Genomic DNA, 72,089 nt, shown 5'->3' with positions numbered 1-72,089 from the left:
GTAACCCATACCTCTAACAGAGACAGCCTGTCTCTCAGCAGTCTGGAGGTGGTGTAGCTGGGGGACTGCTCCTTCAGCTCAGTAACCCATACCTCTAACAGAGCCAGCCTGTCTCTCAGCAGTCTGGAGGTGGTGTAGCTGGGGGACTGCTCCTTCAGCTCAGTAACCCATACCTCTAACAGAGCCAGCTTGTCTCTCAGCAGTCTGGAGGTGGTGTAGCTGAGGGGCTGCTCCTTCAGCTCAGTAACCCATACCTTTAACAGAGCCAGCCTGTCTCTCAGCAGTCTGGAGGTGGTGTAGCTGGGGGACTGCTCCTTCAGCTCTGTAACCCATACCTCTAACAGAGCCAGCCTGTCTCTCAGCAGTCTGGAGGTGGTGTAGCTGGGGGGACTGCTCCTTCAGCTCAGTAACCCATACCTCTAACAGAGCCTGGGGGACTGCTCCTTCAGCTCAGTAACCCATACCTCTAACAGAGCCAGCATGCCTCTCAGCAGTCTGGAGGTGGTGTAGCTGGGGGACTGCTCCTTCAGCTCAGTAACCCATACCTCTAACAGAGCCAGCATGCCTCTCAGCAGTCTGGAGGTGGTATAGCTGGGGGACTGCTCCTTCAGCTCAGTAACCCATACCTCTAACAGAACCAGCCTGTCTGGAGGTGGTGTAGCTGGGGGACTGCTCCTTCAGCTCAGTAACCCATACCTCTAACAGAGCCAGCCTGTCTCTCAGCAGTCTGGAGGTGGTGTAGCTGGGGGACTGCTCCTTCAGCTCAGTAACCCATACCTCTAACAGAGCCAGCCTGTCTCTCAGCAGTCTGGAGGTGGTGTAGCTGGGGGACTGCTCCTTCAGCTCTGTAACCCATACCTCTAACAGAGCCAGCCTGTCTCTCAGCAGTCTGGAGGTGGTGTAGCTGGGGGACTGCTCCTTCAGCTCAGTAACCCATACCTCTAACAGAGACAGCCTGTCTCTCAGCAGTCTGGAGGTGGTGTAGCTGGGGGACTGCTCCTTCAGCTCAGTAACCCATACCTCTAACAGAGCCAGCCTGTCTCTCAGCAGTCTGGAGGTGGTGTAGCTGGGGGACTGCTCCTTCAGCTCAGTAACCCATACCTCTAACAGAGCCAGCTTGTCTCTCAGCAGTCTGGAGGTGGTGTAGCTGAGGGGCCGCTCCTTCAGCTCTGTAACCCATACCTCTAACAGAGCCAGCCTGTCTCTCAGCAGTCTGGAGGTGGTGTAGCTGGGGGGACTGCTCCTTCAGCTCAGTAACCCATACCTCTAACAGAGCCTGGGGGACTGCTCCTTCAGCTCAGTAACCCATACCTCTAACAGAGCCAGCATGCCTCTCAGCAGTCTGGAGGTGGTGTAGCTGGGGGACTGCTCCTTCAGCTCAGTAACCCATACCTCTAACAGAGCCAGCATGCCTCTCAGCAGTCTGGAGGTGGTGTAGCTGGGGGACTGCTCCTTCAGCTCAGTAACCCATACCTCTAACAGAGCCAGCCTGTCTCTCAGCAGTCTGGAGGTGGTGTAGCTGGGGGACTGCTCCTTCAGCTCAGTAACCCATACCTCTAACAGAGCCAGCCTGTCTCCCAGCAGTCTGGAGGTGGTGTAGCTGGGGGGCTGCTCCTTCAGCTCAGTAACCCATACCTCTAACAGAGCCAGCCTGTCTCTCAGCAGTCTGGAGGTGGTGTAGCTGGGGGACTGCTCCTTCAGCTCAGTAACCCATACCTCTAACAGAGCCAGCCTGTCTCTCAGCAGGCTGGAGGTGGTGTAGCTGGGGGACTGCTCCTTCAGCTCAGTAACCCATACCTCTAACAGAGCCAGCCTGTCTGGAGGTGGTGTAGCTGGGGGACTGCTCCTTCAGCTCAGTAACCCATACCTCTAACAGACCCAGCCTGTCTCTCAGCAGTCTGGAGGTGGTGTAGCTGGGGGACTGCTCCTTCAGCTCAGTAACCCATACCTCTAACAGAGCCAGCCTGTCTCTCAGCAGGCTTTAGGTGGTGTAGCTGAGGGGCTGCTCCTTCAGCTCAGTAACCCATACCTCTAACAGAGCCAGCCTGTCTCTCAGCAGGCCGGAGGTGGTGTAGCTGGGGGGACTCCTCCTTCAGCTCAGTAACCCATACCTCTAACAGAGCCAGCCTGTCTGGAGGTGGTGTAGCTGGGGGGCTGCTCCTTCAGCTCAGTAACCCATACCTCTAACAGAGCCAGCCTGTCTCTCAGCAGTCTGGAGGTGGTGTAGCTGGGGGGACTGCTCCTTCAGCTCAGTAACCCATACCTCTAACAGAGCCTGGGGGACTGCTCCTTCAGCTCAGTAACCCATACCTCTAACAGAGCCAGCATGCCTCTCAGCAGTCTGGAGGTGGTGTAGCTGGGGGACTGCTCCTTCAGCTCAGTAACCCATACCTCTAACAGAGCCAGACTGTCTCTCAGCAGTCTGGAGGTGGTGTAGCTGGGGGACTGCTCCTTCAGCTCAGTAACCCATACCTCTAACAGAGCCAGCCTGTCTCTCAACAGTCTGGAGGTGGTGTAGCTGGGGGACTGCTCCTTCAGCTCAGTAACCCATACCTCTAACAGAGCCAGCCTGTCTGGAGGTGGTGTAGCTGGGGGACTGCTCCTTCAGCTCAGTAACCCATACCTCTAACAGAACCAGCCTGTCTGGAGGTGGTGTAGCTGGGGGACTGCTCCTTCAGCTCAGTAACCCATACCTCTAACAGAGCCAGCCTGTCTCTCAGCAGTCTGGAGGTGGTGTTGCTGGGGGGCTGCTCCTTCAGCTCAGTAACCCATACCTCTAACAGAGCCAGCCTGTCTCTCAGCAGTCTGGAGGTGGTGTAGCTGGGGGACTGCTCCTTCAGCTCAGTAACCCATACCTCTAACAGAGCCAGCCTGTCTCTCAGCAGTCTGGAGGTGGTATAGCTGGGGGACTGCTCCTTCAGCTCAGTAACCCATACCTCTAACAGAGCCAGCCTGTCTCTCAGCAGTCTGGAGGTGGTGTAGCTGGGGGCCTGCTCCTTCAGCTCAGTAACCCATACCTCTAACAGAACCAGCCTGTCTCTCAGCAGTCTGGAGGTGGTGTAGCTGGGGGACTGCTCCTTCAGCTCAGTAACCCATACCTCTAACAGAGCCAGCCTGTCTCTCAGCAGTCTGGAGGTGGTGTAGCTGGGGGACTGCTCCTTCAGCTCAGTAACCCATACCTCTAACAGAGCCAGCCTGCCTCTCAGCAGTCTGGAGGTGTTGTAGCTGGGGGACTGCGCCTTCAGCTCAGTAACCCATACCTCAAACAGAGCCAGCCTGTCTCTCAGCAGTCTGGAGGTGGTGTAGCTGGGGGACTGCTCCTTCAGCTCAGTAACCCATACCTCTAACAGAGCCAGCCTGTCTCTCAGCAGTCTGGAGGTGTTGTAGCTGGGAGATTAGGCATGAGGAGAATATTTCTGCTGGTTGGGTGCCTGAGGTGAGGGGTCAGGGTGCTGTCCTTGTACCTTTTGGTTTCCCCCATCTATCCCAGAGCTGAGTGCAGCCCCACTGCCCTGGACCATGACAGTACAGGTCTTTATGTCCTGGACCATGACAGTACTGGTCTTTATGTCCTGGACCATGACAGTACTGGTCTTTATGCCCTGGACCATGACAGTACAGGTCTTTATGTCCTGGACCATGACAGTACAGGTCTTTATGTCCTGGACCATGACAGTACTGGTCTTTATGTCCTGGACCATGACAGTACTGGTCTTTATGCCCTGGACCATGACAGTACAGGTCTTTATGTCCTGGACCATGACAGTACTGGTCTTTATGTCCTGGACCATGACAGTACTGGTCTTTATACCCTGGACCATGACAGTACTGGTCTTTATGTCCTGGACCATGACAGTACTGGTCTTTATACCCTGGACCATGACAGTACTGGTCTTTATACCCTGGACCATGACAGTACTGGTCTTTATACCCTGGACCATGACAGTACTGGTCTTTATGTCCTGGACCATGACAGTACTGGTCTTTATGCCCTGGACCATGACAGTACTGGTCTTTATGTCCTGGACCATGACAGTACTGGTCTTTATGTCCTGGACCATGACAGTACTGGTCTTTATGTCCTGGACCATGACAGTACTGGTCTTTATACCCTGGACCATGACAGTACTGGTCTTTTTGTCCTGGACCATGACAGTACTGGTCTTTATACCCTGGACCATGACAGTACTGGTCTTTATACCCTGGACCATGACAGTACTGGTCTTTATGCCCTGGACCATGACAGTACTGGTCTTTATGTCCTGGACCATGACAGTACTGGTCTTTATGCCCTGGACCATGACAGTACTGGTCTTTATACCCTGGACCATGACAGTACTGGTCTTTATACCCTGGACCATGACAGTACTGGTCTTTATACCCTGGACCATGACAGTACTGGTCTTTATACCCTGGACCATGACAGTACTGGTCTTTATACCCTGGACCATGACAGACCTGGTCTTTATGCCCTGGACCATGACAGTACTGGTCTTTATGTCCTGGACCATGACAGTACTGGTCTTTATGTCCTGGACCATGACAGTACTGGTCTTTATGCCCTGGACCATGACAGTACTGGTCTTTATGTCCTGGACCATGACAGTACTGGTCTTTATGTCCTGGACCATGACAGTATTGGTCTTTATGCCCTGGACCATGACAGTACTGGTCTTTAAACCCTGGACCATGACAGTACTGGTCTTTATACCCTGGACCATGACAGTACTGGTCTTTATGTCCTGGACCATGACAGTACTGGTCTTTATGTCCTGGACCATGACAGTACTGGTCTTTATGTCCTGGACCATGACAGTACTGGTCTTTATGTCCTGGACCATGACAGTACTGGTCTTTATACCCTGGACCATGACAGTACTGGTCTTTATGTCCTGGACCATGACAGTACTGGTCTTTATGTCCTGGACCATGACAGTATTGGTCTTTATGCCCTGGACCATGACAGTACTGGTCTTTATGTCCTGGACCATGACAGTACTGGTCTTTATACCCTGGACCATGACAGTACTGGTCTTTATGTCCTGGACCATGACAGTACTGGTCTTTATGTCCTGGACCATGACAGTACTGGTCTTTATGTCCTGGACCATGACAGTACTGGTCTTTATACCCTGGACCATGACAGTACTGGTCTTTTTGTCCTGGACCATGACAGTACTGGTCTTTATACCCTGGACCATGACAGTACTGGTCTTTATACCCTGGACCATGACAGTACTGGTCTTTATGCCCTGGACCATGACAGTACTGGTCTTTATGTCCTGGACCATGACAGTACTGGTCTTTATGCCCTGGACCATGACAGTACTGGTCTTTATACCCTGGACCATGACAGTACTGGTCTTTATACCCTGGACCATGACAGTACTGGTCTTTATACCCTGGACCATGACAGTACTGGTCTTTATACCCTGGACCATGACAGTACTGGTCTTTATACCCTGGACCATGACAGACCTGGTCTTTATGCCCTGGACCATGACAGTACTGGTCTTTATGTCCTGGACCATGACAGTACTGGTCTTTATGTCCTGGACCATGACAGTACTGGTCTTTATGCCCTGGACCATGACAGTACTGGTCTTTATGTCCTGGACCATGACAGTACTGGTCTTTAACCCCTGGACCATGACAGTACAGGTCTTTATGTCCTGGACCATGACAGTACTGGTCTTTATGTCCTGGACCATGACAGTACTGGTCTTTATGTCCTGGACCATGACAGTACTGGTCTTTATGTCCTGGACCATGACAGTATTGGTCTTTATGCCCTGGACCATGACAGTACTGGTCTTTAAACCCTGGACCATGACAGTACTGGTCTTTATACCCTGGACCATGACAGTACTGGTCTTTATGTCCTGGACCATGACAGTACTGGTCTTTATGTCCTGGACCATGACAGTACTGGTCTTTATGTCCTGGACCATGACAGTACTGGTCTTTATGTCCTGGACCATGACAGTACTGGTCTTTATACCCTGGACCATGACAGTACTGGTCTTTATGTCCTGGACCATGACAGTACTGGTCTTTATGTCCTGGACCATGACAGTATTGGTCTTTATGCCCTGGACCATGACAGTACTGGTCTTTATGTCCTGGACCATGACAGTACTGGTCTTTATGCCCTGGACCATGACAGTACTGGTCTTTATACCCTGGACCATGACAGTACTGGTCTTTATACCCTGGACCATGACAGTACTGGTCTTTATACCCTGGACCATGACAGTACTGGTCTTTAAACCCTGGACCATGACAGTACTGGTCTTTATGCCCTGGACCATGACAGTACTGGTCTTTATACCCTGGACCATGACAGTACTGGTCTTTATACCCTGGACCATGACAGACCTGGTCTTTATGCCCTGGACCATGACAGTACTGGTCTTTAAACCCTGGACCATGACAGTACTGGTCTTTATACCCTGGACCATGACAGTACTGGTCTTTATACCCTGGACCATGACAGACCTGGTCTTTATGCCCTGGACCATGACAGTACTGGTCTTTATGTCCTGGACCATGACAGTACTGGTCTTTATGTCCTGGACCATGACAGTACTGGTCTTTATGCCCTGGACCATGACAGTACTGGTCTTTATGTCCTGGACCATGACAGTACTGGTCTTTAACCCCTGGACCATGACAGTACAGGTCTTTATGTCCTGGACCATGACAGTACTGGTCTTTATGTCCTGGACCATGACAGTACTGGTCTTTATGTCCTGGACCATGACAGTACTGGTCTTTATGTCCTGGACCATGACAGTATTGGTCTTTATGCCCTGGACCATGACAGTACTGGTCTTTAAATCCTGGACCATGACAGTACTGGTCTTTATACCCTGGACCATGACAGTACTGGTCTTTATGTCCTGGACCATGACAGTACTGGTCTTTATGTCCTGGACCATGACAGTACTGGTCTTTATGTCCTGGACCATGACAGTACTGGTCTTTATGTCCTGGACCATGACAGTACTGGTCTTTATACCCTGGACCATGACAGTACTGGTCTTTATGTCCTGGACCATGACAGTACTGGTCTTTATGCCCTGGACCATGACAGTACTGGTCTTTATGCCCTGGACCATGACAGTACTGGTCTTTATGCCCTGGACCATGACAGTACTGGTCTTTATGTCCTGGACCATGACAGTACTGGTCTTTATACCCTGGACCATGACAGTACTGGTCTTTAAACCCTGGACCATGACAGTACTGGTCTTTATGTCCTGGACCATGACAGTACAGGTCTTTATGTCCTGGACAATGACAGTACTGGTCTTTATGTCCTGGACCATGACAGTACTGGTCTTTATGTCCTGGACCATGACAGGACTGGTCTTTATGTCCTGGACCATGACAGTACTGGTCTTTATGTCCTGGACCATGACAGTACTGGTCTTTATGTCCTGGACCATGACAGTACTGGTCTTTATGTCCTGGACCATGACAGTACTGGTCTTTATACCCTGGACCATGACAGTACTGGTCTTTATGCCCTTGACCATGACAGTACTGGTCTTTATGCCCTGGACCATGATTGTACTGGTCTTTATGCCCTGGACCATGACAGTACTGGTCTTTATGTCCTGGACCATGACAGTACTGGTCTTTATACCCTGGACCATGACAGTACTGGTCTTTATACCCTGGACCATGACAGTACTGGTCTTTATACCCTGGACAATGACAGTACTGGTCTTTATGTCCTGGACCATGACAGTACTGGTCTTTATACCCTGGACCATGACAGTACTGGTCTTTATACCCTGTTTATACCAAATCATGAGGCATCAAAGCCAAAGGAACTGATTAATATTAAGAAATGCTATAGAGGGAAGGAAAGTAGTATTGAAACCTACCAAAAATTAGGCAACAACAGATTCACTCCCTTTTAGACAACTTCCTGGACAAAACATTTCCCTGTAATTGTGAAGGTGTAAACTTGGCAGTGGAAAACCTAAACAGTATATTCAACCTCTCAGTTTCCCTGTCAAGTCTAAACATTTCAAGCGGAATATGTAAGCAAACAAACAACAATGACAAATGGTTTGGTGAAGAATGCCAAATTAAGAAATTGAGAAACCTATCCAGCCAAAAACATAGAGACCCCAAAAACCTGAGCGTTTGGTGAATCACAAAAACATTAGAGAAATATACTACAGAAAAAGAAGGAACAGCAAAAATCTGAAATGAGTTCAATGTGAAGAATCCATAAACTCGAACCATTTCTGAGAAAATTGGAACGCGGTAAACAAACAACAACAACAAGAGTTATTTATCCAGTGGATAAACTAATGTTATGTATTTAACTGAATGTGTTCATGGTAATTACAGCTGGACTCTGACCCCTCTTCAGTCAGCCATCTCTTAGCAACCAAGGAGCTTAGTCACCATTACTTCACTAAGGCATTAATAGCAGCAATGCACTGTGGGATTGACATCAAGTACTGCAGTTTCGTCTGTGTTGGTCATCATTATTTAGTGATGTAAATCCAGTTTCATCTGTGTTGGTCATCATTATTTAGTGATGTAAATCCAGTTTAATCTGTGTTGGTCTTCATTATTTAGTGATGTAAATCCAGTTTAATCTGTGTTGGTCATCATTATTTAGTGATGTAAATCCAGTTTAATCTGTGTTGGTCATTATTATTTAGTGATGTAAATCTAGTTTAATCTGTGTTGGTCATTATTATTTAGTGATGTAAATCCAGTTTAATCTGTGTTGGTCATCATTATTTAGTGATGTAGATCCAGTTTAATCTGTGTTGGTCATTATTATTTAGTGATGTAAATCTAGTTTAATCTGTGTTGGTCATCATTATTTAGTGATGTAAATCCAGTTTAATCTGTGTTGGTCATCGTTATTTAGTGATGTAAAACAAAGGTTACGTATGTAACCAAGGTTATGTGAGCTATATGGATCACTCCAATATATTGGTATCACTCCGTGGCGGAGGGATACGTCCGAGGTGAGGATTTACAGTTTTACTCCCGTGTACACCTGTGTCACGGCTAGGGTCCGCCCCTATATGTAGACCCCATGGCCGCGACACACGTTCTCTACATCATTTTTGAGGCTCCTCTAGCACCGTAGAGGATTGTAGTGATCCAAATAGCTCACATAACCGTGGTTACATACGTAACCTTCATTATGTTTCACTATATTGGATCACTCCAATATATTGGTATACCCGTACCAGATTTAGTCGGTGCTAGAGGGACCTGGCCAGCCAGCGGTGAAGTCCCAGCGCGGGACCTAGACGCAGGGGCCGTCAACGTGGAAGGGGGTCCCGGCACAGTCCCCGGAAGGGGAGGCGATGCCCAGGACCGCTGATCCAACAGCAGAGGAAGTTGCCACATTTACATTTACATTTACATTTAAGTCATTTAGCAGACGCTCTTATCCAGAGCGACTTACAAATTTACCTGATAGTACCTAACAAAGGTGCAAGAGGAAGCCCAGCTGGCCGCAGCAACGATATCAGCGAGGGGCAGTCCTCTCAGTAGAGCCCAGGACGCAGCCACACCTCGTGTTGAATGTTCCACCACAGATCCCAACACTGGCCTGCCAGCCAGGCGGTATGCTGTCGTAATCTTGTCCACGATCCAGTGAGACCAGCCGATGCTTTAATAGCCCCCAGGTTACTCTCACCATAGCAAACAAAGAGCTGGTCCATGTACACTCCACATAGATGTATCCAAGATGGCGGCGCAGTAGGGCGTGTATATCTGTCTTTGTCTTATCCCGTGTCTTATCCCGTGTCTTATCCCGTGTCTTATCCCGTGTCTTATCCTGTGTCTTATCCCGTGTCTTATCCCGTGTAAATAGCCAGTCTTTTTTCGGATATATCTTCATCTCTGTTTCTATCTACGAACTAAATATACTTTCATGCAACCCGCCTCACCCAATGTGATACGGATCTGCTATTTTTATTCCTTATAACTGGAGCTTCCATCAGGAGCTAGCCAGCTAACTAGCTACTAGTCTCTGTTAGCCACGGCTAGCGATCCACGCCTTTCCCCCCCGGAATCAGCCAGCCTTAGCTCGGACAATCACCTGCCAGTCTACACAGCGCGATATCAACCCAGAGCATATCGGACTGCTTCTCTCTACCACCGGATCACCGGATTCCTGCCACTTCGGATTACTACTCCAGATCATCTCAGCTAGCTCGCTGCAAACGAGTGGCTACTGTTAGCTAACGCCTCTGTACCGAAGCATGCACCAGCTAGCTTTGAGCTAGACTCGAGCTAGGCTCATATACCAACTAATTCAATGAATTATTGTTGACACAGAGCCCTGACGATCCATCACGACTGGACTGCCGACGTGATTGCCCGGTGTGGTCTCAGCAGGTTATTCTGTCACGACTAGCCCCGGCCTGCTAGCTTTTCTGAACGCCGTGTCCCCTGCTCGCCTAGCATAGTAGTGACTACCGAACAGCACCCTGACTCACCTATTGCTACTCTTTTGACACTATGATCACTCGGCTACACAGCTGATGTCCCTGGACTGTTTCAGACTGTTTCAGTAACACGGTACCTCATTTTGTTTACCTGTCGGCCCCAGCCTCGAACTCAGGTCCTGTATGTATCTAACTAACGCGCTCTGCCTATTCATCGCCATGTACCCGTTGTTGTCTTAGCTTTCCTGATCAACACCTGTGATTGCTTTATTCCTCTCTCTAATGTCAATATGCTTTGTCTACTGCTGTCTTGGCTAGCTTTATTGCTTTATTTCACTGTATAGCACTCAGTCCCGCTCAAAATGCCTTCGATAGCTCTTTCGTCCCACCCCACACACATGCGGAGACCACACCTGGCTTAACTGGTGCCTCCAGAGATGCAACCTCTCTCATCGTCACTCAATGCAGAGGTTTTACCTCCACTGTACTCACATCCTACCCTTGTCTGTATAATATGCATTGAATCTATTCTACCATGCCCATAAATCTGCTCCTTTTACTCTCTGTTCCGAATGCACTAGACGACCAGTTCAGTTCTTATAGCCTTTAGCCGTACCCTTATCCTACTCCTCCTCTGTTCCTCTGGTGATTTAGAGGTTTTAACCCAGGCCCTGTAGCCCCAGTTCCACTCCTATTTCCCAGGCCATATCATTTGATGACTTCTTTAACCATAAAAGCTTATTCGGGATTGGTGTCACTTCCACGGGACGGTTGAGCTAACAAAGGCTAATTAGCATGAGGATGAGGTTGTAATTAACAATAACATTTCCCAGGACATAGACATATCTGATATTGGCAGAAAAAGCTTAAATTATTGTTAGTAGTTGATTCTAAGATTTGTATTTGATCATCTATATGTTTTTGCTGTTTGTTCTATGTTATAGGGCCAAAAAGATTGGAGAAGTGGTTTATCCATTGGATAGATAACTCTTCATGTTGTTGTTTGTTGTCACGCCCTGACTGTAGAGAGCTTTTTATGTCTCTATTTTGGTTTGGTCAGGGTGTGATTTGGGTGGGCATTCTGTGTTCCTTTTTCTATGTTTTGTATTTCTGTGTGTTTGGCCGGGTGTAGTTCTCAATCAGAGGCAGCTGTCTATCGTTGTCTCTGATTGAGAACCATACTTGGGTTGCCTTTTCCCACCTGTCTGTGTGGGTAGTTGTCTATGTGTAGTTGCACTCAGTTATTATAGCTTCACGTTCGTTTTGTTAGTTTGTTTAAGTGTTCTTTGTTAATTAAAGAAGAATGTATTCACATCACGCTGCGTCTCCTCGTTATGACGAACCTGACATTTGTTTAGTGTTTTCAAATTTCCCAGAAATGATTAGAGTCTTTGGATTCTTCAATTACTTTTTCTGTAGTGTATTTCTGTATTGTTTTAATGATTCACCATAGTGAAGGCGTAGACTCAGGTTTTCTGTATTGTTTTAGTGATTCACCATAGTGAAGACGTAGACTCAGGTTTCCTATGTTTTTGGCTGGATAGGTTTCTTCATTTCTTTCTTAGGTTTTTGCTTTCTTCATCAAATCATTTGTCAATTTTCTTACGTTTTCTGCTTGAAATGTGTTGATTTGGGAAACTGAGAGGTGAAATACACTGTTTAGGTTTTCCACTGCCAAGTTTTCACCTTCACTATTACAGTGAAACGTTTTGTCCAGGAAGTTGTCTAAAAGGGATTGCATTTGCATTTGTTGTTGCCTAATTGTTTTTTGGTAGGTTTCCACACTACTTTCCTTCCATCTATAGTATTTCTTAATAATATTCAGTTCCTTCCTTTCAGTTCCTCATGATGCCTCATGATTGAGTATTGCTCTGTTCAAGTAGACTGTGATTTTGCTGTGATCTGATAGAGGTGTCAGTGGGCTGACTGAACGCTCTGAGAGACTCTGGGTTGAGGTCAACGATAAAGTAGTCTACAGTACTACTGTCGTGAGATGAGCTATAGGTGTACCTACCGTTGGAGTCTCGAACCATTGACTATGTACACAACCAACGTGCAACAGAGCTGCAGGAGTTAAGACCCATTTTTTTTGGTATGTTGTCGTAATTATGTTATCGTGTGCCTTTCCACCTTAAAATAAGGTTAAATATATATTTTTAAATACGTTGTGTCATATGGGGCATATGGGGGAGGGAATGCTGTCACCTTCAGGTAGGTGTTTGTCCCCCTGTGTGCTGAGGGTGTCAGATTCTTGTCCAGTTCTGGCATTTAGGTCATCGCAGACTATGCCTGGAAATCCACCCCTCCAGGACGGAGAAGCTGTCTTCATTAAAGTATAGGGATTCTAGTGGGGGGGGGGATGTACAGTAGGATGGAGAAGCTGCCTTCATTAAAGTATGGGGATTCTAGTGGGGGGGGGATATACAGTAGGATGGAGAAGCTGTCTTCATTATATTATAGGGGATTCTAGTGGGGGGGGATATACAGTAGGATGGAGAAGCTGTCTTCATTATATTATGGGGATTCTAGTGGGGGGGATATACAGTAGGATGGAGAAGCTGTCTTCATTAAAGTATAGGGATTCTAGTGGGGGGGGGATATACAGTAGGATGGAGAAGCTGTCTTCATTAAAGGGGATTCTAGTGGGGGGGGGGGAATATACAGTAGGATGGAGAAGCTGTCTTCATTATATTATGGGGATTCTAGTGGGGGGGGGGGGGATATACAGTAGGATGGAGAAGCTGTCTTCATTATATTATGGGGATTCTAGTGGGGGGGGGGGGGGGTATACAGTAGGATGGAGAAGCTGTCTTCATTATATTATGGGGATTCTAGTGGGGGGGGGATATACAGTAGGATGGAGAAGCTGTCTTCATTAAAGTATAGGGATTCTAGTGGGGGGGGGGGGATATACAGTAGGATGGAGAAGCTGTCTTCATTATATTATGGGGATTCTAGTGGGGGGGGGGGATATACAGTAGGATGGAGAAGCTGTCTTCATTATATTATGGGGATTCTAGTGGGGGGGGGGGGGGGGATATACAGTAGGATGGAGAAGCTGTCTTCATTATATTATGGGGATTCTAGTGGGGGGGGGGATATACAGTAGGATGGAGAAGCTGTCTTCATTATATTATGGGGATTCTAGTGGGGGGGGGATATACAGTAGGATGGAGAAGCTGTCTTCATTATATTATGGGGATTCTAGTGGGGGGGGGGATATACAGTAGGATGGAGAAGCTGTCTTCATTATATTATGGGGATTCTAGTGGGGGGGGGATATACAGTAGGATGGAGAAGCTGTCTTCATTAAAGTATAGGGATTCTAGTGGGGGGGCGATATACAGTGCATTCGGAAAGTATTCGGACCTCTTGACTTTTTTCACAATTTGTTACAGCCTTATTCTAAAATTTATTAAATCGTTCCCCCCCCCTCATCAATCTACACACAATACCCTATGATGACATCACAATACCCCATAATGACATAACCTGTTTTTGCTTTTAGACATTTTTGCAAATTTATTAAAAATAAAAAACTGAAATATCAAATGTACATCAGTGATTCAGACCCTTTACTCAGTCCTTTGTTGAAGCACCTTTGGCAGATATTACAGCCTTGAGTCTTCTTGGGTATGATGCTACAAGCTGGCAGACCTGTATTTGGGGAGTTTCTCCCATTCTTCTCTGCAGATCCTCTCAAGATCTGTCAGGTTGGATGTGGAGCGTCACTGCACAGCTATTTTCAGGTCTCTCCAGAGATGTTCGATCAGGTTCAAGTCCGGGCTCTGGCTGGGCCACTCATGGACATTCAGAGACTTGTCCCGAAGCTTAGGGTTGTTGTCCTGCTGGAAGGTAAACCCCAGTCTGAAGTCCTGAGCGCTCTGGAACAGGTTTTCATTAAGCATCTCTCTGTACTTTCGCTCTGTTCATCTTTGCTTTGATTCTGATTAGTCTCCCAGTCCCTGAGGCTGAAAAACATCCCCACAGCATGATGCTGCCACCACCATGCTTCACCGTAGGGATGGTGACAGACACTTGGCAGTTAGGACAAAGAGTTACATTTTGGTTTCATCAGACCAGATAATCTTTTTTCTCACGGTTTGAGAGTCCTTAAGGTACCTCTTCCTGAGGAGTGGCTTCCGTTTAAAGGCCTGATTGGTGGAGTGCTGCAGAGATGGTTATCCTTCTGGAACGTTCTCCCATCTCCACAGAGGAACTCTGAAGCTCTGCCAGTGTGACCATCGGGTTATTGCTCACTTTGGCCGGGTGGCAGCTGTAGGAAGAGTCTTGGTGGTTCCAAACATCTTCCATTTAAGAACGATGGAGGCCACTGTGTTCTTGGGGACCTTCAATGTTGCAGAAATGTTTTGGTACGCTTTCTCAGATCTGTCTCGACACAATCCTGTCTCGGAGATCTACGGACAATTCCTTCGACCTCATGGCTTGGTTTTTGCTCTGACATGCACTGTCAACTGTGGGACCTTATATAGACAGATGTGTGCCTTTCCAAATCATGTCCAATCAATTGAATGTACCACAGATGAACTCCAATCAAGTTGTAGAAACATTTTAAGGATGATCAATGGAAACAGGATGCACCTGAGCTCAATTTCAAGTCTCATAGCAAAAGGTCTGAATACTTATATAAATAAGGTATTTCTATTATCAACATTTCTAAAACCTGTTTTTGCTTTGTCATTACGGGGCATTGTGTGTAATTTAATACATTTTCGAAAAGGACTGAAACGGAACAAAATGTGGAAAAAAGGGAAGGGGTCTGAATACTTTATGAATGCATATAGGTAGCAGGCAGGAGGACAATACATTATGAATGCATATAGGTAGCAGGCAGGAGGACAATACATTATGAATGCATATAGGTAGCAGGAGGACAATACATTATGAATGCATATAGGTAGCAGGCAGGAGGACAATACATTATGAATGCATATAGGTAGCAGGAGGACAATACATTATGAATGCATATAGGTAGCACGCAGGAGGACAATACATTATGAATGCATATAGGTAGCATGCAGGAGGACAATACATTATGAATGCATATAGGTAGCATGCAGGAGGACAATACATTATGAATGCATATAGGTAGCAGGAGGACAATACATTATGAATGCATATAGGTAGCATGCAGGAGGACAATACATTATGAATGCATATAGGTAGCAGGAGGACAATACATTATGAATGCATATAGGTAGCATGCAGGAGGACATTACATTATGAATGCATATAGGTAGCATGCAGGAGGACATTACATTATGAATGCATATAGGTAGCAGGAGGACAATACATTATGAATGCATATAGGTAGCAGGCAGGAGGACAATACATTATGAATGCATATAGGTAGCACGCAGGAGGACATTACTTTATGAATGCATATAGGTAGCATGCAGGAGGACAATACATTATGAATGCATATAGGTAGCAGGAGGACAATACATTATGAATGCATATAGGTAGCAGGCAGGAGGACAATACATTATGAATGCATATAGGTAGCATGCAGGAGGACAATACATTATGAATGCATATAGGTAGCAGGCAGGAGGACATTACATTATGAATGCATATAGGTAGCACGCAGGAGGACAATACATTATGAATGCATATAGGTAGCAGGAGGACAATACATTATGAATGCATATAGGTAGCATGCAGGAGGACATTACATTATGAATGCATATAGGTAGCAGGAGGACAATACATTATGAATGCATATAGGTAGCACGCAGGAGGACAATACATTATGAATGCATATAGGTAGCACGCAGGAGGACAATTTTCTCTGAGATTTTCCAGCCAAATGTAAAATGTTCCTGTTTGATTAATTTAATAGAGTGCGTTAGGTCTGCTCTACACCAAATTAGCATACCCCCTGAGTCTCTTCCCAGTTTCACACCTGGTAGTTTGGTGGATGGGACTACCAGCTCTCTGTAACCTAGTGGGTCCATCTCCTCTATACCATGTGGTGAAGCTCAGGTTCCTGCTCTTTAGGCTAAAGGCATATTGCCTCAGGCCATGGATATTCCAGAGAGTGAAGGCTTTCTGTTCCATAAAGTGTTGAATGTTGTTAGTCGCCTGGTTTGGCCTCAGACCATTAAGTCTGAGCAGAGCCTGCTGAGCATCTGACCCTGTTCTCTCTCTCTCTCTCTCTCTCTCTCTCTCTCTCTCTCTCTCTCTCTCTCTCTCTCTCTCGCTCTCGCTCTCGCTCTCTCTCGCTCTCTCTCGCTCTCTCTCTCTCTCTCTAAAAATGCTTGAATCAGTTATAGAACCCAGTACCTTTTATGGTTGTGAGGTCTGGTGTCCGCTCACTAACCAAGAATTCACAAAATGGGACAAACACCAAATTGAGACTCTGCATGCAGAATCCTATCCTCAGAGTATAATGTAAAATAATAAATAACGCATGCAGAGCAGAATTAGGCTGATACCCACTAATGATCAAAATCCAGAAAAGAGACGTTAAATTCTACAACCACCTAAAAGGAAGCGATTCCCAAACCTTCCAAAACAAAACCATCACCTACATAGAGATGAATCTGGAGAAGAGTCCCCTAAGCAAGCTAGTCCTGGGGCTCTGTTCACAAACACAAACACACCCCACAGAGCCCCAGGACAACAGCACAATTAGACCCAACCAAATCATGAGATTTTTTATTTTATTTGACACATTGGAAAGAATTAACAAAAAAACAGAGCAAACTAGAATGCTATTTGGCCCTAAACAGAGAGTACACAGTGGCAGAATACCTGACCACTGTGACTGACTCAAACTTAAGGAAAGCTTTGACTATGTACAGACTCAGTGAGCATAGCCTTGCTATTGAGAAAGGCCGCCGTAGGCAGACATGGCTCTCAAGAGAAGACAGGCTATGTGCACACTGTCCACAAAATGAGGTGGAAACTGAGCTGCACTTCCTTACCTCCTGCCCAATGTATGACCATATTAGAGACACATATTTCCCTCAGATTACACAGATACACAAAGAATTCAAAAACAAATCCAATTGTGATTAACTTCCATATCTACCGGGTGAATACCACAGTGTGCATCACAGCAGCAAGATGTGTGACCTGTTGCCTCAAAAAAGGGCAACCAGTGAAGAACAAACACCATTGTAAATACAACCTATATTTATGTTTTAGTTTATATTCCCTTTTAGCTATTTGCACATCGTTACAACACTGTATAAAGACATAATATGACATTTGAAATGTCTTTATTCTTTTGGAAGTGTAATGCTTCCTGTAAATCTGTTATTGTTTATTTCACTAAGTGTTCATTACCTTTTCACTTGCTTTGGCAATGTAAACATATGTTTTCCATGCAAATAAAGCCCTTGAATTGAATCGAGAGAAAGAGAGGGGAAGAGAGGGGGAGGGAGAGGGAAAGAGGGGGGTGGAGAAAGGTAGAGGGAGAACGGGAGCAGAAGAGGGAGAGAAGAGGTGGAGAAAGGGAGAGGGAGAGAGGGGGGTGGAGAAAGGGAGAGGGAGAGAGGGGGTTGGATAAAGGGAGAGGAAGAGAGGGGGTTGGGGAAGGGAGAGGGGGTGGAGAAAGGGAGAGGAAGAGGGAGGGAGGGGGTTGGGGAAGGGAGAGGGAGAGAGAGAGGGGGATGGAGAAAGGGAGAGGGGGTGGAGAAAGGGAGAGGAAGAGAGGGAGGGGGTGGAGAAAGGGAGAGGAGGTGGAGAAAGGGAGAGGAAGAGAGGGAGGGGGTGGAGAAAGGGAGAGGGAGAGAGGGAGGGGGTGGAGAAAGGGAGAGGAAGAGGGAGAGGGGGTGGAGAAAGGGAGAGGGAGAGAGAGAGGGGGTGGAGAAAGGGAGAGGAAGAGGGAGAGGGGGTGGAGAAAGGGAGAGGGAGAGAGGGAGGGGGTGGAGAAAGGGAGAGGAAGAGGGAGAGGGGGTGGAGAAAGGGAGAGGAAGAGGGAGAGGGGGTGGAGAAAGGGAGAGAAAGAGGGAGAGGGGGTGGAGAAAGGGAGAGGGAGAGAGGGAGAGGGGGTGGAGAAAGGGAGAGAAAGAGGGAGAGGGGGTGGAGAAAGGGAGAGAAAGAGGGAGAGGGGGTGGAGAAAGGGAGAGGGAGAGAGGGGCACGGGACCAGAGAGCCCCTTTCTCTCTCTCCTTCCCCTGCTCCACTCTCCCTTCCTCCTCTCCAACAATTCCCTATTCAGCTCCCACGTGCCCCTGCCCCCCCCCCCCACCCTCCAGCGACCGAGGTGCTATTGTCTCGTTTCCTGTGGCCAGTCGACCTCCAGCCCACCGACCGCGCACGCGCACGCCAACTCACAAACAAATCCTCTGCTGAAATTCACATTCAACTAGGCACTGGACCCTGCGCGTTGAATTGGATCCCTGACTGCGATTTTCCATCAAATAAAAATAAACAGCTCTTCTAGATACGTCAAGTTTGTTACGTTTTTACCAAATGACAGAACCTGGGAAACGTCTGAATACTGTTTGAAGGGAAGTTACTGCAAAGAGACCACCTGCGGAAGAAAAACAAAACCACTTGTGGGTGAACCAGTCTGCTGTTTCACGGGACAGTAGCGGTGTCGAACGTGTTGACTTGACAACCAGAGGTGACAACCAGGTGAGCTGTCATCCTTATCATCATCATCCTCACTAACTCAGATAGCAGGTTTCCACTAGTTACCACAGCCACAAAGTCCAAAAAAATATAAGTGTACAAAACATTAGGAACACCAACCTGATATTGAGTTGCACCCCTTTTGCCTTCAGAACAGCCTCAATTTGTCGATGCATGGACTCTACAAGGTGTCGAAAGCGTTCCACAGCGATGCAGGCCCCCCCATGTTGACTACAATGCTTCCCACAGTTGTGTCAAGTTGGCTGGATGTCCTTTGGGTGGTGGACCGTTCTTGATACACACTGAAAACTGTTGAGTGTGGAAAACCCCAGCAGCTTTGCAGTTCTTGACACAAACCGGTGCGCCTGGCACCTACTACCATACCCCGTTGAAAGGCACTTAAATATTTAGTCTTGTCCATTCACCCTCTGAATGGTACACAATCTGTATCAAATGTCTCAAGGCAAAAAATACTTTTGAACCTGTCTCCTAACCCTAACCCTTCATCTACATGGATTGAAGTGGACTTAACAGGTGACATTAAGGTTAGGTTTAAAATCTGATTTTAAGAAGAGAAATAGTAGAAATTGTCAGAGTTATGACTTTGTGGCTGTGGTAACTAGTGACAATCAAGCTAATCGGTCACTGAACCAAAACTTCTGTTGTTCTTTACAGGTTCAACTGTTGTCCTTTAACTTGTTTGAAGAGTTATATCGCCAGCGGCTCTCTCTTTCCCTGAGTTGTTAGATAGGACTAGGACAGCTCTCTCTTTCCCTGCGTTGTTAGATAGGACTAGGACAGCTCTCTCTTTCCCTGCGTTGTTAGATAGGACTAGGACAGCTCTCTCTTTCCCTGCGTTGTTAGATAGGACTAGGACAGCTCTCTCTTTCCCTGCGTTGTTAGATAGGACTAGGACAGCTCTCTCTTTCCCTGCGTTGTTAGATAGGACTAGGACAGATCTCTCTTTCCCTGCGTTGTTAGATAGGACTAGGACAGCTCTCTCTTTCCCTGCGTTGTTAGATAGGACTAGGACAGCTCTCTCTTTCCCTGCGTTGTTAGATAGGACTAGGACAGCTCTCTCTTTCCCTGCGTTGTTAGATAGGACTAGGACAGCTCTCTCTTTCCCTGCGTTGTCAGATAGGACTAGGACAGCTCTCTCTTTCCCTGTGTTGTTAGATAGGACTAGGACAGCTCTCTCTTTCCCTGTGTTGTCAGATAGGACTAGGACAGCTCTCTCTTTCCCTGAGTTGTTAGATAGGACTAGGACAGCTCTCTCTTTCCCTGCAATGTCAGATAGGACTAGGACAGCTCTCTCTTTCCCTGCGGTGTTAGATAGGACTAGGACAGCTCTCTCTTTCCCTACATTGTTAGATAGGACTAGGACAGCTCTCACTTTCCCTGCATTGTCAGATAGGAATAGGACAGCTCTCTCTTTCCCTGCATTGTTAGAAACGACTAGGGAAGATCTCTCTTTCCCTACATTGTTAGATAGGACTAGGACAGCTCTCTCTTTCCCTGCGTTGTTAGATAGGACTAGGACAGCTCTCTCTGTCCCTGCATTGTTAGAAACGACTAGGGCAGATCTCTCTTTCCCTACATTGTTAGATAGGACTAGGACAGCTCTCTCTTTCCCTGCATTGTCAGATAGACTAGGACAGCTCTCTCTTTCCCTGCATTATCAGATAGGACTAGGACAGCTCTCTCTGTCCCTGCATTGTTAGAAACGACTAGGGCAGCTCTCCCTTTCCCTACATTGTTAGATAGGACTAGGACAGCTCTCTCTTTCCCTGCATTGTTAGATAGGACTAGGACAGCTCTCTCTTTCCCTACACTGTTAGATAGGACTAGGACAGCTCTCTCTTTCCATGCATTGTCAGATAGGACTAGGACAGCTCTCTCTTTCCCTGTGTTGTTAGATAGGACTAGGACAGCTCTCTCTTTCCCTACACTGTTAGATAGGACTAGGACAGCTCTCTCTTTCCATGCATTGTCAGATAGGACTAGGACAGCTCTCTCTTTCCCTACACTGTTAGATAGGACTAGGACAGCTCTCTCTTTCCCTGCATTGTTAGATAGGACAGCTCTCTCTTTCCATGCATTGTCAGATAGGACAGCTCTCTCTATCCCTGCGTTGTTAGATAGGACTAGGACAGCTCTCTCTTTGCCTGCATTGTCAGATAGGACTAGGACAGCTCTCTCTTTCCCTACACTGTTTAGATAGGACTAGGACAGCTCTCTCTTTCCCTGCGTTGTCAGATAGGACAGCTCTCTCTTTCCCTGCGTTGTTAGATAGGACAGCTCTCTCTATGCCTGCATTGTCAGATAGGACTAGGACAGCTCTCTCTTTCCCTGCATTGTTAGATAGGACAGCTCTCTCTTTGCCTGCATTGTCAGATAGGACTAGGACAGCTCTCTCTTTCCCTGCGTTGTTAGATAGGACTAGGACAGCTCTCTCTTTCACTGCGTTGTTAGATACTACTAGGACAGCTCTCTCTTTCCTGTGTTGTTAGACAGGACTAGGACAGCTCTCTATTTACCTGTGTTGTTAGACAGGACTAGGACAGCTCTCTCTTTCCCTGCATTGTTAGATAGGACTAGGACAGCTCTCTCTTTCCCTGCATTGTTAGATAGGACTAGGACAGCTCTCTCTTTCCCTGCGTTGTAAGACAGGACTAGGACAGCTCTCTCTTTCCCTGCATTATCAGATGGGACTAGGGCAGCTCTCTCTTTCCCTGTGTTGTTAGATAGGACTAGGACAGATCTCTCTTTCCCTGCATTATCAGATAGGACTAGGACAGCTCTCTCTTTCCCTGCATTGTTAGATAGGACTAGGACAGCTCTCTCTTTCCCTGTGTTGTTAGACAGGACTAGGACAGCTCTCTCTTTCCCTGCGTTGTTAGGCAGGACTAGGACAGCTCTCTCTTTCCCTGCATTGTCAGATAGGACTATCAAAGCTCTCTCTTTCCCTGTGTTGTTAGATAGGACTAGGACAGCTCTCTCTTTCCCTGTGTTGTTAGATAGGACTAGGACAGCTCTCTCTTTCCCTGCATTGTCAGATAGGAATAGGACAGCTCTCTCCTTCCCTGCATTGTTAGATAGGACTAGGACAGCTCTCTCTTTCCCTGCATTGTTAGAAACGACTAGGGCAGATCTCTCTTTCCCTACATTGTTAGATAGGACTAGGACAGCTCTCTCTTTCCCTGCATTGTTAGATAGGACTAGGACAGCTCTCTCTTTCCCTGCATTGTTAGATAGGACTAGGACAGCTCTCTCTTTCCACGCATTATCAGATAGGACAGCTCTCTCTTTCCTTGCATTATCAGATAGGACTAGGACAGCTCTCTCTGTCCCTGCATTGTTAGAAACGACTAGGGCAGCTCTCTCTTTCCCTACATTGTTAGATAGGACTAGGACAGCTCTCTCTTTCCATGCATTGTTAGATAGGACTAGGACAGCTCTCTCTTTCCCTACACTGTTAGATAGGACTAGGACAGCTCTCTCTTTCCCTGCATTGTTAGATAGGACAGCTCTCTCTTTCCATGCATTGTCAGATAGGACAGCTCTCTCTTTCCCTGCGTTGTTAGATAGGACTAGGACAGCTCTCTCTTTGCCTGCATTGTTAGATAGGACTAGGACAGCTCTCTCTTTCCACGCATTATCAGATAGGACAGCTCTCTCTTTCCTTGCATTATCAGATAGGACTAGGACAGCTCTCTCTGTCCCTGCATTGTTAGAAACGACTAGGGCAGCTCTCTCTTTCCCTACATTGTTAGATAGGACTAGGACAGCTCTCTCTTTCCATGCATTGTTAGATAGGACTAGGACAGCTCTCTCTTTCCCTACACTGTTAGATAGGACTAGGACAGCTCTCTCTTTCCCTGCATTGTTAGATAGGACAGCTCTCTCTTTCCATGCATTGTCAGATAGGACAGCTCTCTCTTTCCCTGCGTTGTTAGATAGGACTAGGACAGCTCTCTCTTTGCCTGCATTGTCAGATAGGACTAGGACAGCTCTCTCTTTCCCTACACTGTTAGATAGGACTAGGACAGCTCTCTCTTTCCCTGCGTTGTCAGATAGGACAGCTCTCTCTTTCCCTGCGTTGTTAGATAGGACAGCTCTCTCTATGCCTGCATTGTCAGATAGGACTAGGACAGCTCTCTCTTTCCCTGCATTGTTAGATAGGACAGCTCTCTCTTTGCCTGCATTGTCAGATAGGACTAGGACAGCTCTCTCTTTCCCTGCGTTGTTAGATAGGACTAGGACAGCTCTCTCTTTCACTGCGTTGTTAGATACTACTAGGACAGCTCTCTCTTTCCCTGTGTTGTTAGACAGGACTAGGACAGCTCTCTCTTTCCTGTGTTGTTAGACAGGACTAGGACAGCTCTCTATTTACCTGTGTTGTTAGACAGGACTAGGACAGCTCTCTCTTTCCCTGCATTGTTAGATAGGACTAGGACAGCTCTCTCTTTCCCTGCATTGTTAGATAGGACTAGGACAGCTCTCTCTTTCCCTGCGTTGTAAGACAGGACTAGGACAGCTCTCTCTTTCCCTGCATTATCAGATGGGACTAGGGCAGCTCTCTCTTTCCCTGTGTTGTTAGATAGGACTAGGACAGCTCTCTCTTTCCCTGTGTTGTTAGATAGGACTAGGACAGCTCTCTCTTTCCCTGCATTATCAGATAGGACTAGGACAGCTCTCTCTTTCCCTGCATTGTTAGATAGGACTAGGACAGCTCTCTCTTTCCCTGTGTTGTTAGACAGGACTAGGACAGCTCTCTCTTTCCCTGCATTGTTAGGCAGGACTAGGACAGCTCTCTCTTTCCCTGCATTGTCAGATAGGACTATCACAGCTCTCTCTTTCCCTGTGTTGTTAGATAGGACTAGGACAGCTCTCTCTTTCCCTGTGTTGTTAGACAGGACTAGGACAGCTCTCTCTTTCCCTGCGTTGTTAGGCAGGACTAGGACAGCTCTCTCTTTCCCTGCATTGTCAGATAGGACTATCACAGCTCTCTCTTTCCCTGTGTTGTTATATAGGACTAGGACAGCTCTCTCTTTCCCTGTGTTGTTAGATAGGACTAGGACAGCTCTCTCTTTCCCTGCATTGTCAGATAGGACTAGGACAGCTCTCTCTTTCCCTGCATTGTTAGATAGGACTAGGACAGCTCTCTCTTTCCCTGCATTGTTAGAAACGACTAGGGCAGATCTCTCTTTCCCTACATTGTTAGATAGGACTAGGACAGCTCTCTCTTTCCCTGCGTTGTTAGATAGGACTAGGACAGCTCTCTCTGTCCCTGCATTGTTAGAAACGACTAGGGCAGATCTCTCTTTCCCTACATTGTTAGATAGGACTAGGACAGCTCTCTCTTTCCCTGCATTGTTATATAGGACTAGGACAGCTCTCTCTTTCCACGCATTATCAGATAGGACAGCTCTCTCTTTCCTTGCATTATCAGATAGGACTAGGACAGCTCTCTCTGTCCCTGCATTTTTAGAAACGACTAGGGCAGCTCTCTCTTTCCCTACATTGTTAGATAGGACTAGGACAGCTCTCTCTTTCCATGCATTGTTAGATAGGACTAGGACAGCTCTCTCTTTCCCTACACTGTTAGATAGGACTAGGACAGCTCTCTCTTTCCCTGCATTGTTAGATAGGACAGCTCTCTCTTTCCATGCATTGTCAGATAGGACAGCTCTCTCTTTCCCTGCGTTGTTAGATAGGACTAGGACAGCTCTCTCTTTGCCTGCATTGTCAGATAGGACTAGGACAGCTCTCTCTTTCCCTACACTGTTAGATAGGACTAGGACAGCTCTCTCTTTCCCTGCGTTGTCAGATAGGACAGCTCTCTCTTTCCCTGCGTTGTTAGATAGGACTAAGACAGCTCTCTCTTTCACTGCGTTGTTAGATAGGACTAGGACAGCTCTCTCTTTCCCTGCGTTGTTAGATAGGACTAGGACAGCTCTCTCTTTCACTGCGTTGTTAGATGGGACTAGGACAGCTCTCTCTTACCCTGTGTTGTCAGATAGGACTAGGACAGCTCTCCCTTTCCCTGCATTGCTAGATAGGACTAGGACAGCTCTCTCTTTCCCTGAGTTGTAAGACAGGACTAGGACAGCTCTCTCTTTCCCTGCATTATCAGATGGGACTAGGACAGCTCTCTCTCTTTCCCTGCATTGTTAGATAGGACTAGGACAGCTCTCTCTTTCCCTGTGTTGTTAGACAGGACTAGGACAGCTCTCTCTTTCCCTGCGTTGTTAGGCAGGACTATCACAGCTCTCTCTTTCCCTGTGTTGTTAGATAGGACTAGGACAGCTCTCTCTTTCCCTGCGTTGTTAGATAGGACTAGGACAGCTCTCTCTTTCCCTGCGTTGTTAGATAGGACTAGGACAGCTCTCTCTTTCCCTGCATTGTTAGATAGGACTAGGACAGCTCTCTCTTTCCCTGCATTATCAGATAGCAATAGGACTAAGAGCATGCCTTGAAATCAATGCCAGCTGATTCCTGACCTGGAACTTCTTACAGTAATCTGTTTATACCTCTATAACCCCCATTATAACACTGGAATAATGAAGAAAACAGACATGCATGTGGGAAGACTATCTGATTATCAGTTTTACATTTTGATTTGATACATTCTACATGCCATGGTCTGCCTGTCTGCCTGCCTGTCTACCTGTTTCTCTGCCTGTCTGTCTGAGATGTACTATCTATAGTAGGACTGACATAAAGAAACAGCTGTATTGGTCACTGTGTGTTACTGTGTCAAATCACATTTAGTTACTGTGTTAAGTCACTGTGTTAAGTCACTGTTACTGTGTTAAATCACTGTGTTAAGTCACTGTTACTGTGTTAAATCACTGTGTTACTGTGATAAGTCACTGTGTTACTGTGTTAAGTCACTGTGTTAAGTCACTGTGTTACTGTGTTAAGTCACTGTGTTAAGTCACTGTTACTGTGTTAAATCACTGTGTTACTGTGATAAGTCACTGTGTTAGTGTGTTAAGTCACTGTTACTGTGTTAAGTCACTGTGTTAGTGTGTTAAGTCACTGTGTTAGTGTGTTAAGTCACTGTGTTAGTGTGTTAAGTCACTGTGTTAGTGTGTTAAGTCACTGTTACTGTGTTAAGTCACTGTGTTAGTGTGTTAAGTCACTGTTACTGTGATAAGTCACTGTGTTAGTGTGTTAAGTCACTGTTACTGTGTTAAGTCACTGTGTTAGTGTGTTAAGTCACTGTGTTAGTGTGTTAAGTCACTGTGTTAGTGTGTTAAGTCACTGTTACTGTGATAAGTCACTGTGTTAGTGTGTTAAGTCACTGTTACTGTGTTAAGTCACTGTGTTAGTGTGTTAAGTCACTGTTACTGTGTTAAGTCACTGTGTTAGTGTGTTAAGTCACTGTGTTAAGTCACTGTGTTACTGTGTTAAGTCACTGTGTTACTGTGTTAAGTCACTGTGTTAAGTCACTGTTACTGTGATAAGTCACTGTGTTAGTGTGTTAAGTCACTGTTACTGTGTTAAGTCACTGTGTTAGTGTGTTAAGTCACTGTGTTAGTGTGTTAAGTCACTGTTACTGTGATAAGTCACTGTGTTAGTGTGTTAAGTCACTGTTAAAAGTCACTGTGTTAGTGTGTTAAGTCACTGTGTTATTGTGTTGAGTCACTGTTACTGTGATAAGTCACTCTGTTAGTGTGTTAAGTCACTGTTACTGTGTTAAGTCGCTGTGTTAGTGTGTTAAGTCACTGTTACTGTGATAAGTCACTGTGTTAGTGTGTTAAGTCACTGTTACTGTGTTAAGTCACTGTGTTAGTGTGTTAAGTCACTGTTACTGTGATAAGTCACTGTGTTAGTGTGTTAAGTCACTGTTACTGTGTTAAGTCACTGTGTTAGTGTGTTAAGTCACTGTTACTGTGTTAAGTCACTGTGTTAGTGTGTTAAGTCACTGTGTTACTGTGTTAAGTCACTGTGTTAAGTCACTGTTACTGTGATAAGTCACTGTGTTAGTGTGTTAAGTCACTGTTACTGTGTTAAGTCACTGTGTTACTGTGTTAAGTCACTGTGTTAAGTCACTGTTACTGTGTTAAATCACTGTGTTACTGTGATAAGTCGCTGTGTTAGTGTGTTAAGTCACTGTTACTGTGTTAAGTCACTGTGTTAGTGTGTTAAGTCACTGTGTTAGTGTGTTAAGTCACTGTGTTAGTGTGTTAAGTCACTGTGTTAGTGTGTTAAGTCACTGTTACTGTGTTAAGTCACTGTGTTAGTGTGTTAAGTCACTGTTACTGTGATAAGTCACTGTGTTAGTGTGTTAAGTCACTGTTACTGTGTTAAGTCACTGTGTTAGTGTGTTAAGTCACTGTTACTGTGATAAGTCACTGTGTTAGTGTGTTAAGTCACTGTTACTGTGTTAAGTCACTGTGTTAGTGTGTTAAGTCACTGTTACTGTGTTAAGTCACTGTGTTAGTGTGTTAAGTCACTGTGTTACTGTGTTAAGTCACTGTGTTAAGTCACTGTTACTGTGATAAGTCACTGTGTTAGTGTGTTAAGTCACTGTTACTGTGTTAAGTCACTGTGTTACTGTGTTAAGTCACTGTGTTAAGTCACTGTTACTGTGTTAAATCACTGTGTTACTGTGATAAGTCGCTGTGTTAGTGTGTTAAGTCACTGTTACTGTGTTAAGTCACTGTGTTAGTGTGTTAAGTCACTGTTACTGTGTTAAGTCACTGTGTTAGTGTGTTAAGTCACTGTGTTAAGTCACTGTGTTACTGTGTTAAGTCACTGTGTTACTGTGTTAAGTCACTGTGTTAAGTCACTGTTACTGTGATAAGTCACTGTGTTAGTGTGTTAAGTCACTGTTACTGTGTTAAGTCACTGTGTTAGTGTGTTAAGTCACTGTGTTAGTGTGTTAAGTCACTGTTACTGTGATAAGTCACTGTGTTAGTGTGTTAAGTCACTGTTACAAGTCACTGTGTTAGTGTGTTAAGTCACTGTGTTAGTGTGTTGAGTCACTGTTACTGTGATAAGTCACTGTGTTAGTGTGTTAAGTCACTGTTACTGTGTTAAGTCGCTGTGTTAGTGTGTTAAGTCACTGTTACTGTGATAAGTCACTGTGTTAGTGTGTTAAGTCACTGTTACTGTGTTAAGTCACTGTGTTAGTGTGTTAAGTCACTGTTACTGTGTTAAGTCACTGTGTTAGTCTGTTAAGTCACTGTTACTGTGATAAGTCACTGTGTTAGTGTGTTAAGTCACTGTTACTGTGTTAAGTCACTGTGTTAGTGTGTTAAGTCACTGTTACTGTGTTAAGTCACTGTGTTAGTGTGTTAAGTCACTGTTACTGTGTTAAGTCACTGTTACTGTGTTAAGTCACTGTGTTAAGTCACTGTTACTGTGTTAAGTCACTGTGTTAATGTGTTAAGTCACTGTTACTGTGTTAAATCACTGTTACTGTGTTAAAATCAAATCAAATCAAATTTTATTTGTCACATACACATGGGTAGCAGATGTTATTGGTCATGGCATTATTTAAAGTGACTAGTGATACATTTGTTATTAAGTCCATTTATTAAAGTGGCCAGAGATTTGAGTCAGTATGTTGGCAGCGGCCACTAAATGTTAGTGGTGGCTGTTTAACAGTCTGATGGCCTTGAGATAGAAGCTGTTTTTCAGTCTCTCGGTCCCTGCTTTGATGCACCTGTACTGACCTCGCCTTCTGGATGATAGCGGGGTGAACAGGCAGTGGCTCGGGTGGTTGTTGTCCTTGATGATCTTTATGGCCTTCCTGTGACATCGGGTGGTGTAGGTGTCCTGGAGGGCAGGTAGTTTGCCCCCGGTGATGCGTTGTGCAGACCTCACTACCCTCTGGAGAGCCTTACGGTTGTGGGCGGAGCAGTTGCCGTACCAGGCGGTGATACAGCCCGACAGGATGCTCTCAATTGTGCATCTGTAGAAGTTTGTGAGTGCTTTTGGTGAAGCCAAATTTCTTCAGCCTCCTGAGGTTGAAGAGGCGCTGCCGCGCCTTCTTCACAACGCTGTCTGTGTGGGTGGACCAATTCAGTTTGTCCGTGATGTGTACACTGAGGTACTTAAACACCTGAGCCACTGCCTGTTCACCCCGCTATCATCCAGAAGGCGAGGTCAGTACAGGTGCATCAAAGCAGGGACCGAGAGACTGAAAAACAGCTTCTTTCTCAAGGCCATCAGACTGTTAAACAGCCATCACTAACATTTAGTGGCCGCTGCCATACATGTAAAAAATGTATCACTAGCCACTTTAAACAATGCCACTTAATATAATGTTTACATACCCTACATTACCCATCTCATATGTATATACTGTACTCTATACCATCTACTGCATCTTGCCATCTTTATGTAATACATGTATCACTAGCCACTTTAAACAATGCCACTTAATATATTGTATATGTATATACTGTACTCTATACCATCTACTGCATCTTGCCATCTTTATGTAATACTTGTATCACTAGCCACTTTAAACAATGCCACTTAATATAATGTTTACATACCCTACATTACTCATCTCATATGTATATACTGTACTCTATATTATCTACTGCATCTTGCCATCTTTATGTAATACATGTATCACTAGCCACTTTAAACTATGCCACTTTATGTTTACATACCCTACATTACTCATCTCATATGTATATACTGTTCTCTATACCATCTACTGCATCTTGCCTATGCCGTTCTGTACCATCACTCATTCATATATCTTTATGTACATATTCTTTATCCCTTTACACTTGTGTGTATAAGGTAGTAGTTGTGGAATTGTTAGGTTAGATTACTTGTTGGTTATTACTGCATTGTCGGAACTAGAAGCACAAGCATTTCGCTACACTCGCATTAACATCTGCTAACCATGTGTATGTGACAAATAAAATTTGATTTGATTTGATTTTAACCAGGTATTTATATATATTATATATATATAACTCTAACCCTTTATATAACCAGGTATTTATATATATAACCCTAACCCTTTATTTAACCAGGTATTTATATATATAACCCTAACCCTTTATTTAACCAGATATTTATATATTATATATATATATAACCTTAACCCTTTATTTAACCAGGTATTTATATATTATATATATAACTCTAACCCTTTATTTAACCAGGTATTTATATATATAACCCTAACCCTTTATTTAACCAGATATTTATATATTATATATATAAACCTTTATTTAACCAGGTATTAATATATTATATATATAACCCTAAACCTTTATTTAACCAGGTATTTATATATTATATATATAACCCTAAACCTTTATTTAACTAGGTATTTATATATTATATATATATAACCCTAAACCTTTATTTAACTAGGTAGGCCAGTTGAGAACAAGTTCTAATTTACAACTGCGACCTGGCCAAGATAAAGCAAAGCAGTGCGACAAAAACAACACAGAGTTACACATTTAGAATAAACAAACGTACAGTCAACAACACAATAGAAAAATCTGTATTCAGTTTGCAAATGAAGTAAGGAGGTAAGGCAATAAATAGGCCAATAGTGGCAAGTAATTACAATTTAGCAATTAACACTGGAGTGATAGATGTGCAGATGAGGATGTGCAACAAGAAATACTGGTGTACAAAAGAGCAGAAAAACAAAAACAAATATGGGGATGAGGTAGGTAGTTGGTTGGATGGGCTATTTACAGATGGGCTGTGTATTTAACCTTTATTTAACTGAATAATTTCAGCCAATTATCCCCAGAGTTTGTGAGTCTGCCCTAGGGGAAATGCTTTCATTCTAACAGACTAACTGACTTAGAGGGGAGATGCTAGGCTATCATGCTAACAGTCTAACTGACTTGCTTATTTCTGTCTGCAGGCGAAGCAACCAGCCCAAACACACACACATAGTGTCAGCATCTCTGGGAGTGTTTGTGTGTGTGTGTGCATCTGAGATCGGGATGCCCTGGAGGGGGCTTGCCTGGTGGACCCCCCACTGACCTCCCCAGAGAACGCCCACTACCCCCCCCCCCAATCGTTACCCTTCTACCTCCACCCCGGCCTCAGCATGGCTGGTCTGGTGCTGAATGAGACAGGCATGGAGGACTGTGGGATAGATGACAGCTTTAAGTATGACCTGTACAGCGTGGTCTACAGCGTGGTGTTTGTCCTGGGGCTCTCCACCAACTGTGCTGCTCTCTTTGTGTTCTGCTTCCGGATGAAGCTACGCAACGAGACCACGCTGTTCATGACTAACCTGGCGTTGTCAGACCTTGTGTTTGTGTTCACGCTGCCTTTCAAGGTCTACTACAACGTCAACCGACACTGGCCCTTTGGAGACGAACTCTGCAAGGTAGTTACTACTTTCTAGTCCTTTTCACTGTGTCAAATGTTCTGTCATTGCACAGGTGTTTGACTGTATATGTGTTTCTGTCTAATACGTCTATTCCACCCCCCAAGTGTCAGGCAATGAATGAATGAATTAGTAATTTAATTAATCAATTAACTAGCCAATCTTTCTCCTTCACCCAGGTATCAGGAACAGCGTTCATCACCAACATCTACGGTTCCATGTTGTTCCTCACCTGCATCAGCGTGGACCGCTTTCTGGCCATCGTCTACCCCTTTCGCTCACGTTCAGTCCGCACACGGAGGAACGCAGGCCTGGTGTGTGCTGCGGTCTGGCTCACTATCGTGGGTGGAGGGATATCGGTCACCTTCTTTTCCACGATCAACCAGGCGAACCGCGCCACGGCCTGCTTCGAGGGATTCTCCAAGAGCACCTGGAAGACATACCTGTCTAAGATCACTATATTTATAGAGGTGAGAAGAGAGAGAGAGAGGGAGGCAGGAAGGGAGGAAGAGAGAGAAGGCTTCTCCTCGATCACCTGGAAGATGTAGGCCGGGATTAAATCAGAAACAGTGTATAGCGTGCTTAACATCTCCAATTCATCTGACCTTAAAAAAGATCTCTGGGAACATGGTAATATTGATAGATCTCTGGGAACATGGTAATATTGATAGATCTCTGGGAACGTGGTAATATTGATAGATCTCTGGGAACATGGTAATATTGAAAGGTCTCTGGGAACGTGGTAATATTGAAAGATCTCTGGGAACGTGGTAATATTGAAAGATCTCTGGGAAGCCACCTTGTAAAAGACATCAGTATCTATCAGTGTCTATCAGTGTCTATCAGTGTCCATCAGTGTCTATCAGTATATGTCAGTGTATATCAGTGTCTATCAGTGTCTATCAGTGTCCATCAGTGTCTATCAGTATATATCAGTGTATATCAGTGTCTATCAGTGTCCATCAGTATCTATCAGTGTCTATCAGTGTATATCAGTGTCCATCAGTGCCCATCAGTGTCTATCAGTATCTATCAGTGTCTATCAGTGTCTATCAGTATCTATCAGTGTCTATCAGTGTCTATCAGTGTCTATCAGTGTCTATCAGTGTCTATCAATATCTATCAGTGTCTATCAGTATATATCAGTGTCCATCAGTGTCTATCAGTGTCCATCAGTGTCCATCAGTGTCTATCAGTGTCTATCAGTGTCTATCAGTGTCTATCAGTGTCTATCAGTGTCTATCAGTGTCTATCGGTGTCTATTGGTGTCTATCGGTGTCTATCAGTGTCTATCAGTATATATCAGTGTCTATCAGTATATATCAGTGTATATCAGTGTCTATCAGTGTCTATCAGTGTCTATCAGTATCTATCAGTGTATATCAGTGTCTATCAGTGTCTATCAGTGTCCATCAGTGTCTATCAGTATATATCAGTGTCTATCAGTATATATCAGTGTATATCAGTGTCTATCAGTATCCATCAGTGTCCATCTGTGTCTATCAGTGTCTATCAGTATATATCAGTGTCTATCAGTGTATATCAATGTCTATCAGTGTCTATCAGTGTCTATCAGTGTCTATCAGTGTCCATCAGTGTACATCAGTATCTATCAGTGTATATCAGTGTCTATCAGTGTCTATCAGTGTCTATCAGTGTCCATCAGTGTACATCAGTATCTATCAGTGTATATCAGTGTCTATCAGTGTCCATCAGTATCTATCAGTGTATATCAGTGTCTATCAGTGTCCATCAGTATCTATCAGTGTCTATCAGTGTCTATCAGTGTCTATCAGTATCTATCAGTGTATATCAGTGTATATCAGTGTCTATCAGTGTCTATCAGTGTCTATCAGTGTCCATCAGTGTCTATCAGTATCTATCAGTGTCTATCAGTGTCTATCAGTGTCTATCAGTGTCTATCAGTATCTATCAGTGTCCATCAGTGTCTATCAGTATCTATCAGTATCCATCAGTCTCTATCAGTATCTATCAGTATCTATCAGTATATATCAGTGTGTCTATCAGTATCTATCAGTGTCCATCAGTATCCATCAGTGTCTATCAGTATCTATCAGTATCTATCATTGTGCCTATCAGTATCTATCAGTGTGTGTGTATATATATCAGTGTCCATCAGTGTCCATCAGTGTCTATCAGTGTCTATCAGTGTCTATCAGTGTCTATCAGTGTCTATCAGTGTCTATCAGTGTCTATCAGTGTCTATCAGTGTCTATCAGTGTCCATCAGTGTCCATCAGTGTCTATCAGTGTCTATCAGTATCTATCAGTGTCTATCAGTGTCTATCAGTATCTATCAGTGTCTATCAGTGTCTAACAGTGTGTATATATATCTATCGGTGTCTATCAGTGTCTATCAATATCTATCAGTGTCCATCAGTGTCCATCAGTATCTATCAATATCTATCAGTGTCTATCAGTATCTATCAGTGTCTATCAGTGTCCATCAGTGTCCATCAGTGTCCATCAGTGTCCATCAGTGTCTATCAGTGTCTATCAGTGTCTATCAGTGTCTATCAGTGTCTATCAGTGTCTATCTGTGTCCATCAGTATCTATCAGTGTCTATCAGTGTCTATCAATGTCTATCAGTGTCCATCAGTGTCTATCAGTGTCCATCAGTATCTATCAGTGTCTATCAGTGTCTATCAGTGTCTATCAGTGTCTATCAGTGTCTATCAGTGTCCATCAGTGTCTATCAGTGTCTATCAGTGTCTATCAGTATCTATCAGTGTCTATCAGTGTCTATCAGTGTCTATCAGTATCTATCAGTGTCTATCAGTGTCTAACAGTGTGTATATATATCTATCAGTCTATCAGTGTCTATCAATATCTATCAGTGTCCATCAGTGTCCATCAGTGTCCATCAGTATCTATCAGTGTCCATCAGTGTCCATCAGTGTCTATCAGTGTCTATCAGTGTCTATCAGTGTCTATCAGTGTCTATCAGTGTCTATCAGTGTCTATCAGTGTCTATCAGTGTCTATCAGTGTCTATCAGTGTCCATCAGTGTCCATCAGTGTCCATCAGTGTCCATCAGTGTCTATCAGTGTCTATCAGTGTCTATCAGTGTCTATCTGTGTCTATCTGTGTCTATCTGTGTCTATCTGTGTCCATCAGTATCTATCAGTGTCTATCAGTGTCTATCAGTGTCTATCAGTGTCTATCAGTGTCCATCAGTGTCCATCAGTGTCTATCAGTGTCCATCAGTATCTATCAGTGTCTATCAGTATCTATCAGTGTCTATCAGTGTCTATCAGTGTCTATCAGTGTCTATCAGTGTCCATCAGTGTCTATCAGTGTCTATCAGTGTCTATCAATGTCTATCAGTGTCTATCAGTGTCTATCAGTGTCTGTCAGTATTTATCAGTGTCTATCAGTGTCCATCAGTGTCTATCAGTTTCCATCAGTATCTATCAGTGTCTATCAGTGTCTATCAGTGTCTATCAGTGTCTATCAGTGTCTATCAGTGTCTATCAGTGTCTATCAGTGTCCATCAGTGTCTATCAGTGTCTATCAGTGTCTATCAATGTCTATCAGTGTCTATCAGTGTCTATCAGTGTCCATCAGTATCTATCAGGGTCCATCAGTATCTATCAGTATCTATCAGTGTCTATCAATATCTACCAGTGTCTATCAGTGTCCATCAGTATCTATCAGTATCTATCAGTGTCTATCAGTGTCTAACAGTGTCTATCAGTGTCTATCAGTGTATATCAGTGTCCATCAGTGTCCATCAGTGTCTATCAGTATCTATCAATATCTATCAGAGTCTATCAGTGTCTATCAAAATCTATCAGTGTCCATCAGTGTCTATCAGTATCTATCAGTGTCCATCAGTGTCTATCAGTATCTATCAGTGTCCATCAGTATCTATCAGTATCTATCAGTGTCCATCAGTATCTATCAGTGTCCATCAGTATCTATCAGTGTCCATCAGTATCTATCAGTGTCCATTAGTGTCCATCAGTGTCTATCAGTATCTATCAGTGTATTTCAGTGTCTATCAGTGTCCATCAGTGTCCATCAGTATCTATCAGTGTCCATCAGTATCTATCAGTATCTATCAGTGTCTATCAATATCTATCAGTGTCTATCAGTGTCCATCAGTATCTATCAGTGTCTATCAGTGTCCATCAGTATCTATCAGTATCTATCAGTGTCTATCAGTGTCTAACAGTGTGTATATATATCCATCAGTGTCTATCAGTGTCTAACAATATCTATCAGTGTCCATCAGTGTCCATCAGTGTCCATCAGTATCTATCAATATCTATCAGTGTCTATCAGTGTCTATCAGTGTCTATCAGTATCTATCAATATCTATCAGTGTCTATCAGTGTCTATCAATATCTATCAGTGTCCATCAGTGTCTATCAGTATCTATCAGTGTCCATCAGTATCTATCAGTATCTATCAGTGTACATCAGTATCTATCAGTGTCCATCAGTGTCTATCAGTGTCTATCAGTGTCTATCAGTGTCTATCAGTGTCTATCAGTGTCCATCAGTATCTATCAGTGTCTATCAGTATCTATCAGTGTCTATCAGTGTATATCAGTGTCTATCAGTGTCCATCAGTATCTATCAGTATCTATCAGTGTCTATCAGTGTCTATCAGTGTCTATCAGTGTGTGGGTATATATATATATATCAGTGTCTATCAGTGTCTATCAGTGTCTATCAGTGTCTATCAGTGTCTATCAGTGTCTAACAGTGTTTGGGTATATATATATATATCAGTGTCTATCCGTGTCCATCAGTATCTATCAGTATCTATCAGTGTCTATCAGTGTCTATCAGTGTCTATCAGTGTCTAACAGTGTGTGGGTATATATATATATATATCAGTGTCTATCAGTGTCTATCAGTGTCTACCAGTGTCTATCAGTGTCTACCAGTGTGTGGGTATATATATATATATATATATATATATCAGTGTCTATCAGTATCTATCAGTATCTATCAGTTTCCATCAGTATCTATCAGTATCTATCAGTATCTATCAGTATCTATCAGTGTCTATCAGTGTCTAACAGTGTGTGGGTATATATATATATATATCAGTGTCTATCAGTGTCTATCAGTGTCTATCAGTGTCTATCAGTGTCTAACAGTGTGTGGGTATATATATATATATATATATATATATATATCAGTGTCTATCAGTATCTATCAGTGTCTATCAGTGTGTGGGTATATATATATATATATATATATATATCAGTATCTATCAGTATCTATCAGTGTCTATCAGTGTGTATATCAGTGTCCATCAGTATCTATCAGTATCTATCAGTGTCTATCAGTGTTTATATCAGTGTCCATCAGTATCTATCAGTATCTATCAGTGTCTATCAGTGTGTATATCAGTATCCATCAGTATCTATCAGTATCTATCAGTGTCTATCAGTGTCTATCAGTATCTATCAGTGTCTATCAGTATCTATCAGTGTCTATCAGTGTCTATCAGTGTCTATCAGTATCTATCAGTGTCTATCAGTATCTATCAGTGTCTATCAGTGTCTATCAGTGTCTATCAGTGTCCATCAGTATCTATCAGTGTCTATCAGTGTCTATCAGTGTCTATCAGTGTCTATCAGTATCTATCAGTATCTATCAGTGTCTAACAGTGTGTATATATATCTATCAGTATCTATCATTGTCTAACAGTGTGTATATATATATCAGTGTATATAATAATATAATATAATAATATCTATCAGTGTCCATCAGTGTCTATCAGTATCTATCAGTGTCTATCAGTGTCCATCAGTGTCCATCAGTATCTATCAGTATCTATCAGTGTCCATCAGTGTCTATCAGTGTCTATCAGTGTCTATCAGTGTCTATCAGTGTCTATCAGTGTCTATCAGTGTCTATCAGTGTCTATCAGTGTCTATCAGTGTCTATCAGTGTCTATCAGTGTCTATCAGTATCTATCGGTGTCTATCGGTATCTATCGGTATCTATCGGTATCTATCGGTGTCTATCGGTGTCTATCGGTGTCTATCGGTGTCTATCAGTGTCTATCAGTGTCTATCAGTATCTATCAGTGTCTATCAGTGTCTATCAGTGTCTATCAGTGTCTATCAGTGTCCATCAGTGTCTATCAGTGTCTATCAGTGTCTATCAGTGTCTATCAGTATCTATCAGTATCTATCAGTGTCTAACAGTGTGTATATATATCTATCAGTATCTATCATTGTCTAACAGTGTGTATATATATATCAGTGTATATAATAATATAATATAATAATATCTATCAGTGTCCATCAGTGTCTATCAGTATCTATCAGTGTCCATCAGTATCTATCAGTATCTATCAGTGTCCATCAGTGTCTATCAGTGTCTATCAGTATCTATAAGTGTCTATCAGTGTCTATCAGTGTCTATCAGTATATATCAGTGTCCATCAGTGTCTATCAATGTCTATCAGTGTCTATCAGTGTATATCAGTTCCCATCAGTGTCTATCCGTGTCTATCAGTGTCTATCAGTGTCTATCAGTGTCTATCAGTGTCTACCAGTGTCTATCAGTGTCTATCGGTGTCTATCAGTGTCTATCAGTATATATCAGTGTCCATCAGTATCTATCAGTGTCTATCAGTATATATCAGTGTATATCAGTGTCTATCAGTGTCTATCAGTATCTATCAGTGTATATCAGTGTCTATCAGTGTCTATCAGTGTCCATCAGTGTGCATCAGTATCTATCAGTGTCTATCAGTATATATCAGTGTCTATCAGTATCCATCAGTGTCCATCTGTGTCTATCAGTGTCTATCAGTGTCTATCAGTGTCCATCAGTGTACATCAGTATCTATCAGTGTATATCAGTGTCTATCAGTGTCCATCAGTATCTATCAGTGTATATCAGTGTCTATCAGTGTCCATCAGTATCTATCAGTATCTATCAGTGTATATCGGTGTCCATCAGTGTCTATCAGTGTCTATCAGTGTCTATCAGTATCTATCAGTGTATATTAGTGTCTATCAGTGTCTATCAGTGTCCATCAGTGTCTATCAGTATCTATCAGTATCTATCAGTGTCTATCAGTGTCTATCAGTATCTATCAGTGTCCATCAGTGTCTATCAGTATCTATCAGTATCCATCAGTCTCTATCAGTGTCTATCAGTATCTATCAGTATATATCAGTGTGTCTATCAGTATCTATCAGTGTCCATCAGTATCCATCAGTGTCCATCAGTGTCTATCAGTATCTATCAGTATCTATCAGTGTGTCTATCAGTATCTATCAGTGTGTCTATCAGTATATATCAGTGTGTGTATATATATCAGTGTCCATCAGTGTCCATCAGTGTCTATCAGTGTCTATCAGTGTATATCAGTGTCTGTCAGTGTCCATCAGTGTCTATCAGTGTCTATCAGTATCTATCAGTGTCTATCAGTGTCTATCAGTATCTATCAGTGTCTATCAGTGTCTAACAGTGTGTATATATATCTATCAGTGTCTATCAGTGTCTATCAATATCTATCAGTGTCCATCAGTATCTATCAATATCTATCAGTGTCTATCAGTATCCATCAGTCTCTATCAGTGTCTATCAGTATCTATCAGTATATATCAGTGTGTCTATCAGTATCTATCAGTGTCCATCAGTATCCATCAGTGTCTATCAGTATCTATCAGTATCTATCAGTGTGTCTATCAGTATCTATCAGTGTGTCTATCAGTATATATCAGTGTGTGTATATATATCAGTGTCCATCAGTGTCCATCAGTGTCTATCAGTGTCTATCAGTGTATATCAGTGTCTGTCAGTGTCCATCAGTGTCTATCAGTGTCTATCAGTATATATCAGTGTCTATCAGTGTCTATCAGTATCTATCAGTGTCTATCAGTGTCTAACAGTGTGTATATATATCTATCAGTGTCTATCAGTGTCTATCAATATCCATCAGTGTCCATCAGTGTCTATCAATATCTATCAGTGTCCATCAGTGTCCATCAGTATCTATCAGTGTCTATCAGTGTCTATCAGTGTGTCTATCAGTGTCCATCAGTGTCTCTCAGTGTCTATCAGTGTCTATCAGTGTCTATCAGTGTCTATCAGTGTCTATCAGTGTCTATCAGTGTCTATCAGTGTCTATCAGTGTCCATCAGTATCTATCAGTGTCTATCAGTGTCTATCAGTGTCCATCAGTGTCCATCAGTGTCCATCAGTGTCCATCAGTGTCTATCAGTGTCTATCAGTATCTATCAGTGTCTATCAGTATCTATCAGTGTCTATCAGTGTCTATCAGTGTCTAACAGTGTGTATATATATCTATCAGTGTCTATCAGTGTCTATCAATATCTATCAGTGTCCATCAGTGTCCATCAGTATCTATCAATATCTATCAGTGTCTATCAGTATCTATCAGTGTCTATCAGTGTCCATCAGTGTCCATCAGTGTCTATCAGTGTCTATCAGTGTCTATCAGTGTCTATCAGTGTCTATCAGTGTCTATCTGTGTCCATCAGTATCTATCAGTGTCTATCAGTGTCTATCAGTGTCTATCAGTGTCTATCAATGTCTATCAGTGTCCATCAGTGTCTATCAGTGTCCATCAGTATCTATCAGTGTCCATCAGTATCTATCAGTGTCTATCAGTGTCTATCAGTGTCTATCAGTGTCCATCAGTGTCTATCAGTGTCTATCAGTGTCTATCAATGTCTATCAGTATCTATCAGTGTCTATCAGTGTCTATCAGTATCTATCAGTGTCTATCAGTGTCTAACAGTGTGTATATATATCTATCAGTGTCTATCAGTGTCTATCAATATCTATCAGTGTCCATCAGTGTCCATCAGTATCTATCAATATCTATCAGTGTCTATCAGTATCTATCAGTGTCTATCAGTGTCCATCAGTGTCCATCAGTGTCCATCAGTGTCTATCAGTGTCTATCAGTGTCTATCTGTGTCTATCAGTGTCCATCAGTATCTATCAGTGTCCATCAGTATCTATCAGTGTCTATCAGTGTCTATCAGTGTCTATCAGTGTCCATCAGTATCTATCAGTGTCTATCAGTGTCTATCAATGTCTATCAGTGTCTATCAGTGTCTATCAGTGTCTGTCAGTATCTATCAGTGTCTATCAGTGTCCATCAGTGTCTATCAGTGTCCATCAGTATCTATCAGTGTCTATCAGTGTCTATCAGTGTCTATCAGTGTCTATCAGTGTCCATCAGTATCTATCAGTGTCTATCAGTGTCTATCAGTGTCTATCAGTGTCTATCAGTGTCCATCAGTATCTATCAGGGTCCATCAGTATCTATCAGTATCTACCAGTGTCTATCAATATCTACCAGTGTCTATCAGTGTCCATCAGTATCTATCAGTATCTATCAGTGTCTATCAGTGTCTAACAGTGTCTATCAGTGTCTATCAGTGTATATCAGTGTCCATCAGTGTCCATCAGTGTCTATCAGTATCTATCAATATCTATCAGAGTCTATCAGTGTCTATCAGTGTCTATCAGTGTCCATCAGTGTCTATCAGTATCTATCAGTGTCCATCAGTATCTATCAGTATCTATCAGTGTCCATCAGTATCTATCAGTGTCCATCAGTATCTATCAGTGTCCATCAGTATCTATCAGTGTCCATTAGTGTCCATCAGTGTCCATTAGTGTCCATCAGTGTCTATCAGTATCTATCAGTGTATTTCAGTGTCTATCAGTGTCCATCAGTATCTATCAGTGTCCATCAGTATCTATCAGTATCTATCAGTGTCTATCAATATCTATCAGTGTCTATCAGTGTCCATCAGTATCTATCAGTGTCTATCAGTGTCCATCAGTATCTATCAGTATCTATCAGTGTCTATCAGTGTCTAACAGTGTGTATATATATCCATCAGTGTCTATCAGTGTCTAACAATATCTATCAGTGTCCATCAGTGTCCATCAGTGTCCATCAGTATCTATCAATATCTATCAGTGTCTATCAGAGTCTATCAGTGTCTATCAGTATCTATCAGTATCTATCAATATCTATCAGTGTCTATCAGTGTCTATCAGTGTCCATCAGTGTCCATCAGTGTCTATCAGTATCTATCAGTGTCCATCAGTGTCCATCAGTATCTATCAGTGTACATCAGTGTACATCAGTATCTATCAGTGTCCATCAGTGTCCATCAGTGTCTATCAGTGTCTATCAGTGTCTATCAGTGTCTATCAGTGTCTATCAGTGTCTATCAGTGTCCATCAGTATCTATCAGTGTCTATCAGTGTCTATCAGTGTATATCAGTGTCTATCAGTGTCCATCAGTATCTATCAGTATCTATCAGTATCTATCAGTGTCTATCAGTGTCTATCAGTGTCTATCAGTGTGTGGGTATATATATATATATCAGTGTCTATCAGTGTCTATCAGTGTCTATCAGTGTCTATCAGTGTCTAACAGTGTTTGGGTATATATATATATATCAGTGTCTATCAGTGTCCATCAGTATCTATCAGTATCTATCAGTGTCTATCAGTGTCTATCAGTGTCTATCAGTGTCTAACGGTGTGTGGGTATATATATATATATATCAGTGTCTATCAGTGTCTATCAGTGTCTATCAGTGTCTATCAGTGTCTAACAGTGTGTGGGTATATATATATATATATATATCAGTGTCTATCAGTATCTATCAGTATCTATCAGTGTCTATCAGTGTCTATCAGTATCTATCAGTGTCTATCAGTGTCTATCAGTGTGTATATATATCTATCAGTGTCTATCAGTGTCTATCAATATCTATCAGTGTCCATCAGTGTCCATCAGTATCTATCAATATCTATCAGTGTCTATCAGTATCTATCAGTGTCTATCAGTGTCCATCAGTGTCCATCAGTGTCCATCAGTGTCTATCAGTGTCTATCAGTGTCTATCTGTGTCTATCAGTGTCCATCAGTATCCATCAGTGTCCATCAGTATCTATCAGTGTCTATCAGTGTCTATCAGTGTCTATCAGTGTCCATCAGTATCTATCAGTGTCTATCAGTGTCTATCAATGTCTATCAGTGTCTATCAGTGTCTATCAGTGTCTGTCAGTATCTATCAGTGTCTATCAGTGTCCATCAGTGTCTATCAGTGTCCATCAGTATCTATCAGTGTCTATCAGTGTCTATCAGTGTCTATCAGTGTCTATCAGTGTCCATCAGTATCTATCAGTGTCTATCAGTGTCTATCAGTGTCTATCAGTGTCTATCAGTGTCTATCAGTGTCCATCAGTCTCTATCAGGGTCCATCAGTATCTATCAGTATCTATCAGTGTCTATCAATATCTACCAGTGTCTATCAGTGTCCATCAGTATCTATCAGTATCTATCAGTGTCTATCAGTGTCTAACAGTGTCTATCAGTGTATATCAGTGTCCATCAGTGTCCATCAGTGTCTATCAGTATCTATCAATATCTATCAGAGTCTATCAGTGTCTATCAATATCTATCAGTGTCCATCAGTGTCTATCAGTATCTATCAGTGTCCATCAGTATCTATCAGTATCTATCAGTGTCCATCAGTATCTATCAGTGTCCATCAGTATCTATCAGTGTCCATCAGTATCTATCAGTGTCCATTAGTGTCCATCAGTGTCTATCAGTATCTATCAGTGTATTTCAGTGTCTATCAGTGTCCATCAGTATCTATCAGTGTCCATCAGTATCTATCAGTATCTATCAGTGTCTATCAATATCTATCAGTGTCTATCAGTGTCCATCAGTATCTATCAGTGTCCATCAGTATCTATCAGTATCTATCAGTATCTATCAGTGTCTATCAGTGTCTAACAGTGTGTATATATATCCATCAGTGTCTATCAGTGTCTAACAATATCTATCAGTGTCCATCAGTGTCCATCAGTGTCCATCAGTATCTATCAATATCTATCAGTGTCTATCAGAGTCTATCAGTGTCTATCAGTATCTATCAGTATCTATCAATATCTATCAGTGTCTATCAGTGTCTATCAGTGTCCATCAGTGTCCATCAGTGTCTATCAGTATCTATCAGTGTCCATCAGTATCTATCAGTATCTATCAGTGTACATCAGTATCTATCAGTGTCCATCAGTGTCCATCAGTGTCTATCAGTGTCTATCAGTGTCTATCAGTGTCTATCAGTGTCTATCAGTGTCTATCAGTGTCTATCAGTGTCTATCAGTGTCTATCAGTGTCTATCAGTGTCCATCAGTATCTATCAGTGTCTATCAGTGTCTATCAGTGCATATCAGTGTCTATCAGTGTCCATCAGTATCTATCAGTATCTATCAGTGTCTATCAGTGTCTATCAGTGTCTATCAGTGTCTATCAGTGTGTGGGTATATATATATATATCAGTGTCTATCAGTGTCTATCAGTGTCTATCAGTGTCTATCAGTGTCTAACAGTGTTTGGGTATATATATATATATCAGTGTCTATCAGTGTCCATCAGTATCTATCAGTATCTATCAGTGTCTATCAGTGTCTATCAGTGTCTATCAGTGTCTAACGGTGTGTGGGTATATATATATATATATATATCAGTGTCTATCAGTGTCTATCAGTGTCTATCAGTGTCTATCAGTGTCTAACAGTGTGTGGGTATATATATATATATATATCAGTGTCTATCAGTATCTATCAGTATCTATCAGTTTCCATCAGTTTCCATCAGTATCTATCAGTATCTATCAGTATCTATCAGTGTCTATCAGTGTCTAACAGTGTGTGGGTATATATATATATATATCAGTGTCTATCAGTGTCTATCAGTGTCTATCAGTGTCTATCAGTGTCTAACAGTGTGTGGGTATATATATATATATATATATATATATATATATATATATATATATATATCAGTGTCTATCAGTATCTATCAGTATCTATCAGTGTTTATATCAGTGTCCATCAGTATCTATCAGTATCTATCAGTGTCTATCAGTGTGTATATCAGTGTCCATCAGTGTCCATCAGTATCTATCAGTATCTATCAGTGTCTATCAGTGTCTATCAGTATCTATCAGTGTCTATCAGTGTCTATCAGTGTCTATCAGTGTCTATCAGTGTCTATCAGTATCTATCAGTGTCTATCAGTATCTATCAGTGTCTATCGGTGTCTATCGGTGTCTATCGGTGTCTATCAGTGTCCATCAGTATCTATCAGTGTCTATCAGTGTCTATCAGTGTCTATCAGTGTCTATCAGTGTCTATCAGTATCTATCAGTATCTATCAGTGTCTAACAGTGTCTAACAGTGTGTATATATATCTATCAGTATCTATCATTGTCTAACAGTGTGTATATATATATCAGTGTATATAATAATATAATATAATAATATCTATCAGTGTCCATCAGTGTCTATCAGTATCTATCAGTGTCCATCAGTATCTATCAGTATCTATCAGTGTCCATCAGTGTCTATCAGTGTCTATCAGTGTCTATCAGTGTCTATCAGTATCTATCAGTGTCTATCAGTGTCTATCAGTGTCTATCAGTGTCTATCAGTGTCTATCAGTGTCTATCAGTGTCTATCAGTGTCTATCAGTATCTATCGGTATCTATCGGTATCTATCGGTGTCTATCGGTGTCTATCGGTGTCTATCAGTGTCTATCAGTATCTATCAGTATCTATCAGTGTCTATCAGTATCTATCAGTGTCTATCAGTGTCTATCAGTGTCTATCAGTGTCTATCAGTGTCCATCAGTGTCCATCAGTGTCTATCAGTGTCTATCAGTGTCTATCAGTGTCTATCAGTGTCTATCAGTGTCTATCAGTATCTATCAGTATCTATCAGTGTCTAACAGTGTGTATATATATCTATCAGTATCTATCATTGTCTAACAGTGTGTATATATATATCAGTGTATATAATAATATAATATAATAATATCTATCAGTGTCCATCAGTGTCTATCAGTATCTATCAGTGTCCATCAGTATCTATCAGTATCTATCAGTGTCCATCAGTGTCTATCAGTGTCTATCAGTATCTATAAGTGTCTATCAGTGTCTATCAGTGTCTATCAGTGTCTATCAGTGTCTATCAGTATCTATCAGTGTATATCAGTGTCTATCAGTGTCCATCAGTATCTTTCAGTGTATATCAGTGTCTATCAGTGTCCATCAGTATCTATCAGTGTCTATCAGTGTCTATCAGTGTCTATCAGTGTCTATCAGTATCTATCAGTGTATATCAGTGTATATCAGTGTCTATCAGTGTCTATCAGTGTCTATCAGTGTCCATCAGTGTCTATCAGTATCTATCAGTGTCTATCAGTGTCTATCAGTGTCTATCAGTGTCTATCAGTATCTATCAGTGTCCATCAGTGTCTATCAGTATCTATCAGTATCCATCAGTCTCTATCAGTATCTATCAGTATATATCAGTATATATCAGTGTGTCTATCAGTATCTATCAGTGTCCATCAGTATCCATCAGTGTCTATCAGTATCTATCAGTATCTATCATTGTGCCTATCAGTATCTATCAGTGTGTGTGTATATATATCAGTGTCCATCAGTGTCCATCAGTGTCTATCAGTGTCTATCAGTGTCTATCAGTGTCTATCAGTGTCTATCAGTGTCTATCAGTGTCTATCAGTGTCTATCAGTGTCCATCAGTGTCCATCAGTGTCTATCAGTGTCTATCAGTATCTATCAGTGTCTATCAGTGTCTATCAGTATCTATCAGTGTCTATCAGTGTCTAACAGTGTGTATATATATCTATCGGTGTCTATCAGTGTCTATCAATATCTATCAGTGTCCATCAGTGTCCATCAGTATCTATCAATATCTATCAGTGTCTATCAGTATCTATCAGTGTCTATCAGTGTCCATCAGTGTCCATCAGTGTCCATCAGTGTCCATCAGTGTCTATCAGTGTCTATCAGTGTCTATCAGTGTCTATCAGTGTCTATCAGTGTCTATCAGTGTCTATCTGTGTCCATCAGTATCTATCAGTGTCTATCAGTGTCTATCAATGTCTATCAGTGTCCATCAGTGTCTATCAGTATCCATCAGTGTCTATCAGTGTCTATCAGTGTCTATCAGTGTCTATCAGTGTCCATCAGTGTCTATCAGTGTCTATCAGTGTCTATCAGTGTCTATCAATGTCTATCAGTATCTATCAGTATCTATCAGTGTCTATCAGTGTCTATCAGTATCTATCAGTGTCTATCAGTGTCTAACAGTGTGTATATATATCTATCAGTCTATCAGTGTCTATCAATATCTATCAGTGTCCATCAGTGTCCATCAGTGTCCATCAGTATCTATCAGTGTCCATCAGTATCTATCAGTGTCTATCAGTGTCTATCAGTGTCTATCAGTGTCCATCAGTGTCCATCAGTGTCCATCAGTGTCCATCAGTGTCCATCAGTGTCTATCAGTGTCTATCAGTGTCTATCAGTGTCTATCTGTGTCTATCTGTGTCTATCTGTGTCCATCAGTATCTATCAGTGTCTATCAGTGTCTATCAGTGTCTATCAGTGTCTATCAGTGTCCATCAGTGTCCATCAGTGTCTATCAGTGTCCATCAGTATCTATCAGTGTCTATCAGTATCTATCAGTGTCTATCAGTGTCTATCAGTGTCTATCAGTGTCCATCAGTGTCTATCAGTGTCTATCAGTGTCTATCAATGTCTATCAGTGTCTATCAGTGTCTATCAGTGTCTGTCAGTATTTATCAGTGTCTATCAGTGTCCATCAGTGTCTATCAGTTTCCATCAGTATCTATCAGTGTCTATCAGTGTCTATCAGTGTCTATCAGTGTCTATCAGTGTCTATCAGTGTCCATCAGTGTCTATCAGTGTCTATCAGTGTCTATCAATGTCTATCAGTGTCTATCAGTGTCTATCAGTGTCCATCAGTATCTATCAGGGTCCATCAGTATCTATCAGTATCTATCAGTGTCTATCAATATCTACCAGTGTCTATCAGTGTCCATCAGTATCTATCAGTATCTATCAGTGTCTATCAGTGTCTAACAGTGTCTATCAGTGTCTATCAGTGTATATCAGTGTCCATCAGTGTCCATCAGTGTCTATCAGTATCTATCAATATCTATCAGAGTCTATCAGTGTCTATCAAAATCTATCAGTGTCCATCAGTGTCTATCAGTATCTATCAGTGTCCATCAGTGTCTATCAGTATCTATCAGTGTCCATCAGTATCTATCAGTATCTATCAGTGTCCATCAGTATCTATCAGTGTCCATCAGTATCTATCAGTGTCCATCAGTATCTATCAGTGTCCATTAGTGTCCATCAGTGTCTATCAGTATCTATCAGTGTATTTCAGTGTCTATCAGTGTCCATCAGTGTCCATCAGTATCTATCAGTGTCCATCAGTATCTATCAGTATCTATCAGTGTCTATCAATATCTATCAGTGTCTATCAGTGTCCATCAGTATCTATCAGTGTCTATCAGTGTCCATCAGTATCTATCAGTATCTATCAGTGTCTATCAGTGTCTAACAGTGTGTATATATATCCATCAGTGTCTATCAGTGTCTAACAATATCTATCAGTGTCCATCAGTGTCCATCAGTGTCCATCAGTATCTATCAATATCTATCAGTGTCTATCAGTGTCTATCAGTGTCTATCAGTATCTATCAATATCTATCAGTGTCTATCAGTGTCTATCAATATCTATCAGTGTCCATCAGTGTCTATCAGTATCTATCAGTGTCCATCAGTATCTATCAGTATCTATCAGTGTACATCAGTATCTATCAGTGTCCATCAGTGTCTATCAGTGTCTATCAGTGTCTATCAGTGTCTATCAGTGTCTATCAGTGTCCATCAGTATCTATCAGTGTCTATCAGTATCTATCAGTGTCTATCAGTGTATATCAGTGTCTATCAGTGTCCATCAGTATCTATCAGTATCTATCAGTGTCTATCAGTGTCTATCAGTGTCTATCAGTGTGTGGGTATATATATATATATCAGTGTCTATCAGTGTCTATCAGTGTCTATCAGTGTCTATCAGTGTCTATCAGTGTCTAACAGTGTTTGGGTATATATATATATATCAGTGTCTATCCGTGTCCATCAGTATCTATCAGTATCTATCAGTGTCTATCAGTGTCTATCAGTGTCTATCAGTGTCTATCAGTGTCTAACAGTGTGTGGGTATATATATATATATATCAGTGTCTATCAGTGTCTATCAGTGTCTACCAGTGTCTATCAGTGTCTACCAGTGTGTGGGTATATATATATATATATATATCAGTGTCTATCAGTATCTATCAGTATCTATCAGTTTCCATCAGTATCTATCAGTATCTATCAGTATCTATCAGTATCTATCAGTGTCTATCAGTGTCTAACAGTGTGTGGGTATATATATATATATATCAGTGTCTATCAGTGTCTATCAGTGTCTATCAGTGTCTATCAGTGTCTAACAGTGTGTGGGTATATATATATATATATATATATATATATATCAGTGTCTATCAGTATCTATCAGTATCTATCAGTGTCTATCAGTGTGTGGGTATATATATATATATATATATATATATCAGTATCTATCAGTATCTATCAGTGTCTATCAGTGTGTATATCAGTGTCCATCAGTATCTATCAGTATCTATCAGTGTCTATCAGTGTTTATATCAGTGTCCATCAGTATCTATCAGTATCTATCAGTGTCTATCAGTGTGTATATCAGTATCCATCAGTATCTATCAGTATCTATCAGTGTCTATCAGTGTCTATCAGTATCTATCAGTGTCTATCAGTATCTATCAGTGTCTATCAGTGTCTATCAGTGTCTATCAGTATCTATCAGTGTCTATCAGTATCTATCAGTGTCTATCAGTGTCTATCAGTGTCTATCAGTGTCTATCAGTGTCCATCAGTATCTATCAGTGTCTATCAGTGTCTATCAGTGTCTATCAGTATCTATCAGTATCTATCAGTGTCTAACAGTGTGTATATATATCTATCAGTATCTATCATTGTCTAACAGTGTGTATATATATATCAGTGTATATAATAATATAATATAATAATATCTATCAGTGTCCATCAGTGTCTATCAGTATCTATCAGTGTCTATCAGTGTCCATCAGTGTCCATCAGTATCTATCAGTATCTATCAGTGTCCATCAGTGTCTATCAGTGTCTATCAGTGTCTATCAGTGTCTATCAGTGTCTATCAGTGTCTATCAGTGTCTATCAGTGTCTATCAGTGTCTATCAGTATCTATCGGTGTCTATCGGTATCTATCGGTATCTATCGGTGTCTATCGGTGTCTATCGGTGTCTATCGGTGTCTATCAGTGTCTATCAGTGTCTATCAGTATCTATCAGTGTCTATCAGTATCTATCAGTGTCTATCAGTGTCTATCAGTGTCTATCAGTGTCTATCAGTGTCCATCAGTGTCCATCAGTGTCTATCAGTGTCTATCAGTGTCTATCAGTGTCTATCAGTATCTATCAGTATCTATCAGTGTCTAACAGTGTGTATATATATCTATCAGTATCTATCATTGTCTAACAGTGTGTATATATATATCAGTGTATATAATAATATAATATAATAATATCTATCAGTGTCCATCAGTGTCTATCAGTATCTATCAGTGTCCATCAGTATCTATCAGTATCTATCAGTGTCCATCAGTGTCTATCAGTGTCTATCAGTATCTATAAGTGTCTATCAGTGTCTATCAGTGTCTATCAGTATATATCAGTGTCCATCAGTGTCTATCAATGTCTATCAGTGTCTATCAGTGTATATCAGTTCCCATCAGTGTCTATCCGTGTCTATCAGTGTCTATCAGTGTCTATCAGTGTCTATCAGTGTCTACCAGTGTCTATCAGTGTCTATCGGTGTCTATCAGTGTCTATCAGTATATATCAGTGTCCATCAGTATCTATCAGTGTCTATCAGTATATATCAGTGTATATCAGTGTCTATCAGTGTCTATCAGTATCTATCAGTGTATATCAGTGTCTATCAGTGTCTATCAGTGTCCATCAGTGTGCATCAGTATCTATCAGTGTCTATCAGTATATATCAGTGTCTATCAGTATCCATCAGTGTCCATCTGTGTCTATCAGTGTCTATCAGTGTCTATCAGTGTCCATCAGTGTACATCAGTATCTATCAGTGTATATCAGTGTCTATCAGTGTCCATCAGTATCTATCAGTGTATATCAGTGTCTATCAGTGTCCATCAGTATCTATCAGTATCTATCAGTGTATATCGGTGTCCATCAGTGTCTATCAGTGTCTATCAGTGTCTATCAGTATCTATCAGTGTATATTAGTGTCTATCAGTGTCTATCAGTGTCCATCAGTGTCTATCAGTATCTATCAGTATCTATCAGTGTCTATCAGTGTCTATCAGTATCTATCAGTGTCCATCAGTGTCTATCAGTATCTATCAGTATCCATCAGTCTCTATCAGTGTCTATCAGTATCTATCAGTATATATCAGTGTGTCTATCAGTATCTATCAGTGTCCATCAGTATCCATCAGTGTCCATCAGTGTCTATCAGTATCTATCAGTATCTATCAGTGTGTCTATCAGTATCTATCAGTGTGTCTATCAGTATATATCAGTGTGTGTATATATATCAGTGTCCATCAGTGTCCATCAGTGTCTATCAGTGTCTATCAGTGTATATCAGTGTCTGTCAGTGTCCATCAGTGTCTATCAGTGTCTATCAGTATCTATCAGTGTCTATCAGTGTCTATCAGTATCTATCAGTGTCTATCAGTGTCTAACAGTGTGTATATATATCTATCAGTGTCTATCAGTGTCTATCAATATCCATCAGTGTCCATCAGTGTCTATCAATATCTATCAGTGTCCATCAGTGTCCATCAGTATCTATCAGTGTCTCTCAGTGTCTATCAGTGTGTCTATCAGTGTCCATCAGTGTCTCTCAGTGTCTATCAGTGTCTATCAGTGTCTATCAGTGTCTATCAGTGTCTATCAGTGTCCATCAGTATCTATCAGTGTCTATCAGTGTCTATCAGTGTCTATCAGTGTCCATCAGTGTCCATCAGTGTCCATCAGTGTCCATCAGTGTCTATCAGTGTCTATCAGTGTCTATCAGTATCTATCAGTGTCTATCAGTGTCTATCAGTGTCTAACAGTGTGTATATATATCTATCAGTGTCTATCAGTGTCTATCAATATCTATCAGTGTCCATCAGTGTCCATCAGTATCTATCAATATCTATCAGTGTCTATCAGTATCTATCAGTGTCTATCAGTGTCCATCAGTGTCCATCAGTGTCCATCAGTGTCTATCAGTGTCTATCAGTGTCTATCAGTGTCTATCAGTGTCTATCAGTGTCTATCTGTGTCCATCAGTATCTATCAGTATCTATCAGTGTCTATCAGTGTCTATCAGTGTCTATCAATGTCTATCAGTGTCCATCAGTGTCTATCAGTGTCCATCAGTATCTATCAGTGTCCATCAGTATCTATCAGTGTCTATCAGTGTCTATCAGTGTCTATCAGTGTCCATCAGTATCTATCAGTGTCTATCAGTGTCTATCAATGTCTATCAGTATCTATCAGTGTCTATCAGTGTCTATCAGTATCTATCAGTGTCTATCAGTGTCTAACAGTGTGTATATATATCTATCAGTGTCTATCAGTGTCTATCAATATCTATCAGTGTCCATCAGTGTCCATCAGTATCTATCAATATCTATCAGTGTCTATCAGTATCTATCAGTGTCTATCAGTGTCCATCAGTGTCCATCAGTGTCCATCAGTGTCTATCAGTGTCTATCAGTGTCTATCTGTGTCTATCAGTGTCCATCAGTATCTATCAGTGTCCATCAGTATCTATCAGTGTCTATCAGTGTCTATCAGTGTCTATCAGTGTCCATCAGTATCTATCAGTGTCTATCAGTGTCTATCAATGTCTATCAGTGTCTATCAGTGTCTATCAGTGTCTGTCAGTATCTATCAGTGTCTATCAGTGTCCATCAGTGTCTATCAGTGTCCATCAGTATCTATCAGTGTCTATCAGTGTCTATCAGTGTCTATCAGTGTCTATCAGTGTCCATCAGTATCTATCAGTGTCTATCAGTGTCTATCAGTGTCTATCAGTGTCTATCAGTGTCCATCAGTATCTATCAGGGTCCATCAGTATCTATCAGTATCTACCAGTGTCTATCAATATCTACCAGTGTCTATCAGTGTCCATCAGTATCTATCAGTATCTATCAGTGTCTATCAGTGTCTAACAGTGTCTATCAGTGTCTATCAGTGTATATCAGTGTCCATCAGTGTCCATCAGTGTCTATCAGTATCTATCAATATCTATCAGAGTCTATCAGTGTCTATCAATATCTATCAGTGTCCATCAGTGTCCATTAGTGTCCATCAGTGTCTATCAGTATCTATCAGTGTATTTCAGTGTCTATCAGTGTCCATCAGTATCTATCAGTGTCCATCAGTATCTATCAGTATCTATCAGTGTCTATCAATATCTATCAGTGTCTATCAGTGTCCATCAGTATCTATCAGTGTCTATCAGTGTCCATCAGTATCTATCAGTATCTATCAGTGTCTATCAGTGTCTAACAGTGTGTATATATATCCATCAGTGTCTATCAGTGTCTAACAATATCTATCAGTGTCCATCAGTGTCCATCAGTGTCCATCAGTATCTATCAATATCTATCAGTGTCTATCAGAGTCTATCAGTGTCTATCAGTATCTATCAGTATCTATCAATATCTATCAGTGTCTATCAGTGTCTATCAGTGTCCATCAGTGTCCATCAGTGTCCATCAGTGTCCATCAGTGTCCATCAGTATCTATCAGTATCTATCAGTGTACATCAGTATCTATCAGTGTCCATCAGTGTCCATCAGTGTCTATCAGTGTCTATCAGTGTCTATCAGTGTCTATCAGTGTCTATCAGTGTCTATCAGTGTCCATCAGTATCTATCAGTGTCTATCAGTGTCTATCAGTGTATATCAGTGTCTATCAGTGTCCATCAGTATCTATCAGTATCTATCAGTATCTATCAGTGTCTATCAGTGTCTATCAGTGTCTATCAGTGTGTGGGTATATATATATATATCAGTGTCTATCAGTGTCTATCAGTGTCTATCAGTGTCTATCAGTGTCTAACAGTGTTTGGGTATATATATATATATCAGTGTCTATCAGTGTCCATCAGTATCTATCAGTATCTATCAGTGTCTATCAGTGTCTATCAGTGTCTATCAGTGTCTAACGGTGTGTGGGTATATATATATATATATCAGTGTCTATCAGTGTCTATCAGTGTCTATCAGTGTCTATCAGTGTCTAACAGTGTGTGGGTATATATATATATATATATATCAGTGTCTATCAGTATCTATCAGTATCTATCAGTGTCTATCAGTGTCTATCAGTATCTATCAGTGTCTATCAGTGTCTATCAGTGTGTATATATATCTATCAGTGTCTATCAGTGTCTATCAATATCTATCAGTGTCCATCAGTGTCCATCAGTATCTATCAATATCTATCAGTGTCTATCAGTATCTATCAGTGTCTATCAGTGTCCATCAGTGTCCATCAGTGTCCATCAGTGTCTATCAGTGTCTATCAGTGTCTATCTGTGTCTATCAGTGTCCATCAGTATCTATCAGTGTCCATCAGTATCTATCAGTGTCTATCAGTGTCTATCAGTGTCTATCAGTGTCTATCAGTGTCCATCAGTATCTATCAGTGTCTATCAGTGTCTATCAATGTCTATCAGTGTCTATCAGTGTCTATCAGTGTCTGTCAGTATCTATCAGTGTCTATCAGTGTCCATCAGTGTCTATCAGTGTCCATCAGTATCTATCAGTGTCTATCAGTGTCTATCAGTGTCTATCAGTGTCTATCAGTGTCCATCAGTATCTATCAGTGTCTATCAGTGTCTATCAGTGTCTATCAGTGTCTATCAGTGTCTATCAGTGTCCATCAGTATCTATCAGGGTCCATCAGTATCTATCAGTATCTATCAGTGTCTATCAATATCTACCAGTGTCTATCAGTGTCCATCAGTATCTATCAGTATCTATCAGTGTCTATCAGTGTCTAACAGTGTCTATCAGTGTCTATCAGTGTATATCAGTGTCCATCAGTGTCCATCAGTGTCTATCAGTATCTATCAATATCTATCAGAGTCTATCAGTGTCTATCAATATCTATCAGTGTCCATCAGTGTCTATCAGTATCTATCAGTGTCCATCAGTATCTATCAGTATCTATCAGTGTCCATCAGTATCTATCAGTGTCCATCAGTATCTATCAGTGTCCATCAGTATCTATCAGTGTCCATTAGTGTCCATCAGTGTCTATCAGTATCTATCAGTGTATTTCAGTGTCTATCAGTGTCCATCAGTATCTATCAGTGTCCATCAGTATCTATCAGTATCTATCAGTGTCTATCAATATCTATCAGTGTCTATCAGTGTCCATCAGTATCTATCAGTGTCTATCAGTGTCCATCAGTATCTATCAGTATCTATCAGTGTCTATCAGTGTCTAACAGTGTGTATATATATCCATCAGTGTCTATCAGTGTCTAACAATATCTATCAGTGTCCATCAGTGTCCATCAGTGTCCATCAGTATCTATCAATATCTATCAGTGTCTATCAGAGTCTATCAGTGTCTATCAGTATCTATCAGTATCTATCAATATCTATCAGTGTCTATCAGTGTCTATCAGTGTCCATCAGTGTCCATCAGTGTCTATCAGTATCTATCAGTGTCCATCAGTATCTATCAGTGTACATCAGTATCTATCAGTGTCCATCAGTGTCCATCAGTGTCCATCAGTGTCTATCAGTGTCTATCAGTGTCTATCAGTGTCTATCAGTGTCTATCAGTGTCTATCAGTGTCTATCAGTGTCCATCAGTATCTATCAGTGTCTATCAGTGTCTATCAGTGCATATCAGTGTCTATCAGTGTCCATCAGTATCTATCAGTATCTATCAGTGTCTATCAGTGTCTATCAGTGTCTATCAGTGTCTATCAGTGTGTGGGTATATATATATATATCAGTGTCTATCAGTGTCTATCAGTGTCTATCAGTGTCTATCAGTGTCTAACAGTGTTTGGGTATATATATATATATCAGTGTCTATCAGTGTCCATCAGTATCTATCAGTATCTATCAGTGTCTATCAGTGTCTATCAGTGTCTATCAGTGTCTAACGGTGTGTGGGTATATATATATATATATATCAGTGTCTATCAGTGTCTATCAGTGTCTATCAGTGTCTATCAGTGTCTAACAGTGTGTGGGTATATATATATATATATATCAGTGTCTATCAGTATCTATCAGTATCTATCAGTTTCCATCAGTTTCCATCAGTATCTATCAGTATCTATCAGTATCTATCAGTGTCTATCAGTGTCTAACAGTGTGTGGGTATATATATATATATATCAGTGTCTATCAGTGTCTATCAGTGTCTATCAGTGTCTATCAGTGTCTAACAGTGTGTGGGTATATATATATATATATATATATATATATATATATATATATATATATATATCAGTGTCTATCAGTATCTATCAGTATCTATCAGTGTTTATATCAGTGTCCATCAGTATCTATCAGTATCTATCAGTGTCTATCAGTGTGTATATCAGTGTCCATCAGTATCTATCAGTATCTATCAGTGTCTATCAGTGTCTATCAGTATCTATCAGTGTCTATCAGTGTCTATCAGTGTCTATCAGTGTCTATCAGTGTCTATCAGTATCTATCAGTGTCTATCAGTATCTATCAGTGTCTATCAGTGTCTATCAGTGTCTATCGGTGTCTATCAGTGTCCATCAGTATCTATCAGTGTCTATCAGTGTCTATCAGTGTCTATCAGTGTCTATCAGTGTCTATCAGTATCTATCAGTATCTATCAGTGTCTAACAGTGTCTAACAGTGTGTATATATATCTATCAGTATCTATCATTGTCTAACAGTGTGTATATATATATCAGTGTATATAATAATATAATATAATAATATCTATCAGTGTCCATCAGTGTCTATCAGTATCTATCAGTGTCCATCAGTATCTATCAGTATCTATCAGTGTCCATCAGTGTCTATCAGTGTCTATCAGTGTCTATCAGTGTCTATCAGTATCTATCAGTGTCTATCAGTGTCTATCAGTGTCTATCAGTGTCTATCAGTGTCTATCAGTGTCTATCAGTATCTATCAGTGTCTATCGGTATCTATCGGTATCTATCGGTGTCTATCGGTGTCTATCGGTGTCTATCAGTGTCTATCAGTATCTATCAGTGTCTATCAGTATCTATCAGTGTCTATCAGTGTCTATCAGTGTCTATCAGTGTCTATCAGTGTCCATCAGTGTCCATCAGTGTCCATCAGTGTCTATCAGTGTCTATCAGTGTCTATCAGTGTCTATCAGTGTCTATCAGTGTCTATCAGTATCTATCAGTATCTATCAGTATCTATCAGTGTCTAACAGTGTGTATATATATCTATCAGTATCTATCATTGTCTAACAGTGTGTATATATATATCAGTGTATATAATAATATAATATAATAATATCTATCAGTGTCCATCAGTGTCTATCAGTATCTATCAGTGTCCATCAGTATCTATCAGTATCTATCAGTGTCCATCAGTGTCTATCAGTGTCTATCAGTATCTATAAGTGTCTATCAGTGTCTATCAGTGTCTATCAGTGTCTATCAGTGTCTATCAGTATCTATCAGTGTCTATCAGTATATATCAGTGTCCATCAGTGTCTATCAATGTCTATCAGTGTCTATCAGTGTATATCAGTTCCCATCAGTGTCTATCGGTGTCTATCAGTGTCTATCAGTGTCTATCAGTGTCTATCAGTGTCTACCAGTGTCTATCAGTGTCTACCAGTGTCTATCAGTGTCTATCAGTATATATCAGTGTCCATCAGTATCTATCAGTGTCTATCAGTATATATCAGTGTATATCAGTGTCTATCAGTGTCTATCAGTATCTATCAGTGTATATCAGTGTCTATCAGTGTCTATCAGTGTCCATCAGTGTGCATCAGTATCTATCAGTGTCTATCAGTATATATCAGTGTCTATCAGTATCCATCAGTGTCCATCTGTGTCTATCAGTGTCTATCAGTGTCTATCAGTGTCCATCAGTGTACATCAGTATCTATCAGTGTATATCAGTGTCTATCAGTGTCCATCAGTATCTATCAGTGTATATCAGTGTCTATCAGTGTCCATCAGTATCTATCAGTGTATATCGGTGTCCATCAGTGTCTATCAGTGTCTATCAGTGTCTATCAGTATCTATCTGTGTATATCAGTGTATATCAGTGTCTATCAGTGTCCATCAGTGTCTATCAGTATCTATCAGTGTCTATCAGTGTCTATCAGTGTCTATCAGTATCTATCAGTGTCCATCAGTGTCTATCAGTATCTATCAGTATCCATCAGTCTCTATCAGTGTCTATCAGTATCTATCAGTATATATCAGTGTGTCTATCAGTATCTATCAGTGTCCATCAGTATCCATCAGTGTCTATCAGTATCTATCAGTATCTATCAGTGTGTCTATCAGTATCTATCAGTGTGTCTATCAGTATATATCAGTGTGTGTATATATATCAGTGTCCATCAGTGTCCATCAGTGTCTATCAGTGTCTATCAGTGTATATCAGTGTCTGTCAGTGTCCATCAGTGTCTATCAGTGTCTATCAGTGTCCATCAGTGTCTATCAGTGTCTATCAGTATCTATCAGTGTCTATCAGTGTCTATCAGTATCTATCAGTGTCTATCAGTGTCTAACAGTGTGTATATATATCTATCAGTGTCTATCAGTGTCTATCAATATCTATCAGTGTCTATCAGTATCCATCAGTCTCTATCAGTGTCTATCAGTATCTATCAGTATATATCAGTGTGTCTATCAGTATCTATCAGTGTCCATCAGTATCCATCAGTGTCTATCAGTATCTATCAGTATCTATCAGTGTGTCTATCAGTATCTATCAGTGTGTCTATCAGTATATATCAGTGTGTGTATATATATCAGTGTCCATCAGTGTCCATCAGTGTCTATCAGTGTCTATCAGTGTATATCAGTGTCTGTCAGTGTCCATCAGTGTCTATCAGTGTCTATCAGTGTCTATCAGTGTCTATCAGTGTCTATCAGTATCTATCAGTGTCTATCAGTGTCTAACAGTGTGTATATATATCTGTCAGTGTCTATCAGTGTCTATCAATATCCATCAGTGTCCATCAGTGTCTATCAATATCTATCAGTGTCCATCAGTGTCCATCAGTATCTATCAGTGTCTATCGGTGTCTATCAGTGTGTCTATCAGTGTCCATCAGTGTCCATCAGTGTCTCTCAGTGTCTATCAGTGTCTATCAGTGTCTATCAGTGTCTATCAGTGTCTATCAGTGTCCATCAGTATCTATCAGTGTCTATCAGTGTCTATCAGTGTCTATCAATGTCTATCAATGTCTATCAGTGTCCATCAGTGTCTATCAGTGTCCATCAGTATCTATCAGTGTCCATCAGTATCTATCAGTGTCTATCAGTGTCTATCAGTGTCTATCAGTGTCTATCAGTGTCCATCAGTATCTATCAGTGTCTATCAGTGTCTATCAATGTCTATCAGTGTCTGTCAGTGTCTGTCAGTATCTATCAGTGTCTATCAGTGTCCATCAGTGTCTATCAGTGTCCATCAGTATCTATCAGTGTCTATCAGTGTCTATCAGTGTCTATCAGTGTCTATCGGTGTCTATCAGTGTCTATCAGTGTCTATCAGTGTCTATCGGTGTCTATCAGTGTCTATCGGTGTCCATCAGTATCTATCAGTGTCTATCAGTGTCTATCAATGTCTATCAGTGTCTATCAGTGTCTATCAGTGTCCATCAGTATCTATCAGGGTCCATCAGTATCTATCAGTATCTATCAGTGTCTATCAATATCTACCAGTGTCTATCAGTGTCCATCAGTATCTATCAGTATCTATCAGTGTCTATCAGTGTATATCAGTGTCCATCAGTGTCCATCAGTATCTATCAGTGTCCATCAGTGTCCATCAGTGTCCATCAGTGTCTATCAGTATCTATCAGTGTCTATCAGTGTCCATCAGTGTCCATCAGTATCTATCAGTGTCCATCAGTATCTATCAGTATCTATCAGTGTCTATCAATATCTATCAGTGTCTATCAGTGTCTATCAGTGTCCATCAGTATCTATCAGTGTCCATCAGTATCTATCAGTATCTATCAGTGTCTATCAGTGTCTAACAGTGTGTATATATATCTATCAGTGTCTATCAGTGTCTAACAATATCTATCAGTGTCTATCAGTGTCTATCAATATCTATCAGTGTCCATCAGTATCTATCAGTGTCCATCAGTATCTATCAGTGTCCATCAGTGTCTATCAGTGTCCATCAGTGTCCATCAGTGTCCATCAGTGTCCATCAGTGTCCATCAGTGTCCATCAGTATCTATCAATATCTATCAGTGTCTATCAGTGTCTATCAGTGTCTATCAGTGTCTATCAGTATCTATCAATATCTATCAGTGTCTATCAGTGTCTATCAATATCTATCGGTGTCCATCAGTATCTATCAGTGTCCATCAGTATCTATCAGTATCTATCAGTGTCCATCAGTATCTATCAGTGTCCATCAGTGTCTATCAGTGTCTATCAGTGTCTATCAGTGTCTATCAGTGTCCATCAGTATCTATCAGTGTCTATCAGTATCTATCAGTGTCTATCAGTGTATATCAGTGTCTATCAGTGTCCATCAGTATCTATCAGTGTCTATCAGTGTCTTTCAGTGTCTATCAGTGTCTTTCAGTGTCTAACAGTGTGTGGGTATATATATATATATCAGTGTCTATCAGTGTCTATCAGTGTCTATCAGTGTCTATCAGTGTCTAACAGTGTGTGGGTATATATATATATATATCAGTGTCTATCAGTGTCCATCAGTATCTATCAGTATCTATCAGTGTCTATCAGTGTCTATCAGTGTCTAACAGTGTGTGGGTATATATATATATATATATATATCAGTATCTATCAGTATCTATCAGTGTCTATCAGTGTGTATATCAGTGTCCATCAGTATCTATCAGTATCTATCAGTGTCTATCAGTGTGTATATCAGTGTCCATCAGTATCTATCAGTATCTATCAGTGTCTATCAGTGTGTATATCAGTGTCCATCAGTATCTATCAGTATCTATCAGTGTCTATCAGTGTCTATCAGTATCTATCAGTGTCTATCAGTATCTATCAGTATCTATCAGTGTCTATCAGTGTCTATCAGTGTCTATCAGTATCTATCAGTGTCTATCAGTGTCTATCAGTGTCTATCAGTATCTATCAGTGTCTATCAGTATCTATCAGTGTCTATCAGTGTCTATCAGTGTCTATCAGTGTCTATCAGTGTCCATCAGTATCTATCAGTGTCTATCAGTATCTATCAGTGTCTATCAGTGTCTATCAGTGTCTATCAGTGTCTATCAGTATCTATCAGTATCTATCAGTGTCTAACAGTGTGTATATATATCTATCAGTATCTATCAGTGTCTAACAGTGTGTATATATATATCAGTGTATATAATAATATAATATAATAATATCTATCAGTGTCCATCAGTGTCTATCAGTATCTATCAGTGTCCATCAGTATCTATCAGTATCTATCAGTGTCCATCAGTGTCTATCAGTGTCTATCAGTGTCTATCAGTGTCTATCAGTGTCCATCAGTATATATCAGTGTCTATCAGTATCTATCAGTGTCTAACAGTGTCTATCAGTGTATATCAGTGTCTATCAGTGTCCATCAGTATCTATCAGTGTCTATCAGTGTCTATCAGTGTCTAACAGTGTGTGTGTGTATATATATATATATATATATATATATATATATATATATATATATCAGTATCTATCAGTATCTATCAGTGTCTAACAGTGTGTATATATATATATCAGTGTCCATCAGTATCTATCAGTGTCTATCAGTATCTATCAGTGTCTATCAGTGTCTATCAGTGTGTGGGTATATATATATATATATATATATCAGTGTCTATCAGTATCTATCAGTGTCTATCAGTGTCTATCAGTGTCTATCAGTGTCTATCAGTGTCTATCAGTGTCTAACAGTGTGTGGGTATATATATATATATATCAGTATCTATCAGTATCTATCAGTATCTATCAGTATCTATCAGTGTCTATCAGTGTCTATCAGTGTCTATCAGTGTGTGGGTATATATATATATATATCAGTATCTATCAGTATCTATCAGTATCTATCAGTATCTATCAGTGTCTATCAGTGTCTATCAGTGTCTATCAGTGTCTATCAGTGTGTGGGTATATATATATATATATATATATATCAGTGTCTATCAGTGTCTATCAGTGTCTATCAGTGTCTATCAGTGTCTAACAGTGTGTGGGTATATATATATATATATATATATATATATATATATATATCAGTGTCTAACAGTGTCTATCAGTGTATATCAGTGTCCATCAGTATCTATCAGTATCTATCAGTGTCTATCAGTGTCTATCAGTGTCTATCAGTGTCTATCAGTGTCTAACAGTGTGTGTGTATATATATATATATATATATCAGTATCTATCAGTGTCTATCAGTGTCTATCAGTATCTATCAGTGTCTAACAGTGTGTATATATATATCAGTGTCCATCAGTATCTATCAGTGTCTATCAGTATCTATCAGTATCTATCAGTGTCTATCAGTATCTATCAGTATCTATCAGTATCTATCAGTATCTATCAGTGTATATCAGTATCTATCAGTATCTATCAGTGTCTAACAGTGTGTATATATATATCAGTGTATATAATAACATAATATAATAATATCTATCAGTGTCTATCAGTGTCCATCAGTATCTATCAGTGTCCATCAGTGTCTATCAGTATCTATCAATATCTATCAGTGTCTATCAGTATCTATCAGTGTCTATCAGTGTCTATCAGTGTCTATCAGTGTCTATCAGTGTCTATCAGTGTCCATCAGTATCTATCAGTGTCTAACAGTGTCTAACAGTGTCTATCAGTGTCTATCAGTGTCTAACAGTGTGTGGGTATATATATATATATATATATATATCAGTGTCTATCAGTGTCCATCAGTGTCTACCAGTGTCTATCAGTGTCCATCAGTATCTATCAGTATCTATCAGTATCTATCAGTGTCTAACAGTGTCTAACAGTGTGTGTGTATATATATATATATATATATATCAGTGTCTATCAGTGTCTATCAGTGTATATCAGTGTCTATCAGTGTCTATCAGTGTGTATATATATATCAGTGGCTATCAGTGTATATCAGTGTCTATCAGTGTCTATCAGTGTGTATATATATATCAGTGGCTATCAGTGTCTAACAGTGTCTAACAGTGTGTATATATATCTATCAGTGTCTATCAGTGTCTATCAGTGTATATCAGTGTCTATCAGTGTCTATCAGTGTGTATATATATATCAGTGGCTATCAGTGTCTAACAGTGTCTAACAGTGTGTATATATATCTATCAGTATCTATCAGTATCTATCAGTGTCTATCAGTGTGTATATATATCTATCAGTATCTATCAGTGTCTATCAGTGTCTATCAGTGTGTATATATATCTATCAGTGTCTATCAGTATCTACCAGTGTCTATCAGTGTGTATATATATATCAGTGGCTATCAGTCTATCAGTGTCTATCAGTATCTATCAGTGTGTCTATCAGTGTCTATCAGTGTGTATATATGTCTGTATCTTATTATTAATTCATGTGCTAAGCTATTCCTGTCCTCTCCAGATCGTAGGTTTTCTCCTCCCCCTCATGACCAACCTGGTGTGTTCCTCTCTGGTGCTGAGAACCCTCCGTCGTCCAGGGACCATCGGCCACGGCTGCAACAGCAAGCGCCGGGTCCTCCGTATGATCCTCGTCCACCTGGCCATCTTCATCGTCTGCTTTGTCCCATACAACTCCATCCTCTTCCTCTACGCCATGGTGCGGACCCAGGCTCTGGTCAACTGTAACCTTGAGAGGTATAACTAACCCTAAGCCTATAACTCCATCCTCTTCCTCTACGCCATGGTGCAGACCCAGGCTCTGGTGAACTGTAACCTTGAGAGGTATAACTAACCCTATAACTCCATCCTCTTCCTCTACGCCATGGTGCAGACCCAGGCTCTGGTGAACTGTAACCTTGAGAGGTATAACTAACCCTATAACTCCATCCTCTTCCTCTACGCCATGGTGCAGACCCAGGCTCTGGTGAACTGTAACCTTGAGAGGTATAACTAAGCCTATAACTCCATCCTCTTCCTCTACGCCATGGTGCAGACCCAGGCTCTGGTGAACTGTAACCTTGAGAGGTATAACTAACCCTATAACTCCATCCTCTTCCTCTACGCCATGGTGCAGACCCAGGCTCTGGTGAACTGTAACCTTGAGAGGTATAACTAACCCTATAACTCCATCCTCTTCCTCTACGCCATGGTGCAGACCCAGGCTCTGGTGAACTGTAACCTTGAGAGGTATAACTAACCCTATAACTCCATCCTCTTCCTCTACGCCATGGTGCAGACCCAGGCTCTGGTGAACTGTAACCTTGAGAGGTATAACTAACCCTATAACTCCATCCTCTTCCTCTACACCATGGTGCAGACCCAGGCTCTCGTCAACTGTAACACTTTAGCACTTAAATTTTAAGAAATCAATCAATCAACATGTCCATTTTTATAAAAACGTTATCCTCTGAAATGTGTTGTTGCTGTTTGTAGATATGTGATTTAGTCTGTCTGTATGTACAGTATGGTGTTTGCTGCAAAATTACTTGCCACATTGAGGCCATTAATTTAGCCTTGTTCTGAATGTGAAGGTTTGTCCGGACGCTGTACCCCATCACCCTGTGTCTGGCCACCCTCAACTGCTGCCTAGACCCAGTGGTGTACTACTTTACCTCTGAGTCCTTCCAGAAGAGTCTCACCACAGGGGGGAAGGGAGGGGTCCGGGCTGAGAGCATCCCCCGCAGCGACACACACCTGAGTAGTGAGGCAGAGACGCAGCAGGACACAGGGACACTGACCAGGGATGGGAGACCGTGGAGAGACACACGGGACTGGACAGTCACCAGGAGAGACTCACAAGAAGCATCACTCACTAGAAACACACAGGACGCTCTCGCCAGCAACGGGAAAGATACGGGAGTGAATGAGACTCAGTTCTGACACTGCAGGAGAGACAGGGAGAAATAGAGAGAGAAAGAGAGAGAGAGGAAGAGAGCAAGATGACAGTTCAGGATGGAGAAATCAAGTTTCTGAGTATAAGCCCTAGCTCCAAAGCCACCGTATCTCCGCTCCCCAAAAAATATATGTCACTTTCTCTTTGGAAGAGCAGGGATTGAATGCCGTCTGAAACAACGCAGTGTGCCTCGTCAAAAAGTCTGACGATAGTTCGGGAGTCTCTGCCGCTCTTTCGGCATAGTGCGGGTGAAGCCTCTGTTAACTGTAGCTCGCCAGAGCAGTTCTTCCACTGTCAGGAGAAATGGTAATGCATATTAATAAATGTTAATTGAATGCAAATAAAGGTTGCTTTGCTACAACACCCACAACAGAAAGACAATTATGGTCTCAGATTCGCAGGTAGAGGACTTCTGTGAGATGTTGCTGTCAACATCAGGGGGTATCTTCATCTTTGTATTTCCGGAGAGCTGACCGGCTCGATTCGGTCATATGTAGCAACATTTGAAATTGTGTTTTTTACATTGGACAAAAGTAGAGACTCAGAGCTAGAAAATTGTACAGTACATACTACAGTTGAGGAACAATGGGAAAGTCATTCTGCTTTGAGATTGTATAAACTGAAGAGCTTTTCTTTGTCTACACCCATTCAACATTGTTCACACCCTCTTAAGCCTTAGCCCCACTCATCTCTTTAAGGATTCACATGTGAGGCCATGTGCTAAACAGAGGGAGTAGTGTACTAAACAACAAAAGATCAAGACTAAATAAAGGCTGGTTTATATTACGTGTATCGACAGTTGTCGCAGTGACATCATGTACATTCTATTGTTGTCCAGCATCAAACTTGCTGTTGTCGTTATGAAAAAGTAAAAACACAAAAATGACAGGCTACATTTCATCAGCAGCCTGGTGGTCCAAAAGAGCATAACTGGTGTATTTTAACACCAATAACATTTTTAAAGTTTAAATGTTACGAATCCCTCTGGCCCGACAGTCTAGGGGGGGTGGTAATGGGACCCGTAACACAACTCATGCAAATTATTATAGTGACAACGTAACAGTGAGAACAAAAATAACCACAGACAACTAAATTACTACCGTCAAACACTCAAGGTTTATTTACAAACACACGGTAATGGGGGGAGCAGGAAAAGGGGCTGAGCGGGACCCAAGGAATGAAAGAATACCAATTCAAAAACACCCCTAAGCTAGACTAGCCTAATTCACAAACAGCTAACTAACTAACCAAAAATACAGGGGGTGGTCCGCCCAGTTCTAACTAGTGTTTTTAACAATATTTAACTACGGGTAGTGTAGCCCAAGGGCGACTTGTCTGGTTACCCCCTTTTCCCACCATTAAACAAACACTCAAACACCATAACCAAAACAATACTCACAGGTGGGGACAAAGTGACATGTAGCTGCAAAACACACAAGCGATCTACAGACAGAAGGCATGTTACAAAGAGATTGAGCTCGGGAGACAACAACTGACAGGGGTTTTAAACCAAGGGAAAGGGACTGTGATTGGGTAGGGGAAAGGAGCAGGTGTCTTCCGATTAGCGACTGATTGATGACTGATTGGGGAATGATTATTGTCACCTGTGAGTAGGGGAGAAGGAGAGAAAAGAAATACACACAGGATACACACAGAACATTTGTATCCGTAACATTAAACATAAATTTAGTTTATCTCAATCTAGCAAACCAGGTAACTAAAAGCAACTTTCTAACCAATGTTTTGGTTTGTTTATAGCTTGTTAGCTAGCTAACATTAAGTTAGCTGGCTAGCCTGTTCAATTAATGACCATATCATAACTCACAATACGCTAATAACAGACAATAGCTTACAGTTGTGAGTGTGACGAAGTAAAAGCACGACATTCTACCGGAGAATTTTAGAACTTGGACACTGCCTTGCTGGCCTAAGAGAGTCTAGCACGCTAATTTGATTTTGGTGCAGGTTTTGGTGCATGTTGTTCTTCACACTACCGTCTCTGGTAAACACACGCTATATCAAATAAATCAAAGTTTATTCGTCACATGCACAGGATACATAAGGTGTAAACGGTACAGTGAAATGGTTACTTGCATAGTGGAGTCCATTGTTTAGGCATGTAACGTTAGATCGCTAGCTAGCTAAACAATGACCCATAATCCCAACTTGTAACATCACTACCCTGCATGAATCTACAGGTAAATAAAGCTAACCAACTAGGTTCAATATAAGCTAGCTAGCTAAAATTAGGCTATAACTAGCAATGCAAATGGCTCTGAGATACGAATAATATTACTACACAGATCATACAAGTAACGTTCGCTAGCTAATGAAAATGACTATCTGATCAAACGTATAATCATATAATATCTGAAAATGTGGCTAGCTAGACTCTCTTCCCTGTATACATGGATGGACGCTTCTCCCTCTCTGTCACGGTTGCCATGGTTGCCCTTTAGTTTGAAGATGTAATCCGGAGACAGGTGTTTTATACAACAGCCTTCTCTGTGTTCTCTTTTCGACTCTCTCCGCATATTTGCAATCAAACGCCTTAGCTATCATACTCCACCAGGCTTCCACCAGGCATTCCTCTGATTTCAAAACTCGGTCCTCCAGAAAGAGGAGAGCATTAGCAACTTGGTCCTCCAGTTGCTAATAACAGTTTGTGTTATAGACAGGATTACCTGGACATACTGACCAGTCCATGTTATGGACAGGATTACCTGGACATACTGACCAGTTCATATTATAGACAGGATTACCTACAAATACTGACCAGTCCATGTTATAGACAGGATTACCTGGACATACTGACCAGCTCATATTATAGACAGGATCACCTGGACATACTGACCATCATATTATAGACAGGATTACCTGGACATACTGACCATCAGGTTATAGACAGGATTACCTGGACATACTGACTAGCTCATATTATAGACAGGATTACCTGGACACACTGACCAGCTCATATTATAGACAGGATTACCTGGACATACTGACCATCATATTATAGACAGATTACCTGGACATACTGACCATCAGGTTATAGACAGGATTACCTGGACATACTGACCAGCTCATATTATAGACAGGATTACCTGGACATACTGACCAGCTCATATTATAGACAGGATTACCTGGACATACTGACCAGCTCATATTATAGACAGGATTACCTGGACATACTGACCAGCTCATATTATAGACAGGATTACCTGGACACAGTGACCCGCTCATATTATAGACAGGATTACCTGGACACACTGACCAGCTCATATTATAGACAGGATTACCTGGACATACTGACCATCTCATATTATAGACAGGATTACCTGGACATACTGACCATCATATTATAGACAGGATTACCTGGACATACTGACCATCATATTATAGACAGGATTACCTGGACACACTGACCAGCTCATATTATAGACAGGATTACCTGGACATACTGACCATCTCATATTATAGACAGGATTACCTGGACATACTGACCATCATATTATAGACAGGATTACCTGGACACACTGACCAGTTCATGTTATAGACAGTAGTGAGCCACAATGCAGACCAATCCGAACACATCTCTCGGCATGTCCAGCCCATCCATTATCTCAGCCTATCATGGCTAGTGGGAAGGTTCCTCATTTTTCCCATTGCTAAACTATCTAGGCTCGTAATTTAACAATGTTATTCGTATTTACAGATGGCATACAAGTTTGATATTAAGGCACATGAAAGTTCACAACCCAGAAGGCATTTCTGTAAAAAAAAACGAATTTCGATAAAAAATAAATGTTTGTTCAAACGCCTCTCCTGTGAAGTAGTGAGGTGCAACAATCTCAAAGGAGTAGATATATAAGAAGTAGATATATAAGGAGTAGATATATAAGAAGTAGATATATAAGAAGTATATATATAAGGAGTAGATATATAAGGAGTAGATATATAAGGAGTAGATATATAAGGAGTAGATCCAGATATGCATGTCCTCAATCAGGATATTCTACGTAATGGGACCGTTTCTAGATGCCTCCCATCCGGACCTCAGAATTCTCCTACGTATGAGTCCAGGGAGATATCTGGGGTGAGACGTTCAAGACATACACCTGATGCGCGTTCACCCACTTACACATTTGTAGTATGTGTGCATGTGTCAACAAGCTGACATACAGTATCTAAGGCTTTATACTTAGGCATGAACGAATCCACATATTTTCAGAGATGTATCATATCTGGAAACATTACCTGATAATTTATGGATCTGTATTTCTAATAAAAAAATTAATTTCAATAGATTCACTGTATATGCAAAAGTATGTGGACACACCTTCAAATTAGAGGATTTGACTATTTTAACCACACCCGTTGCTGACAGGTGTATGTAATCCAGCACACAGCCATGCCATCTCCATAGACAAACATTGGCGGTAGAATGACCTTACTGTAGAGCTCAGTGACTTTCAAGTGGGACCGTCAGAGGATGCCACCTTTCCAACAAGTCAGTTCGTAAATGTTTTGCCCTGCTAGAGCTGCCCTCGATCAACTGTAAGTGCTGTTATTGTGAAGTGGAAACGTCTAGGACCAACAACAGCTCAGCCAGGAAGTGGTAGACCACACAAGCTCACAGAACGGGACCGCCGAGTGCTGAAGCGCGTAGCGCGTAAAAATCCTCTGTTCTCGGTTGCAACACTCACTACCAAGTTACAAACTGCCTCTGGAAGAAACGTCAGCACAAGAACCGTTTGTCGGGAGCTTCATGAAATGGGTTTCCATGGCCGAGCAGCTGTACACAAGCCTCAGATCACCATGCTCAATGCCAAGCGTCAGCTGGTCAGGGTGTGATGTGGGGTGGGCGTTCTATGTTTTGTATTTTTGTGTGTTTGGCCGAGTGTGGTCCCCAATCAGAGGCAGCTTCATACTTCCTGTTTTGCCTTAGCCTTAGCTGTGGGTAGTTGTCTTCGTTTAATATAATAATAATATAATATAATATAATAATATAATTAATATGTATTGCTTTACAGAGCTTCACATTCGTTTTTGTTGTTATTTGTTTTGTTGGCGACATTAACCTGTTTGGCGTGCAAGCCCGACGTCGGTACATTTATGACAACAGCCAGCTCAAAGTGCAGGGCGCGAAATTTAAAAGATATATTTTTTTAAATATTTAACTTTCACACATTAACAAGTCCACGACACCAGATGAAAGGTAAACATCTTGTGAATCCAGGCCAACATGTCCGATTTTTAAAATGTTTTACAGGGAAGACAAAATATGTAAATCTATTAGCTAACCACGTTAGCAAAAGACACCACTTTTTTTACTCCACCAGTTTTTTACTCCATCAGTAGCTATCACAAATTCGACCAAATAAAGATATAAATAGCCACTAACCAAGAAACAACTTCATCAGATGACAGTCTGATAACATATTTATTGTATAGCATATGTTTTGTTCGAAAAATGTGCATATTTCAGGTATAAATCATAGTTTACATTTCAGCTACAATCAGAAATTGCACCGAAAGCAGCCATAATATTTACAGACACCAACGTCAAATACCTAATTACTCATCATAAAACATTTCTGAAAAATACATAGTGTACAGCAATTGAAAGACAGGCATCTTGTGATTCCAGACAATATTTCCGATTTATTAAATGTTTTACAGCGAAAACAAAATGTAGCGTTATATTAGCGTAGCCACAATTGCCAGAAACACTTGGGCGCCGGCGACTAGTTCACATGCGCGACAGATATTAGAAATAGCATCATAAAATGTTTCTTACTTTTGGTGATCTTCCGTCAGAATGTTGGACAAGGTGTCCTTTGTCCAGAACAGTCGTTGTTTGGATCTGGAACGACAAATTTCCCTCTTCATTTAGCATGGGCACTTGCCAAGTGGCACGGATTACTCCAACGTCAACAAAGTCAGAGAACGGAACACGGCAAAACTCCCGAAAAAATTTCAATAATCTGATTAAACTATATTGAAAAAACATACTTTACGATGATATGGTCACATGTATCAAATAAAATCCGAACCGGAGATAGTAGTCGTCCATAACGGCAGCTAAACAGAAGGCAATCCCACTGTCCAACTGGCGCTGCCAAGAATACCGGAAATGAGGGACACGTCATACAAAGAGCTTGTATTCCAATTCAGAACAAGATGAACACAAAATTTCTTCTCTCACAGCCTCTTGACAACCAGGGGAAGGTCTATGAAGTGTACGCAGACTCTTACGTTTTATGCCCATGTATAGGCAGGAAGTTGAACAGAGCATCGATTTCAGACATTCCACTTCCTGGTCAGGAGATGTGCTGCAGAATGAGTTCTGTTTCACTCAGAGAAATAATTCAAACGGTTTTAGAAACTAGAGAGTGTTTTCTATCCAATAGTAATAATAATATGCATATTGTACGAGCAAGAATTGAGTACGAAGCCGTTTGAAATGGGCATCTTTTATCTGGCTACTCAATACTTGCAGCCATAAGAAGTTAAAAAAGAAAGAAACATGTACGCTCACCACGCTGCACCTTGGTCCGGTCATTTCCCTGACGACGATCGTGGCTGCACCTTGGTCCGGTCATTTCCCTGACGACGATCGTGGCTGCACCTTGGTCCGGTCATTTCCCTGACGACGATCGTGACAGAACTACCCACCACAAACGGACCAAGCGACGTGGCCGGGAGGAGCAGCGTTTTCTGGAGGAATGGACATGGGAGGAGATCTTGGACCCTGGGCAAAGGCTGGAGAGTATCGGCGTCCAAGGGAGGAGAGAGAGGCGGCGAAAGCAGAGCGGCGACAGTACGAGGAGTTGGCACAGCGGAGCAGGCACGAGAGGCAGCCCGCCAAAAAATGTTGGGGGGGCACACAAGGAGATTGGCTGAGTCAGGTTGGAGACCTGAGCCAACTCCCCGAGCTTACCGTGGGGAGCGTGTGACTGGTCAGGCACCGTGTTATGCAGTGATGCGCACGGTGTCTCCAGTGCGCATTCATAGCCCAATAGGGATTAAAGGAGTGTGGAAGGCCCAATAGGGATTAAAGGAGGGTGGAAGGCCCAATAGGGATTAAAGGAGTGTGGAAGGACCAATGGGGATTAAAGGAGTGTGGAAGGACCAATGGGGGTTAAAGGAGTGTGGAAGGCCCAATAGGGATTAAAGGAGTGTGGAAGGCCCAATAGGGATTAAAGGAGTGTGGAAGGCCCAATAGGGATTAAAGGAGTGTGGAAGGCCCAATAGGGATTAAAGGAGTGTGGAAGGCCCAATAGGGATTAAAGGAGTGTGGAAGGCCCAATAGGGATTAAAGGAGTGTGGAAGGCCCAATAGGGATTAAAGGAGTGTGGAAGGCCCAATAGGGGTTAAAGGAGTGTGGAAGGCCCAATAGGG

At 41.6% G+C, this 72,089-nt stretch overlaps 1 protein-coding gene across 1 annotated transcript; it reads left to right on the top strand.

The window, feature by feature from the left end:
* The first annotated feature begins 18,709 nt into the window (after positions 1 to 18,709).
* LOC129827329 (lysophosphatidic acid receptor 4-like) lies at positions 18,710 to 65,471 on the top strand. The gene is made up of 5 exons (XM_055888080.1): positions 18,710 to 19,052; positions 30,919 to 31,392; positions 31,572 to 31,862; positions 63,255 to 63,487; positions 64,324 to 65,471. Exons 2-5 carry the CDS (start codon positions 31,108 to 31,110, stop codon positions 64,670 to 64,672), a joined length of 1,158 nt encoding a protein of 385 aa, XP_055744055.1. The 5' UTR covers positions 18,710 to 19,052; positions 30,919 to 31,107; the 3' UTR covers positions 64,673 to 65,471.
* Positions 65,472 to 72,089: the final 6,618 nt, after the last annotated feature.

The sequence above is a fragment of the Salvelinus fontinalis genome, chromosome 29, assembly GCF_029448725.1.
Source record: "Salvelinus fontinalis isolate EN_2023a chromosome 29, ASM2944872v1, whole genome shotgun sequence".
NCBI classification, from domain to species: Eukaryota; Metazoa; Chordata; class Actinopteri; order Salmoniformes; family Salmonidae; genus Salvelinus; species Salvelinus fontinalis.
Note: the sequence above shows the minus strand (reverse complement) of the source record. Positions and strands in the feature narration are given on the sequence as shown.

What these genes read in the sequence shown, in the direction of transcription:
- LOC129827329 (XM_055888080.1), top strand. Translation starts at nt 31,108, where the DNA reads ATGGCTGGTCTGGTGCTGAATGAGACAGGCATGGAGGACTGTGGGATA. An exon ending in TTGGAGACGAACTCTGCAAG is followed by an intron (nt 31,393 to 31,571) that starts GTAGTTACTACT and finishes TCCTTCACCCAG; the next exon opens with GTATCAGGAACAGCGTTCAT. An exon ending in GTCAACTGTAACCTTGAGAG is followed by an intron (nt 63,488 to 64,323) that starts GTATAACTAACC and finishes CTGAATGTGAAG; the next exon opens with GTTTGTCCGGACGCTGTACC.